This window comes from Salvia splendens, chromosome 2 (genome assembly GCF_004379255.2).
Source record: "Salvia splendens isolate huo1 chromosome 2, SspV2, whole genome shotgun sequence".
NCBI classification, from domain to species: Eukaryota; Viridiplantae; Streptophyta; class Magnoliopsida; order Lamiales; family Lamiaceae; genus Salvia; species Salvia splendens.
The window spans coordinates 34772619-34844707 of NC_056033.1; the positions used below are offsets into that span (position 1 = coordinate 34772619).

The 72089-nt window shown below is 39.3% G+C and overlaps 7 protein-coding genes and 1 long non-coding RNA gene across 8 annotated transcripts; 3 read left to right on the plus strand and 5 right to left on the minus strand.

Annotated features, from left to right (window-relative positions):
• Positions 1-12755: 12755 nt before the first annotated feature.
• Positions 12756-13840, minus strand: LOC121768577 (AT-hook motif nuclear-localized protein 19-like). The gene has a single exon (XM_042165112.1). It carries the CDS (start codon positions 13592-13594, stop codon positions 12962-12964), a length of 633 nt encoding a protein of 210 aa, XP_042021046.1. The 5' UTR covers positions 13595-13840; the 3' UTR covers positions 12756-12961.
• A 2735-nt stretch (positions 13841-16575) lies between these two features.
• Positions 16576-21158, plus strand: LOC121792377. Its single transcript, XM_042190294.1, has 6 exons — positions 16576-16827; positions 16964-17241; positions 17800-18095; positions 18196-18285; positions 20249-20586; positions 20660-21158. Exons 2-6 carry the CDS (start codon positions 17055-17057, stop codon positions 20922-20924), a joined length of 1176 nt encoding a protein of 391 aa, XP_042046228.1. The 5' UTR covers positions 16576-16827; positions 16964-17054; the 3' UTR covers positions 20925-21158.
• A 938-nt stretch (positions 21159-22096) lies between these two features.
• On the plus strand, positions 22097-23357 carry LOC121792378 (peptidyl-prolyl cis-trans isomerase CYP19-3-like). Its single transcript, XM_042190296.1, has 2 exons — positions 22097-22219; positions 22714-23357. The coding sequence occupies exon 2, from the start codon at positions 22715-22717 to the stop codon at positions 23237-23239; it is 525 nt and encodes a 174-aa protein (XP_042046230.1). The 5' UTR covers positions 22097-22219; position 22714; the 3' UTR covers positions 23240-23357.
• LOC121792376 (rubisco accumulation factor 1.1, chloroplastic-like) lies at positions 23262-24808 on the minus strand. The gene has a single exon (XM_042190293.1). It carries the CDS (start codon positions 24744-24746, stop codon positions 23394-23396), a length of 1353 nt encoding a protein of 450 aa, XP_042046227.1. The 5' UTR covers positions 24747-24808; the 3' UTR covers positions 23262-23393.
• An 8140-nt stretch (positions 24809-32948) lies between these two features.
• Positions 32949-33827, plus strand: LOC121770612 (ethylene-responsive transcription factor 1B-like). Its single transcript, XM_042167370.1, has one exon. It carries the CDS (start codon positions 33145-33147, stop codon positions 33727-33729), a length of 585 nt encoding a protein of 194 aa, XP_042023304.1. The 5' UTR covers positions 32949-33144; the 3' UTR covers positions 33730-33827.
• Positions 33828-43185: 9358 nt separating this feature from the next.
• LOC121765245 (phosphoenolpyruvate carboxylase kinase 1-like) lies at positions 43186-44578 on the minus strand. The gene is made up of 2 exons (XM_042161319.1): positions 43708-44578; positions 43186-43606 (listed from the first exon to the last, which is right to left on the minus strand). The coding sequence occupies exons 1-2, from the start codon at positions 44489-44491 to the stop codon at positions 43566-43568; spliced, it is 825 nt and encodes a 274-aa protein (XP_042017253.1). The 5' UTR covers positions 44492-44578; the 3' UTR covers positions 43186-43565.
• A 10938-nt stretch (positions 44579-55516) lies between these two features.
• On the minus strand, positions 55517-57178 carry LOC121765273. Its single transcript, XR_006042806.1, has 2 exons — positions 56800-57178; positions 55517-55813 (listed from the first exon to the last, which is right to left on the minus strand). It is a non-coding gene; the product is annotated as an uncharacterized LOC121765273 (long non-coding RNA).
• Positions 57179-64211: 7033 nt separating this feature from the next.
• Positions 64212-70029, minus strand: LOC121792379 (inositol phosphorylceramide glucuronosyltransferase 1-like). Its single transcript, XM_042190297.1, has 10 exons — positions 69697-70029; positions 69017-69137; positions 68681-68866; positions 68199-68362; positions 67003-67110; positions 66773-66910; positions 66568-66675; positions 65363-65645; positions 65148-65271; positions 64212-64523 (listed from the first exon to the last, which is right to left on the minus strand). Exons 1-10 carry the CDS (start codon positions 69937-69939, stop codon positions 64376-64378), a joined length of 1623 nt encoding a protein of 540 aa, XP_042046231.1. The 5' UTR covers positions 69940-70029; the 3' UTR covers positions 64212-64375.
• Between the last annotated feature and the right edge of the window lie 2060 nt (positions 70030-72089).

Consider the following 72089-nt stretch of genomic DNA (forward strand, 5'->3'; position numbering starts at 1 on the left):
GATCTTAGTAGGGGAGAGTCGTGAGGTGCGATTTTTGTTGATTTTATGTACATATACTCTTCTTAAAAAATCGAAAAATAAAAAATTGTCTTTCGATAGCGTTCGGTAATGACTTCCTTTTTTTTTTTTAAAGTTTCATTTTTTAACAATTCCAATGTAATATCCGAAAAAAAAAAAATATTTTGAATATTGTTTTTATTAAGGGATGTTTCTTTTTGTGAATATCTTGTTGTGGATATGATTTTATTTACCTAAGCAACATGTAATTGAAATAATTAATTAAGCTATGAATTAAAATCCTAATTAACAAATTAAACCTCTCTCTCCCTATTTTCGAAACCCCTCCCCCTCACCCCACTATTTTCTCAACCTCCCCACTCCCACATAACCGATACATTATCTCCTTTCCAATCACTCATCGGTTTCTCTCATCTCCCTCTCGCTTTTGTTCTCAACACCGGTAAGGTCTCTCTCTCTCTTCCTCCCTCTCGGTTCTCACCTTTCCCCCACTCACTCCCTCTCATTGATTTCTTGAATTCATCAAGGTATCACACTCTCGCGTACCGATTTGGAGTCGGAGTAGGGAAGGCTTTCGAACTACATTTGAACTCTTCGAGAAGGTAGTCCAAAACCCTATTTCCATACCCGAACCACATGCATTTAGGACGTTTTGAATGTTTTAGATGCTGAATAGGTTTTGTGATCATGTGTTCATGTTGAGTATGTTTTCGGTGGTGACTGACAGTGGGTTCCGACCCCTTTTTGACTGATCAAATGATCTCCTTTTGGTACGAAATTTTAACTGTGTAAACTTGGGTGTGTCTTCTGTGTGGTGTGTAAATTTCAGCTTCTTTGGACGTCGGATGATTTTATAATGATTTTTGTAAGTAAACTGCGCAGTTCTGCGAGATGTACGTTTCTGGGTGATGTGTTTTTGTGCAATGGGTGTGAATCTGGGTGTTTTGATATTGTGATGTATGTGGGTGTGTTTGGCCAAGGGATGGCTCGGAGGAATCAGCGTTTGGTTCGAGTGTTTTGTGTGTGTTGGCCGAGAGTTTTAGGGTTTGGCCTAGGGTGGTGTTGTGGAGAGTTTTGGAGGGTTGATCTCATTTTTTCGGGTGTGTTTTGGGATGTAGAATGTGTGTTGTGAATGTCGTATAAGGTTTGAGAATCGTTGGTTGGGGGAAAACTGGTGTGCACTTGATCGGGCCAGCGACCGAGACGCCGAGCCAGATGCCGAGCCAGATGCCGAGACAGGTGCCGAGCCAGTGCCGAGAGAGGTGCCGAGACGGGTGCCGAGCCAGGGCCGAGCCAGACGCCGAGACATGTGCCGAGCCAGGCGGCCGAGACGGTCGGCCGAGGTGCCGAGCCAGGCGGCCGAGACGGTCGGCCGAGGTGCCGACACCGAGCCTTTTCCGAACCTTTTCCGAGCCAAGTGAGCCGTTTGCACAAGGAGGGTATACCGGGAGTACGAGTGTTTCGGGTGTGTGTCGTGTGCGCGTCGTGGGTGCGTGGTATGCGTGTCGGGTGCGTGCGTGGTGTGTTTCGGACGTGTGTTTTTGTGTGATTGACTTATAAGATGTTGTTAAGTGTGTGTACGTGTAGCGTGCTAGATGTTGAAGTCATCCACGTAGGAATCATGCATTGTCGTTTAAAACCCCGTCTTTCCTGACTCTAATCATGACTTTTATTTATCTTTCAAAAGGGTGATCTGTTACGAGGAAATTGTGGTTGAAGAAGGGAACTATTTAAAAGCTAAGCAATTGAGGTGGGCTTTTCTACCCTACTATTTTGTGGGTTATTTTTACTACGGACGCTGTTCCGGAAATGTTTATGGAGGTGAACTGTTTGTCTTGCCAACTGTTTTGTTTTGAAACCTATCTGAAGTGGTTTACCACATATGTTTAATCGAATTCGGGTCTGTTGGGCTGCGAACCCTCAGGCTAGTGTACACGAGATCGGGAGCCATCTGAGAGCAAGTTGGCCGGTCTAGTTGACCTGGGGTGTGGCCACGCCCCTTGTCACCCGTTGGATCAGATAGTGTATGATGGTGGGAATAAGGGTGGCAATATCTGAAAACGACTGCGCAGTCGAATTTATGAAATATGTTTTAGTGTACTTGGGTTATTTTCTTTACACTTAAAACCCCAAGGTTACACTGTTATGGCATGACAAACTATGATTTTGGCGTGTGTCCACTGAGTGCAATAAGTACTCAGCCCTGCATGTTGTTTTCTTAATGTGCAGGTTGAGCGACGATGGGGGATGACGGATGTTGAGCAATTAAAGTCAAAATTGTGTTTTTACTTTGCCTTTTGGATGGTGTCGTGTCGTCATACCCGACATTGTCTATCTCTTGGTCTTTTCCGCTACTTTGTAATCCGATACAATGTTTTTATTTAAACTCTGATTACTTTAACTGTAGTAATGTCGTCACAGTACAATGTTTGAAGTGAACTTTCTTTTATTAAATGTTTTCGGGTCAAGTATTCTTGTTTCCCCCTTTCTTCCCCGCTTCTTTTTTCCTCCCCTAGTCGCGGTCCACCGTACTTCCTATCCTTAGGAAAAGCGGGCGTGACAGAGTGGTATCAGAGCCTAGGTTTTCTTTCTGCTCTGGATCCAAGAGTCTTGTTCTGTTTTGAGTAAGTTTTCAAAAGTGTCATTGGCTCAACATCCGACTCGTCGCACTCAACCTGAAATGAGGTAATGAAAAAAAAAATAAAAAAAAAAAAAATTGATTTTTGGAAAGTTTAAGTAAATGTTGATGCATGTGGAAGGGTACAAAGTGATGTGAAAAGTTGGAAATTATGAGAGTTATGAACTGTTTTTGTGTGTTGAATTTATATGAAAGCATGTGGCTGATGTGTGATGATATGATGACGTGAATGTTGAGGTGAGCTTGTTATGTGAGAATGTGTTGGCCTTTTGAATGATTGATTTTAGACGTAAGAGGTTTTCACTAGTACTTCTTGGACCAATAGTAGATAAGAATTTTTGGCTTTTGAACACCAACGGGTTGGAGTTAGAGTAGCGATACGTCTGCTTTTGCACATCTTTCTCTTCTTCGGTTATGCCTCTGTTTTTTTTACGCGAGGCGATTGTTTTTTTTAGATGGCACGTATGATCCGAACCCCGCGACGGAGTGATCGTGATAGACTTAGGGCACAGAGGGTGCTCAGAGAGTATAGAGTGTATCGGAAGAAGGATCACATACCGTTGATTGAGTTCGTAGCGCACTTCGACACCCTCTGGAGGGCAGCTCAGGAGTTCGGAGTGACAGAGCTTGACGACATTGAGAAGCTAATAGAATTGCTCCCTGACAGCTGGAAGGAGTGGGCTGAAAGAACGGCGAGGAGGTACACGTGGCATGAGCCCGTTACCGATGACATGGTGGGCGACATGGCTGGCTTTCGGAAGGCCGTGTATTGTGCACTGGTAGACTCTCGAGAGGAGCAGCCCCCACAGGATGTGCAAGAGAGGATCGTGTATCAGGACAAGTACGTGAGTATGTACGAGGGTGAGCAAGGGTTTGAAGATAACTATGAGGAGGAAACCGAAGAGGATCCCGAGGAGGAACCCGAGGTGGCTCCGCAAGGGAATTCCGAGGAGGACGATGACGAAGATCCGGAGGAAGGGCCTATGGATGAAGATGATCGAGTCGTAGTCTAGAAATAAAATAGTTCGATGTCTTTTTAGTTTTTGCTTTTAGTGTGAACTGCTCTTGTGAAACAACGTTTAACCTTCTTTCTTTTAATGAGGATTTGGATTTGATTTATATCCTATGTGTTGTATCTTGAACCACACGAAGTTTTTCTTTTGAGAAATTTTTGAGAAGGTGGTAATTGTGGATGATATTTGTAGTAACACTTTATGGATATTGAATCAGAATGCCGCCAAGACGTGGACGCCACCCACGACAAGGACCCAACGCTGAGGCACCACCTCCACCACCGCCTCCACCACCACCTCCACCCCCGCCTCAGCAGGAAAGATTCATAGTGACGTTCTCCAGGCAGAACCCCCCTAAATTCGATGGACAAGGAGATCCATCAAAAGCTGAGGAGTGGATACGCGGCCTCGAGCGTATTTTCAGGGTCATGGAGTGTACAGATAGGGAGCGCATTGCTTGCGCCACCTTTCAACTATCAGGTGCTGCCGATTACTGGTGGGAGACTCGGCAAAGGACTATGAATCCTGCACGCCTGGAAGCGCTATCTTGGGAGGAGTTTAAAGTGGAGATTGATAACAAATATGTCCCAAAGACGTACAGACGGGCCAAGGTGGTAGAATTCCACACGCTGAGCCAAGGCCGAATGACTGTAACTGAGTACGACCGAGCCCTCGCGCAGATGGCACGATATGCGCCTGAGTTGATGGACACCGACGAGAAATGGGCGGTGAAGTTCCGGGCCGTGCCCAGAGATGAGATAAAGGCCGCATTGGCTTGTCGAGGAGAACTCTCCTACTCGGAGATCTTGACTTGTGCACTGGACGTGGAAGATGCACTCCCTAAACCAAAAGTAGTGGCGACAACAAACGCGACACCCCTACAAGCTCAGTCAGGTCATCAAGAGAAGAGGAGGTGGGATGGTGATCAAACTCAGTATGGTGGCAAGAGGCCACAACACATGAGGAACCCACCCTACAATGGTGGGAGACAGAATACCTATCACCCGAGGGCAAACTTTCCGCCGAGGAACCCTCAATGTGGAAGATGCTTCAAGTACCACACCGGAGAGTGTCGAGACCCTAGATGCTTCAGCTGTGGTGGAAGTGGCCATTACTTCCGAAGTTGCCCAAATAAGAACATGGGAACGGGGACGAGACAGAACCAGTTAGGCTTCCGTCCACCATCCCAGGCACTACCTGCACCTCAACCGCCACAACGCCGCCAAGGACTGCCGTCGCAAGCAAGAGCCTACGCCTTGAAGGGGAAGCAGCCGGCAAACGGGAAAGAAACCTTTGGGCAAGGAAACTTGGCAGGTATGGGCACCCTTCTCAACATGCCTATAGTTGTCTTGTTTGATACGGGTGCATCGCATTCCTTTATATCAACTTCTTGTGTGGATACATTAGGATTACCTACTGTTAAGACCGAACCCACTATGAGTGTGACCTCACCGGTAGGCGGGACTATAGATATATCCCGATCTTGTGCGTGTGTGAACTTTGGAATAGGTGAACTCAGTTTGTTGGCTCATAATTTACAAGTAATGACGATAGGTAGCGTAGACATAATCTTGGGTATGGATTGGTTAGCGGAGAACCATGTTACCCTTCATTGTAGAGAAAGGGAAATTTCGTTTGAAACCCCAGGAAAAGAGCCGACGAAGTTTTACGGTTTCTCAATGAGCCGACGCAAGTCCATTGTCTCCGCGCTGCAAGCCACTACAATGATGAGGAAGGGATGTCCAGCGTACCTTGTTTATTTGAATGGGGAGGAGAAGAAAGACAGGAAGATAGAAGATGTGGCGATAGTGAGTGAATATCCCGATGTCTTCCCCGATGCTTTGCCGGGACCCCCACCCGACAGGCAGGTAGAATTCACGATCGATCTGGAGCCCGGATCGGCACCAATATCCAAAGCACCTTATAGGATGGCGCCAAAAGAGTTGGAGGAGCTTAAGGTGCAACTACAAGAGCTACTGGAATTGGGATTCATTAGACCTAGCGTGTCGCCATGGGGAGCACCAGTGTTGTTTGTAAAGAAGAAGGATGGAACGATGAGGATGTGCATCGACTATCGAGAGCTAAACAAACTGACGCTGAAGAACAAGTATCCACTACCAAGGATAGACGACTTGTTTGACCAACTTCGAGGGGCAGGAGTCTTCTCTAAGATGGATTTGAGGTCTGGGTACCATCAGCTGAGGGTTCGGCGAGAAGATGTACCCAAGACGGCTTTTCGAACAAGGTATGGTCATTATGAGTTCGTTGTGATGCCTTTTGGACTGACGAACGCCCCGGCAGTGTTCATGGACCTTATGAACCGCGTGTTCCATCCGTATTTGGATCGGTTTGTTCTAGTTTTCATCGATGATGTGCTCGTTTACTCGAAGAACGTGGAGGAGCACAAAGAGCACTTGAGAACCGTCCTAGCAACTCTAAGGGACGAGAAATTATATGCCAAGTTCAGTAAATGCGAGTTTTGGCTCAAGGAAGTGAACTTTCTTGGACATGTAGTAACCTCAGATGGGATTCGTGTAGACCCGGCCAAGGTGGAAGCTGTACAGGAATGGAAGTCACCTTCTACACAAAATGAAATTCGAAGCTTCTTAGGACTGGCAGGCTATTATCGAAGATTCATTGAGGGATTCTCGAAGATAGCAAGGCCAATGACACAACAACTGAAAAAGGGAGTCAAGATGAATTGGACACCAGAATGTGAGGCGAGCTTTCAGTTGTTGAAGGAGAAATTGACCACCGCAACCAATTCTAGCTGTGCCGGAGTCAGGGACTGACTATGCGGTGTATACGGATGCGTCGAAGGTGGGACTTGGATGTGTGCTTATGCAGAAGGGGAAAGTGATTGCATATGCATCGAGACAATTGAAGCCCCATGAGCTGAACTATCCGACACATGACTTAGAACTGGCAGCCGTGGTACACGCACTGAAGATCTGGAGACATCATCTCTATGGAGTCCGTTGTGAGATATATACGGACCATAAGAGTCTAAAGTACTTCTTTGAGCAAAAGGAGTTGAACATGCGCCAACGTAGATGGCTCGAGTTGGTGAAGGACTACGATTGTGGTATAAACTACCATCCGGGAAAAGCAAACGTAGTGGCCGATGCTCTTAGTAGGAAGTCTCAATCTCAGCTGGCCACCTTTCTTACTACCGAGGAGAGTCTAATCCAAGAGTTCAGTAAGATGCGGTTGGAAGTAGTGAGAATGCCCGAGACTGTGGAAGGAATAATAGCCACGTTGGTGATGGAACCCGACTTAAGAGCCAGAATTGTGGAAGCTCAACGGCGGGATACGTTACTAGAAAAGATTCGCTCAGAAGTGAGGGCGGGTGAACTCGGAAACTTTCACGAGGCAGCGGATAATGGTCTCACATACAAGGGAAGGTTGTGTGTGCCTAAGGATGAAGGCCTGAGGATCGAAATCATGAGAGAAGCACATGAAACCCCATACGCTGCACACCCAGGAAGCACCAAGATGTATCAAGACTTGAAGAGGCAATTTTGGTGGAACGGTATGAAAAAGCATGTTGCAGCTTTTGTGGAGAGATGCCTAGCATGTCAACAAGTAAAGGCGCTACACCAACGGCCCTATGGGAGATTGCAACCCCTTGAGATTCCAGAATGGAAGTGGGAACATATTGCAATGGACTTTGTGACAGGACTGCCAAAATCCCAGCGAGGAAACACTGTGATTTGGGTGATTATAGATCGCCTCACCAAATCTGCTCATTTTGTACCGGTTCGTGCTACCTATGGATCCAACCAGTTGGCTAAGATATATGTGCGGGAGGTTATACGCTTGCATGGAGTACCAGCGACAATTACATCCGATCGCGATGCTAAATTTACTTCTAGATTTTGGACGAGCCTGCAGCGCGAGTTGGGGACTAAGTTGAATTTTAGTACTGCCTTCCACCCACAAACCGATGGGCAGTCAGAGAGAACGATTCAAGCCTTAGAGGATATGCTGCGAGCCGTGGTGCTAGATCGAGGTTGGGGTTGGGAAGAAGTGTTGCCATTGGTTGAGTTCGCGTACAATAATAGTTACCAAGCGACTATCAAGATGGCTCCATATGAGGCATTGTATGGAAAGAAGTGTAGATCGCCACTTTATTGGGATGAAGTGGGTGAGAGAAGAATTCTCGGACCAGACTCTGTAGAAGAGATGATAGAGATTGTTCGACAAATCCGTGGGAGGATCAAGGAGGCGCAGGATCGACAGAAATCATACGCCGATGCTCGGAGGACCGATCTACAATTCGAATCTGGAGAGAAAGTTTTTCTGAAAGTTGCCCCTTCTAAAGGAATAACTCGATTTGGAGTGAAAGGAAAGCTGAGACCCCGATTTATCGGACCGTATGAGATTTTGGATAGAGTCGGCGCGGTAGCATACAGATTGGCCCTACCACCAAGCTTTGGGAATGTGCACAATGTCTTCCATGTGTCACAATTGAGGAAGTATGTGTTTGACCCCGCACACATAGTTCACCAAGAAGAGATGATGGTCCTAAATCCCGATCTAAGTTATGAGGAGAAGCCCGAGGCCATTTTGGATCGAAGGGTGCAAGAATTGAGGAATAAGTCAATTGTTTCGGTGAAAGTACGATGGAGGAATCATGGAGTCGAAGAAGCAACATGGGAATTAGAAGATAAGATGAGAGAGAAGTTTCCAGAGCTGTTTGAGTGATCTAGGCAAATTTCGGGACGAAATTTTTTTTTAAGGTGGGAGGAATGTAATATCCGAAAAAAAAAATATTTTGAATATTGTTTTTATTAAGGGATGTTTCTTTTTGTGAATATCTTGTTGTGGATATGATTTTATTTACCTAAGCAACATGTAATTGAAATAATTAATTAAGCTATGAATTAAAATCCTAATTAACAAATTAAACCTCTCTCTCCCTATTTTCGAAACCCCTCCCCCTCACCCCACTATTTTCTCAACCTCCCCACTCCCACATAACCGATACATTATCTCCTTTCCAATCACTCATCGGTTTCTCTCATCTCCCTCTCGCTTTTGTTCTCAACACCGGTAAGGTCTCTCTCTCTCTTCCTCCCTCTCGGTTCTCACCTTTCCCCCACTCACTCCCTCTCATTGATTTCTTGAATTCATCAAGGTATCACACTCTCGCGTACCGATTTGGAGTCGGAGTAGGGAAGGCTTTCGAACTACATTTGAACTCTTCGAGAAGGTAGTCCAAAACCCTATTTCCATACCCGAACCACATGCATTTAGGACGTTTTGAATGTTTTAGATGCTGAATAGGTTTTGTGATCATGTGTTCATGTTGAGTATGTTTTCTGTGGTGACTGACAGTGGGTTCCGACCCCTTTTTGACTGATCAAATGATCTCCTTTTGGTACGAAATTTTAACTGTGTAAACTTGGGTGTGTCTTCTGTGTGGTGTGTAAATTTCAGCTTCTTTGGACGTCGGATGATTTTATAATGATTTTTGTAAGTAAACTGCGCAGTTCTGCGAGATGTACGTTTCTGGGTGATGTGTTTTTGTGCAATGGGTGTGAATCTGGGTGTTTTGATATTGTGATGTATGTGGGTGTGTTTGGCCAAGGGATGGCTCGGAGGAATCAGCGTTTGGTTCGAGTGTTTTGTGTGTGTTGGCCGAGAGTTTTAGGGTTTGGCCTAGGGTGGTGTTGTGGAGAGTTTTGGAGGGTTGATCTCATGTTTTCGGGTGTGTTTTGGGATGTAGAATGTGTGTTGTGAATGTCGTATAAGGTTTGAGAATCGTTGGTTGGGGGAAAACTGGTGTGCACTTGATCGGGCCAGCGACCGAGACGCCGAGCCAGATGCCGAGCCAGATGCCGAGACAGGTGCCGAGCCAGTGCCGAGAGAGGTGCCGAGACGGGTGCCGAGCCAGGGCCGAGCCAGACGCCGAGACATGTGCCGAGCCAGGCGGCCGAGACGGTCGGCCGAGGTGCCGAGCCAGGCGGCCGAGACGGTCGGCCGAGGTGCCGAGCCAGGCCGAGACACCGAGCCTTTTCCGAACCTTTTCCGAGCCAAGTGAGCCGTTTGCACAAGGAGGGTATACCGGGAGTACGAGTGTTTCGGGTGTGTGTCGTGTGCGCGTCGTGGGTGCGTGGTATGCGTGTCGGGTGCGTGCGTGGTGTGTTTCGGACGTGTGTTTTTGTGTGATTGACTTATAAGATGTTGTTAAGTGTGTGTACGTGTAGCGTGCTAGATGTTGAAGTCATCCACGTAGGAATCATGCATTGTCGTTTAAACCCCGTCTTTCCTGACTCTAATCATGACTTTTATTTATCTTTCAAAAGGGTGATCTGTTACGAGGAAATTGTGGTTGAAGAAGGGAACTATTTAAAAGCTAAGCAATTGAGGTGGGCTTTTCTACCCTACTATTTTGTGGGTTATTTTTACTACGGACGCTGTTCCGGAAATGTTTATGGAGGTGAACTGTTTGTCTTGCCAACTGTTTTGTTTTGAAACCTATCTGAAGTGGTTTACCACATATGTTTAATCGAATTCGGGTCTGTTGGGCTGCGAACCCTCAGGCTAGTGTACACGAGATCGGGAGCCATCTGAGAGCAAGTTGGCCGGTCTAGTTGACCTGGGGTGTGGCCACGCCCCTTGTCACCCGTTGGATCAGATAGTGTATGATGGTGGGAATAAGGGTGGCAATATCTGAAAACGACTGCGCAGTCGAATTTATGAAATATGTTTTAGTGTACTTGGGTTATTTTCTTTACACTTAAAACCCCAAGGTTACACTGTTATGGCATGACAAACTATGATTTTGGCGTGTGTCCACTGAGTGCAATAAGTACTCAGCCCTGCATGTTGTTTTCTTAATGTGCAGGTTGAGCGACGATGGAGGATGACGGATGTTGAGCAATTAAAGTCAAAATTGTGTTTTTACTTTGCCTTTTGGATGGTGTCGTGTCGTCATACCCGGCATTGTCTATCTCTTGGTCTTTTCCGCTACTTTGTAATCCGATACAATGTTTTTATTTAAACTCTGATTACTTTAACTGTAGTAATGTCGTCACAGTACAATGTTTGAAGTGAACTTTCTTTTATTAAATGTTTTCGGGTCAAGTATTCTTGTTTCCCCTTTTCTTCCCCGCTTCTTTATTCTTCCCCTAGTCACGGTCCACCGTACTTCCTATCCTTAGGAAAAGCGGGCGTGACATCCAACCCAACCCCTTCTTAGTTCTTACCAATCCTATGAATACCCTATTCCCACCACTTTATTTTGACACCATTTAATTAATCTCTATCTTCTCTGTTAATATCTCGATTTCTTTTACATCATCATTCACGCAATATTCCACTATGTCCAGCGATGACACTCCACGTTCAACAAAGTTGTCAATGCCCTCCTCACTGCCTCATCATGGTGCATACGTCCCCGACATCTCTACTTGTAGACGTTGAACCTCATTAAACTTTCCGATGAATATGAACGCAGTACAACACGATCGAAGATCCGACTATCAAATACACCCAAAAAGTCACACTTTTTACGACAGAGTTGCTGACTCTACAACACATTTTGATCTCATTTTAACATTATCACATTACTACGAACCTGCAACAACCGGAGCCCGGAGGTATAGTAGAGAATGATCGAAAAATTCCAGAAATAACTGGATATACCCTAAGATTTTAATTATATACTTTTAAAATTTTATACTAATTTTATCTTTTTCACAATTTTTATTCATTTTTGGCCTTTTAAATTTTAACAATGTAATTCTTTATTTAAATGAATTTCTTATTTTTAAATAAATGAATAAAAAAGAGATAGATCCTTTAATAGAAGAAGGAAAGTGATAATGTCAAAGAGATAAGTAGATGAAATAAAAGTGTGAAGCGGCGCCAGCAAAATAATGATAAGGACGATAAGTCATGGGTGACTTGATACGAAACAACATCTTAAAAGAATCCAAATCAAGAAACTAGATAAAAACTATAGACCAGCTACTTACATATGGAATGATTTCTTGACTCTTCTCACAAATCATGATTACTAATCAATCGTAGTAGCATTTGATAAGCGGAAACTTGAAGAAAATAAATATTGGCGTGCCAAGAAAAAACCCAAAGCCCATGTTTGATTGACAGGATTCTGTCTGGGAAAGTAATATGATTCCTTAAATTTTAAAATCATGTGTTTGTTTCCGTTTTTAATTAAACTGGGAAAGTAATCAAAATCCTGAAACAAGTAAAGTTAGTACAACTTTCCAGGAGTCTGAATCCTAACTTTTCTTAGGTATTCTTTTTCCCAGTTTTAGGATTCTTACATATTTAATGCAATATAGTACAGTTTATTATTATTATTATTATTATTATTATTATTATTATTATTATTATTATTATTATTATTATTATTATTATTATTATTATTATTATTATTATTATTATTATTATTATTATTATTATTATTTATTACAATGTTTTAAAATAATTTAAAAGTATAAACCATACTTAATTTCAGGATAATAAATAACTATAATTCAAATTATCATAATTATAACTATATTATTAATATTTATTTTTATTTTTATTATCATAATAATAATAATTTATTAAATAATTAAATATAATTATAATAATATAATTATTAATTTATAAATTAGTAATTAACAATAAAATTGTAGTGAAATTTTAAATTATAAAATTTATTCAAATTAAGTAAATATAATGATAATAATAATAATAATAATAATAATAATCTTATTTATTATTATATTATTATGTATTATGATGTATAATGCATATTTAAACTATCCATCGTAATAATAAATAAAATAATATAATTATTATCATTTGTAATTAATAATTTATTAAATAATATGTATTATTATTTTTTATAAATAAAAAATGATAAGTATATTTTTAGTTTAGTGTTTAAATCAAATATATACTTTCAAATCTTGATATTTTCCAAACACGGGAAAGTAAAGTTATTAGAAATCATATTCCCGGGATTCATTTTCTCAGGAATCATTTTCCTTGCCAACTTTACTTTCCCGCCAACCAAACATGGCCAAAGTGTTCTTCTCAAAAACGAAAAAGAGGCCAAAGCGTTTCTTGATTTATCGATAACGATGTATTAAATGACAAATTATTCACATACAAACCTCAATCACCTAAATAGCTATGATACATAATTCCCCTCCAATTTATCAAATCATAACACATGACATGGTGTATAAAAACAGTGCAATGCAATCAATATAGCACAGTATGGATTGCAAATTATACAATGGAGTAGTTATGAACAATTAATCACCTAGTATGGATTCCAATTAGCATAGTTTTCATTGCTCATTTGTCCACCATTATGAAGCAAGCCCGCCGTCATATCATTATACCCACCTTGCTCCTCCGCAGCTTCCTCCTCGTCCTCCTGGAGCGGCAGCCTCTCGTACACCGCGTTCGAGAAGGTGGAGGCGATCACCATGACCGGCCCCGCGGCCACCAAGGCCCCGAGCACGCTGCCCCCCAACACCTGCCCCTGCCTGCCAGCCAGGTACACGGTCAGCCCCGTGGACCCCGGCGGCGAGGGCCCGGGCAGGAACGACCCGGTGAGGGACAGTATCTCGAAGCGGCCGGGCAGCGCGACGGCGGAGGGCTGCCTGAGGGTGACGTCGGCCACTGTTCCATTCGCACTGAGCACGCAGACGCCGCGCTGCCTGCGCCGGGCGAACTGGGCGATTGAGTCCACCACGTCGGAGCCGCTGACCACCTCGAGCACGTGGCTCCGCAGTGCGTTGGGGCTGTCGCGCGTCACGAAGATCGGCGGCTTCGGCTTGTTCTTCGACCCCGCCGGCCTCCCCCTCGCACGCCGCGCCGGCGCCTCCACCGCCCCCTCGCTCTCCTCCCCCTCGCCGTTCATGCCGATGCTCAGATCCGGATTCTTCATCGCCGATTCCCTGATCGCAGCCTCAGGCAGACCGCCGCCGCTCTCCGCCCACCACCGGATGGGAAAAGATAAGGTAATAAAGAGATAAGAAAGGGAGAAAAAGGGGTTAAGGTGAGGATGAAGACTCCAACCCCAAGGACTGAATTAACAAATTAAACCAATAATGGACGGGGGTTTGTTAATTTGGTGAGAAGGCGTCAAAGTATTCGTTTAGCTGTCTTTTTCTTTGTCGCTGATGACTTCATTTTTGTTGAGAAATGTGAAGGTGAGAAAATTAGGGTTTATCTTTTCGTCTCACCCAACACCAAGTGGACTGCATGTTCTCAGTACTAGTGAATTATTATTATATTTGTTCATCGATAGTGTCACACTACACAATACACATGTTAATTATGTACTATAATTAAATAAAATCAAGATAGTATAAATATTCAAACAAGTCTCTCCTGTAGTGGTTGTGTTTAGTATCCCTGCGAGATGATATTTGTATGTGGTGCACTATAATTAATTACCCATCTGTTCCTTGTTTATTTGAATAACTTCTTTTTAGCACCCAAAAAGTAAAATTAAAGAGATAATAATATAGAGAAAGTTTTATCTACATTATTCTATTTCTTATATAGCAATTCTTTATGGTCAACGTATATTCATCTATTACGGTATTATCTATATTTATGTGGAAATATATGAGATAGAAAATAGTAACTAGGAATGAAGATAAACATACAACTCATCCAACCCGTATTCCTTTTCATTTTTGCCTATAAGTAGAGTAGTAATTAATATTATTATACTCCTACTATCGTAGTTTGGATTCTTTACTTAGTTTATAGGGGTACTAGTTTGACCGTTGGGGTAACTAATTGAAATTCTTAATTTGTGTTTGAAAGTATTGGTATAGTATGTAAAAACTCGTAGTCGAATCTGTGAGTGATGAGTGTGTGATAACACAGATGTTAATACTATATACTTTTGCAACCTCGAAATAGTTAGTTATGTCTGAAGTCTCAACTCATTAAGTGCTTCTTTGTTTGTCTTCATCAGTCAGCACTGCTCTTGACAGATCTTTGCCTCTAGGAAGTTTTACTCTGCCAAATCATTCCTTTATTTAGTGCCTCCTTCGCATGAAATATTTTGTTTGTGGAAATATGACCTCAAGACAAAAAACATATCTAGGAATTCCAGTAGGAGGACTCAAGTCAACATGCCGCTCATATTACAAATTACAATGGTATATGTATGAAATAAATGAAAAAAATTGTTTAATTACAATGATTCCTAATTTATTAAAATACCCAGTGTATTATCTTTCTTAATTTATTGCCACCAAATGTGATTTCTCACCAAATATGATCTCATTCTTTTCCCACTCTATTTTACTACTTAGTAAATAAAACTAACACTTCACTGAAATTAAAATAAGGGTGTGTTCACTTTAGAAGAATTATAATTCTAACATTTTCAAGAATTAGAATCTTTCAAGAATTGAGAGAGAATTAGACACATATATAATACAGGGCTCCATTGTTCACTGTACAAGATTTGATTTCAAATATGGCCCAAAGAGTAACTCAAATGCTGCTTTGACCTAATCAAATTATGGATTGACAAATTTAACCACCAATGATGAGTGAGAGAGAAGGAAATGAGGTGAAAAGGTGTGACAAATGTGTAAAATCAAGTCTATTTCTTGGTAGAGAGAATGCACAAACAAATTTACTTATTGTCCAAGATTTCAATTCTTGTCCATTTCTTTGAACAGGGCGGGCCTCTGCTCAATTTTAAGACTTCCTCCAATTAATTAGTGGAAGGTGAACAATCGTAATTCCTCCAATTGAGTGAAGAATTGCCTAATTTATGGAAATTGAACACGCCCAAAAATGTTTAGCCAAAAACAGTAGTTGTGGATGATAAAAATATCAAGGTTAAAATGGTATGAATAATTAAATCTTAATTATAACCAATGCAATTTTATTATAGGGAGTTATTAGGATTAGGGAGGTCAGTGTAGCCCGCAACTCGTTGGCTGCCCCAAATAGCCCGCTAAATTTAAAGGGTTTGGGCTGGAAATTTCCACCCCGATAAAATTAAAACTCGATTAGCCCGCAACCCGTTAGGGCCAGACCCGAAAACCAGAAGGACTGGCGCGAAAACCCGATAAAATTTCTATTTTTCTAATTTTTACTCCTAATTCGACACTTCATTGATTAATTTTATAATATAGATAACTAAAACAAATAACTTTCAATTTTATATTAAATACACAAATCATATATTGAATTTTTACTAATATAATAATTGATAAATAAATTAAAAACTTCAATTTCATTAAAAAAATATTTAAATTTCTAAAACATGCACTAAAATTTCACGAAATATCTCAAATATTATTATTTGATCATGTTTATGATTGAGTTTAAGCATATATCTCAAATTATCATAACTAAATATTTTACATTTTATAAATATAACTAATTTTTGTCATTATTTATTGGATTGATAGCTTGTTAATCTTATCGGTTGCAACCCGATGGGCTAGCCCGAAACCCGAGCTTTTAGGGTTAGGGCCAAACCTTTATAATTCGAAAGAAATCACAACCCGATGGGCCGGCCCGATTGACATCCCTAACTAGGATGGTTAATCACATGACTCTATATTCTACTCCCTCCGTCCCCCAAATTTTGTCATAGTTTGACCGGGTACATGTTTTAAGAAATGTAATAGAAAGTGGGATGAAAAAGTTGTGAGTCCTACTTTTAAAGTATTAGTTTTATAATAAAATGTGAGTGTGAATAAGTTAGTGGAATGTGAGATCCATTAAAAAAATTGTAAAAAGTGAAATATGACAAAATTTGTGGGACGGATGAAAATGGAAAAATGTGACAAAATTTAAGGGACGGAGGGAGTATTACATTGTGAGCTTCCATCTTTCAAATCAAAAGTGGCCAAATTAAAATTGTAAGCTTTGAACTTATCAATTGAACAAACTCCTTTGTTATTGAATTAGTTTAGGGATCTTTCTCCTTGTTTATTGTTTGAGTTAGACTTAGACATAATACTGATTCAAAAAAACGTGAGTTCTGATTTCACCAATTCTTTTGGAAATGGAACTGTAGATGAAAAATTGTCTTTGAACCACCATATGCCTCATCGTCACATATAGTAGATCTGGGAAGAGACTAGAGTTCGAAGATCACATTTCAAGATTCAAGATCGGAGCCAACATAGAGAGGTGAGTGGGGATATAAAAGGAAATTCTAAGTGTAATAAGGAAATAATTAATTAGGGCTAATTATTACTTAAATTCTCTAATTTCTAGTCTGAAGGTAAGGATGGATGGATCACGCTCAAATATTTTCTTTTTGCAGATAAAAGCAATTGAATTCTAACGCCGACTCTCTCAATTCCGTTGAAACTCAAGTTCAGGAAAGAGGATTTGGGCATCGCGCACTCCCGATAATGGCTGGTGATCTTTTCCATGATTTGCCGCCTCCAAGTGCGCCACAATCTCAACAAATCGCACTTTCTCCAGTTACCACTGCTCTTAAATCTAAGCCCAAACCCACTGCGCCGCCGGCTCCTCTTGCTCCGGCGCTAAAGAGCGCCCTCAAAAGGCCTAAGTCGCAGCCCGAGTCACAGCCTCAAGGTACTTCTGATTAATATTTAATCATTTTTAGTACTCCTATTACTTATTTATATCCCTTTTAGCTTGGCGATCAAGTTGTTTCTCTGTAAAGATTGAACATTTATGTGTATTGGGTTATGAAGTTTTTCTATCCAATTTTTGGAGTATTGCGTGTGTGGATAACATTTGAAGTTCTTAAAAAGTAGGTGATGGTTTATGGTTTTAGGACTCTTTTTGAGGATCTCATAATTTATCCATTGGGTTGATTCCTTTTAAAGATGATTATACATGTTTTGAGTGTTGACGGAATTAAAACTATTGATATTCTCATGTTAGTTGAGATTATGCAAAATTTGGATGAAGCTTGGATGATTAATATCCTCCCGTGCTTTCATGTATCTTTTGATGCATAAAACCTAAATTAATAACGTATTTCTTGAACCTTGCTCAATGCTCAATCAAACAACATAGTATACTTTCTATTCCATTGGTATGTTATTGAAGTGAACCCCTGTCTGTGAATATTCGTCATCTGGTCAACCTTTGAATTGATCCTAAAAGCACTTCTTTTCAACACAGAAAGTTCATCTGCTCCTGGTAAACGCCTGAGGTTTAAGACAACAACAGATGCCTCGGAAAAACAAGTAATTGAAGCTATGCAGAAGATAGCTTCGCACATAAAGAATACTTCAAAGTTCAATAAAGCATCAAAGCTCGCTATACAGTTGATCGAGGCTGGTAGTATCAAGGAAGCGACCAGTGAATATTTCTTTGTGGTACTTGAAGCAGCGATGGCCCCCTTAACTAGTTGCAATGAGCCCTCTCTACGTGCTGATTATCATGCATTATTCACAGCTGCGCAGGATGTAGCTGAAGTAAGCATCGAATTTTCTCTGACTTTACATATACTGATATACCTCTACCTGTTTATGAAGAAGCAAATGATGTAAATTATTTTGAATCTACATCATGCAGTGCCTAAACAAGAAGCAACAAAACCTATTGGCTGCATGGACAATTAGGGCTGTTTGGGCAAATGACCTGTTCACTGATGACAGTTTTGTGGTAATTGTTTAAATTTATGCTTTTTATACTCTTATTATTTAGATACCTATGTTTTACAACATTCTTGGTGGTTTGATATCACTTAATTTTTTGAATCAACAGTATAGCCAACAGAAAAAATTCAGATAATATGTCAAACTATGTGTACCTAGAAGATTTTGCTTATTTATCCTCATTTAAGATTATAATTTATTGAGGATTAGTTTGTGTATGTTGGAGGTAAAAGTTGAGGATATGGTTAGCTAGATTGGATATACTGAAGACTGAAGAGGTTATTTTAGGGGTATTTGTTGGTTAATTTAAACTTAAAAAGACTTATCCATCTCCTCTATGTGCTTATACTGATACTATATTTTATATGACACAGAGAACAGTTTATTGCTATGTCCTCATTTGTGTAATCCATTTTACTTCGCATTACAATTTCAATTTTTTTTGCTTGGCAAGTTGCCTGACAAAATTATCACCTCTTATCTCTCTTAAAAGAATACCTTAGGGCATGGATATATAATTTTCTTGATGTCCATAGAAGAAAGTCACATATACTTCTAGTATTAACGATGTTGATGTTGCTGCTACACTCCCCCTTGATGTAACCGCAGAGTAGATGGCTCTTGTTTGTTTTCCAGTACTACTTCCTTACTTCAGTCCTTGATAGTCTACAACACCCTTTTTTTGGTTTTTATGTACTGGTCTCATTGATTTCGTTTATCAGTGATGGAGATATTGCTATAACAGCATGTAGCTGCCTATGTCCTCCAATCCTGTTTTTGCTACTTCCCTTGCCGAGGTGGCAATGCTGTGCTTGGTGTGAAGAAATATTTGACATTATAATTTATAATCATTCATGCTCTCATATTGGTCATTTAGCATTTGGTATGCTTGTGTTTTGGCTATTTTTTTCTTCATTTTTTTTATTTTATAGCATAAAAATGAAATTTATTTCTTATTCTTTCTCCCACTCAACATAAGATTTACCCTCATTTAAGTGCAATGTTATTGTTAGCAGATTTTGTCATGATGTTGGAAAAATTGAGCACAGTGCATAATTTGCAGTTTGCTCATCAATTAAGCTATATTTATGTGATTTCTAAACTTGGCCCCTTCCCTACCTAACTATCAGTGCTCACTGCCTTCAGATGACACTAACTTTAGATTTCTGCAGTAGCACTTCATGACACAATCACCACTTACATTATTCCGATTCCGCCATTTATCCCTACACCTTGAGCACAACATCCTGTACACAAATAGCCAATACATTGCTTTGGTAGAACTCTACTCAGCGTCATCATTGATGTTTGAGCATGAGGTGAAGGTTGTGTTTAACTCTGATTGTCATGGTGGTTAAATGGAGGTAACATTTAGTGCAGTAAGAGGCATAATCAAAAGGGTAGGATATGAAACGAAAAAGGGGGAATATAAAAAACCTTATTGTTTCTAGTGTTTCATTCAGCTACGGGAAGCGCTTGCTGCTACCATTTATTCAACCAGTAGTGTAGTAATTTATACTATATCTGAGGCTAGTACTGAACACCTCTAGTTTATGAGCGCAACTGGAATGTTAAATAGTTTAAGGATGCATCTTAGTATGGTGAGTTCAGAGTGTTTCTGAAAGCTTACTTTCATTTGGAAACTGGATCCAATTCAGCAAGTTGATAGCGTGCATATTGCATACTACCATGCTATTTTTAATATGTGCAGACAAATTGTAGTCTATAAGATGTTCAGTAGGTATAATATTCTTAATGTTGCCATGCTTAGTGGTTGGTGAGCTCTAACCTAGTTTTAACGTAAGTAAGTTAGTGTTCGTGATTGAGTTCATAAAACTTTGTTCAATTCAGTCCCACATAAGCTAGATACATGGCTATTGTATGAATTTTGTGATAGTCACATTAGTTAAGTTGGTTGGATAATATGTTTAGTTTTATATTTAAAGTTCCTTATCCTGATCATTTTTCAGTTCTCAAAGGCAACTGGGAGAATAAAAGAAGCCATATCCGCTCTTCCAGTTGCAACCAAAGAAGATGATATAGAAGAAGCTGCTGCATTAAAAGATGAGACTGAGAAGATAAATGCAGAGGCACAGCTAAAAAAGGAAGATGGTGTAGAGGAAGAGTCTGATCCATTCGGATTGGATGCCCTTATATCAAATGCACCTGCCAAAGAAGAAAAATCGAAAAAGGAGTCATCATCCCATAGTGGAAATGAAGACGACGAGAAGGGGAGATTCCTCAAATTGCAGAGACAAGCATTGCTTCTGTGCTTAGAGACTGCTGCAAAGAGATACCAAAAGCCATGGTAAGATTTCTGATTACTCTCCGTACTAAATGTAGAAACTTTTGCTTGATGCGAATTTTGTGTTCTCTTTTAGGTGCCAAACAGCCATCGACATCTTGGCAAAGCACGCATTTGATAATATATCAAGATTCGCCACTGGGCAAAGGGATGCGATTGAGAAACTCTGGGGTTCGATCAAGGAGCTTCACATGCGCAGGAAGCAAGGGAAGTCCGTATCCGGGAAACTGGATGTGAATGCTTTCGAGTGGCTCCAGCAAAAATACGCAGGCGAGAAGATCAGCATCCGGCGTTCTGTCGGAGGCAGCGGAGACCGTAAATGTCAACAATGGCTTGGTTGATGTCATTGCCACCTGTATTCTTAATCGGCAGGTAGTAGAGTTAGATTATGTATTCATGAATACTAACTGGATTATCAGATTCCCAACTTTCTTGCCTCAAATATGAGCCTATTTATTTTCTCACATTTTAGTTTTATTTCGGAAAGTATGGCAACATTATAGTAGTACAAGAGTTATATTCCGGGTAGTTATGTTATGTATCGTGTTCAATGGATCAAGATTTAAGTTCAAATATCTCTTCTTTGGTCAGATTCAGATCAATAGATTCATATAATTAAAAATGAAATATTTAAGAGAGAACATCTTTTTTTATCTACGAACTTTGCCAAAGTATCATTTTAGGTCCGTGAACTTTAAAAATATCATTTGAGGTCCACCAACCATAGATTAATATCATTTGAAGTACTTTTTACTATTTTCAAGTTTTTGGAAATACCTTAGAGTGTATATATTTTTAATAAATTTATCATATACTCATTTTTTTATAAATATCTTTACGACAAATTTTCTAAATATAATTTGACCTTAAATATTATCACTTAATTTTGTGACATGCAATTAAAATTGCTTTTCAATTTTTTATATTAGTTTTTTTTAAAAATTGAATAAAGAACTTTTCTTTAATAATAAAAAATTGAATAAAGATCTTTTCTTGCATGTCACAAAATTAAATGATAATATTAAAGGTCAAATTATATTTAGAAAATTTGTCAAAAATATATTGTAAAGATATTTATAAAAAAAATATGAGTATATGATAAATTTATTAAAAATATACACCCTTTAAGGTATTGAGGGGTATTTTCATCTAAAAAAACTTGGAAATAGTAAAAAGTACTTCAAATGATATTAACTCATAGTTGATGGACCTTAAATGATATTTTCCAAGTTCACAAACCTAAAATGATACTTTGGTAAAGTTCGTGGACCAAAAAAGATGTTCCCTCAATATTTAATTATTAGTAAAAGAAAAATAAAAATGAAATATTTAATTTAATATATAAATTTCAAACTTCAAGTAATTAATTACTTAAAATTTATCATGAGTGTTTCTATCGGTACAATGTCACAAAACTGGTATGGGCTATAGGATTAATTCAGTTTAGAAAAAAATGAAGGGGCAATGTGAAAATACAAGAAAGCCAAAGGTGTATCTTGAAAAGTAGAAACTCTAAAACCCTAAAAACCCAAATTCATGGCGCAGCCACCTCCTGTATATTTATATCACATTCGAGTCCTCACTTGTCAGTTGTCATCGTCTTCCTTCTCATTTTTGTCTCAAACTTAACTCTCAGGTAATTCAAACTCTTCTTCTAGGGCTGATTATACGCTGTTATCGTTTCAGTATTAAGAAAGCGAAGCACAGATCGAAGGCTTCATGGGTGTAAATTGAAAGCCTATGGAGCTCAATAATTGTGCGACATTAAATGTTGTCCTGTAATTTTTTATCCTCTTTATCTGTATCCCATCATCTGGAGGATTTTTCACTCGATATACATCTTAAATTTGTTGGATCAATTGGATTTTCATTGTTTTTCGTTAGTATTGGATTTGAACTCTTTTAGGAAATGTTAATTGATTTTCAATTTTCCTCTACATTCTAGAGAAGAATGTACGCTCGAATCTTCCTAGCAAGAAGTAAAATCTAGGATTTGAATTAGTGATGCAACTGAGATCGTTTAAGCTTTAATAGATAGTTTGTGTCGTTTTGCAACTTCTTGATTTTAGAATGAAGAACTGAGATCCTATATCAACATATTCATTCGTTAAATATCTGTTTCATGATCAGAATGAGGAACCCGAAGGTTTTCTTCGACATATTGATCGGTAAAGCGAAAACTGGACGCATTGTGATGGAGCTCTTTGCCGACACAACTCCAAAAACCGCGGAGAACTTCCGAGCTCTGTGCACCGGCGAGAAAGGAATTGGATCTAGCGGGAAGCCACTGCATTTCAAAGGATCTACCTTTCATCGCATCATCCCTAGGTTCATGTGTCAAGGCGGTGATTTCACTCGTGGCAACGGGACTGGCGGAGAATCCATTTATGGAGCCAAGTTTGCCGATGAGAATTTCACTCTAAAGCACACTAAGCCAGGCCTCTTGTCCATGGCAAATTCTGGTAAAAACACCAATGGCTCCCAATTCTTTATCACCACCGCAACGACCTCGTGGCTTGATGGGAAGCACGTCGTGTTTGGGGAAGTTGTGGATGGCTATAACGTAGTCAAGGAGATGGAGAAAGTTGGCTCCGATGCTGGGACGCCCTCCTCCACTGTTTTGATTGAGGATTGTGGTCAGATTGTTGAAGATTAATTTATTAGGATTTGTATGTAAATTGGTAGCAATCAACATAAGTTCTCCTTTGATTATCACTTGTAACAAAGTTTCATTGTATTACAAAACAATATGGATATCTATCTTATCTTTCAAAGCTGTGACACCCCTTCAAAATATTACATCTCATGACCTAGTCGTCATCAACCAATTGATCTTCAATGTCATCTCTAGGCGGCCGGACCACCAAGAGCACCATGCCGAGGCTCTTCTCCACCCCGGTTTCCTTCAACTTGACGCCTCTCTCCACCTTCAAGGCCTCGGTGCCGCTCCCGTTGCCACCTCCCACCACGAGATAAAACCCATCCTCCGCTTCCACCTCCTTCTGGCCTCTATCCACCACCACCAATATCTCCTCATTCAAATCCTTCCTCTTATCCTTCCACGGCAGCACTCCTTTCGCCTTTTCAAACCTCACCGCCACTCCCCCCCTGTTCAGCCCTGCTATCGGCATCCACCCCGGCAGCACCACCCACCCACTCCAGCTCTTCTCCGCCTCCACGATCCCGAAATTCCCTCCCATTCCACACTCCCACGGCGCCTCCTGCAGCTCCATCTCCCTCCCCTCCGCCTTGCACACGGGAAGCACAACCACCGAAGTCGACTCCGCCACCTCCCCGTACACCAGCCGAACAACCGGCACGCGCAGCGCCTGTGCCAATTCATCCTCAACTACATCCTCATCCTCCTTCCCTTCCAAATCCTCGAGCACTCTGAGCCGCGCCCGCTCCGTCTCCACCATTTCCAGAGCCTTCTCCAAAGCCTGCGCAGTCCAATCCGGGGACGACGCCGTTTTATGCTCGTGCGCCTGGCGGAAAAGCATAAAAGCCAAGCAATCCCCAGGGATATTTCCGTCAAAAAACTCCCAGCCTCTCTCATCCCAGCGGCGCGGGTGATCCTTCATCGACCTAGCCAATTCCCCGGCTTTTTTGGCGTCAAATCCGTGCGTGATGATGAATCGAGCGGCGGCGGCGCGCTGCGGCGTGTTGAGAATCCGGATCTCGTAGAGGATCTCGGGGTAGCCGGGGTTGTTGAAGTAGGCGACGGTGTCGGCGTCGGTGGCCTCGACGAGGGAGTCGCGGACTTGATTTGCGACGACGAGGAGGTTCTGCTCGATGGAGGCGATGCCGGTGATCTCCTCGAGGGTGGAGGAGGTGAAGCCCTCGGAGATGAGGGAGGGGATGAGGGAGGCGTACTCGAACCAAAGGCCGAGGCGGTGGGTGAGGATCTCGAGGCGACCCATGGTGTCGAGGTCGCGGTAGCGGGCGGGGAGGGGAGAAGGCGGGGGGCGGTAGGGCTGGTAGACCTCCTGCGGTGGCTGCTGCGGCGGCTGCCTCTGGTTGTAGTTGCGGGAGCCGGGGATGATGAGGGCGGAGATGGAGAGGGGTTTGGGAGGGGGCTTGTGGAGGGAGGGAGGGGAGGAGGGGAGGGGGAGGTGGAGGAAGGGGGTGGAGAGGAAGGGTTTAGGGGCGGCGACGGACACCATGGTGATGGATAGAGAGAAACGTTATCCTCTTTACCGTTGATGATAAATATGTGAGTATTGTGATGGAATTGAACAAGTGGTTCCTATCTTACTTGGATTGGATTGGATGGTCTCTTATTATTTACGATAACACAATCACGTAGCGGACGCAACATTATTTTAAGTTGGCATCAAAGCAGTATATCCCACTATATACTTACTATCTCTAACTATGATAATAATCATATTTCTATTTTCCCCTGCTTTTTTACTTGTATTAACACCTACTATTTTCTACTGAATTTTTACTTCACCTATCTAATTTAAACTAAATTCAAATCTTATTAGGCCATCCGCAATGGGGCGGACGATGGCACGCCCGATGGCGAGCATCGTTCGAGCCCGCCATCGTCCGCCCCATTGCGGGTGCGTGACATAGGCCGCGGACGATCGTCGCGCCCTATACTAAGGGCGCGGAGTATAGGGCGGACGATGGACATCGTCCGCCCCATTGCGGCCTACGCGGACGATGGCCGCGGACGATAGGCCATCGTCCGGCCCACTGTGGGCTACGCGGACGATGGCATGCGGTTTCGTTTTTTTATAAATAGAGTTCATTTGTAATTTCATTTCACGATTTCACTTTCGAAACTTATTATTACATTTACATAATTACTACGAAATGGATTCAAGTCCCAATAGTCTTATGTTTAGCGGAGAGGCGCGTTGGCCGGTTACAGAACCCGGCGAATATCGTTCGTTCGACGCCGACACCCAGTACGATTCCGATTTCAGTACGGAATCGTACGGGTTGTCTGACATGGAGCCGTCTTCCGATCCCGATCCCGAACCCACCGCGACCGCTTCCGCCCCATCAAAAAAGAAGCGGAATCGGCAGCGGGCTCAGAAGTTGCCGCCTCCCGGAAATTGCGATGAGTACGCCCCCGGCCGTACGAACTACACCGACGACGAAACCCTCATTTTGGCCCGGTGTTGGGTAGATATATCGGAAGACCCGATTTTCGCAAACAACCAAAGGCAGGGCGCGTACTGGGAGCGCATCGCCGACCTCTACAATGAGGCCAAGCCGCCGACCGCGTACAAGCGCAAACGTGAGCAACTCCGCAAGCACTGTGATCAAGTGAAGAAGCAAGTGAACTTGTACGCGGCGGAGTTCGAGAAGTCCACGCGGGCACAGGGGAGCGGCGAGAGCTTGAGCGACGTGCGCGCTAAAGCGCCGTTGTCGTACCGGTCGATGTACGACGACTTCAAGCACGAGGCCATCTGGCGCTCTTGAGGGACAAGCAGAAGTTCCAAGGAGGAATTCTGCACGCTGGTGCGCCGAAGAGGACGAAGACCACCGAAGCTGGTGATTACACGAGCAGCGGCAGCGACAATCACCCGGTTGACCTCAACCGGACGTACGTGGATGAAGGGAGTTCCGGCACACTGGTGTCCTCCCGGCGTCAAGGCTGCGAAGGCCAAGGGGAAGGCGGCTGCGACCTCATCCTCGACCGCTGCAAACCCATCTCTGTTCCCGGAAACGCTCCCGACCCAGACGGCCACCGCGTTTGAGTCGTTGGCAACAGCGTCGATGGCGAGGACGTTATTGCAGACGCACAAGGCCCTCAAGAAGTGTACCGACCCCAACGAAGCCGAATATCTCCGGGCGTTAATCGATGAGCTGCGTCGGAAGTTGGGAATTGCACCGACTTAGTTGTTTTTTTTTAAAGTTGAATGGTGTAACTTTTTTTATTAATGCGTCACCATTTGTTATTTAGACGTTTTTTATTTACTCGTTACTTGTTATTTGAAAACATTTAAATTAATTAAACAAAACAATAAAATGATGATGTGGCGTGCCATAGGGTGCGCCTTAGGGCGCCCCACTGCAGATAAGGGGGAAGTAGGATAAAACTGATGACGTGGCGCGCCTTAGGGCGCCCCACTGCTGATGCCCTTAATCAATTTTAGGACTTCTATTTGCTTTTAGGGTTATTTGCATGTAAATTCATTGTTATTTGCATGTAAATACATTAACATTTAATATGTTCTAGTTTTTCTTATGAGCTTTTATTTTTTAATCTAAATATATGAACTTTGAGTTTTTTTTAATTTCTCTCCCAAAATTATTTGCATATTGATGCTGACGTGTTTGCCGAAAATGCTAACGTAGGGAAAAGCAGCGAGTGTTAAAATGATATTGTTTGAAAAGAAAATAATACTCCCTCCGTCCGTGAAGTGTTGTCCAATTTTTCCATTTCGGTCTGTCCGTGAAATGTTGTCCACTTTACTTTTTTTCCATTTTTGATAAATGGTCCCCACATTCCACTAACTCATTACACTCACATTATATTATAAAACCAATATATAAATGTGGGACCTATATTTCCATTAACTTTTTTCACTCACTTTTTTCACATTTCTTAAAACTCGTGCCGAGTCATACAGAAATAATGTAAAAAACATTCATAATTGAATTTATTAAAATTTCAAACTGAAATTCACATCCAAATAATTTTCATAGAAAATGACCTCAAATTTGAATAAAATTAATAACAAAATTATACATATAATTACTTTATCTTCATAAATCTCATATTCAAAAGCAACACCTCAAAATTTTAAATACTACTGTGGCCCTAATTTTGCTACATATTTATGTCGCCACTTATTTACAACATCCAAATTTTATTTTAAATAAACATATTGAATACCAATGGTCAATGAGGCTGAATAATGAATACTACTGTATTAGATTTTGGACGCAAACATTTTATTTAACATAATAGCCGAACTTATTCAAAAAGTATTGGGCTTCAGAAGCCCAATAGCCCACCTCGAACAACTTTAGCAGTAGATTAGATAAGAAGCCTAACCTAAATTATTTCATTGCCTACTCTAACAGAGCTTGAATTGGATAAATCCAACTTATAAACCGGGTTAATTGAAACCCAAAATCAAATAACCTCTCTAGCTAACAAGATGCAGCAAAAAATAAACAATTTCTTTCGAGAATACTACTTTTATGAGTATCTATTTCAGTCATAATTTGATGCCATCCTACTCGCTGGTTTGTAAAACCGACGACCCTTAGGTTACATTTGTCTTTTTATTTTTACCATGTTTATAAAATTGATACTCCTCATATAAACATTCCATAAGGACATAACTTTTAATGATAAAATCATAATTTTGGAATTCTACAGTAAAAATAATGAATTTTAATATTTTTTCTCAATTTCCTATGACAATAAATTTGATTTACTATTTATAATATGTTGTTGATTTCACATGTTCCAAATTAATGACATAGTTGAATAAGGCCATTAGCAATGGCGCGCCCTATGGCGTGCCACGTCATCAGTTTTATCCTCCTACCCCCACCTGCAATGGGGCGCCCTAAGGCGCGCCATATATGTTATTAATTTAAATGTTATATTATTGTTTTGTTAATTAATGTAAATGTTTTAAAAAAATGTAATGCAAACTAAATTAAAAAACAACGATTAACTAAAAACCGACGAAGATTGCATTCATTAAACAAAAGTTACACGTTTTGAGTTGGCTAAAATCTACGCAATTCCCAACTTCCGGCGCAACTCATCAATCAACCCCCGGAGATATTCGGCTTCGGCGGGGTCTGTACACTTCTTGAGCATTTTGTGCGTCTGCAACAACGTCCTCGCCATCGAGGCTGTTGCCAACTTCTCGTACGTGGCGGTCGACGGGTGCGGGGTCGGGAGCGGGACCTCGATCGGCGATGGGTCGGCAACGGTCGAGGATGATGTCGCCACAGCCTTCCCCTTGGCCTTCGCAGCCTTGACGCCTATGGGACGCAGGGAGGACATCAGTGTGCCGGAACACTCAATGTCCTCGTACGACCGGTTGAAGTCCACCGGACGAGTTCCGCTTTCACCGATCGTATAACCACCAGCTTCGATGTTCTTCGTCCTCTTTGACGCCCCGGTGTGCAGAATCCCGCCTTGGAACTTCTGCTTGTCCCTCAAAAGCGCCCAGATGGCCTCGTGCCTGAACTCGCCGTACAGGGACTGGTACGACAACAACGCTTTGGAGCGCACGTCGCTCAAGCTATCGCCGCTCCCCTAGGCCCTCGCGCACTTCTCGTACTCCGACGAGAACAGGTTGATTTCCTTCTTCAACTGATCCCAGTGCTTGCGTAGCTGCTCCCGTTGCCGCTTGTACGCGCTCGGCGGCTTCGCCGCATTGTAGCGCTCGGCGATGCGCTCCAAGTACGCCTACTGCCTCTTATTGTTCCAAGTACGCCTGCTGCCTCTTATTGTTCGCGAATATCGGGTCCTCCGATATGTCTACCCAACACCTCGCCAATATGAGGGATTCATCCGGCTGGTAGTTCGTACTGCCGGGGGCGTACTCTTCACAATTTCCCGGAGGTGGCAACTTCTGCGCGCGGTGCCGGGCCCGCTTCTTTTTGGCGGGGGCGGAAGGGGCGGCGGCGCGGCGGGAGGAGGCTGCGGGTCGGTTTGGAGACGGCTCCATGTCATCCAAACTGTACGATTTCGTGCTGAATTCGGGATCGTACTGCGTGTTGTCGTCGAACGGTCGATATTCATCCGGTTCTGTACCCGACCAACGAGCCTCCCCAAACATCGGACTCTTGGGACTTGAATCCATTTCGGAGTAATAATAAAAATTCGAGTTTCGAGAGTGAAATCGTGAAATGAAACGTTAGAAATGAAGGTGGGGTAGGGGTATTTATACCAAAAATCGAAAACGCATGTCATCGTCCGCGACCATCGTCCGCCGATCCCGCAATGGGGCGCCCGATGGCGAGGTCGATAGCCTATCGTCCGCGTCATTTTCCGCCGATCCCACAATGGCGCGGACGATAGGCCATCGTCCGCGTCATTTTCCGCCGATCCCACAATGGCGCGGACGATAGGCCATCGTCCGCGACATAGGGCACGCCCTATGGATCGGCAACGGACGAAGGGGACGGACGATGGCGGGCACCCACAATGGGGTCATCGTCCGCGCCCGAGGACGATGGAAGCCATAGGGCGTGCCATCGGGCGCCCCATTGCGGGTGCCCTAATTTGTTATACGATGCAAAAGATAAAATTTATAGGTTGTATTATCCTCAGGTGAATTTTTTGAATGTCAGTTAAATACAATTTCACTAAATTACGCTACTTGAGAAAATTAAGAAAAAAAATGTTAAATAAAATTCATCATTTTTATGATTGATTTAAAACAAGCAAGACATATCAAAATTTAACCAAAGTTAATGATATTTTTGGAGAATTTGCCCCAAGAAATAAGTTTGTCGATTTTGGTCAAAACATCACTTTTTATGATACACCATTTTGAATTGATCACCACACGTGCACTTGCTCAGGAAAACTTTGTATTCAACTGCCTAATTTGCAACAAAGTTTGGATTAAATGATCACTTCGTTTGATTTTATATAACTACTTTGAGACCACTTTAATGTTTGATATGCTGTATGAAGGGCAGACAAAATAAATGAGAAAGTTGCAATCATATTTAGTGGATCCATTGCCATTCAAATCTCCCACTATTTTATTAGTATTTATTTTTAATCATATTTTGGAACTTTTGACTACCAAACTTGGAACTTCTAAAGACTTTCAAAATCTTCCCAAATATGCTGACCGTCTTTCAACTTGGTCAAAACTTTCATTAATTAGATGGAGACACCGACGATAATAATAATTATTATTAATGGGTAAATATAATGGCAACTGTACAATTTTACAATATAATTAGCAGAATGTTTGTACTTATGTAATTTATTCATTCACGAGAAGCCAAAATTCATATACGAGTTGCGAAATTCCTGAATATTTACGCATTTATTTTCATAAATAATAACTAGTAATTCAGTAATCTTCATGTCTAATCATAACTTAGTTGAATTGACCAATAATATATTGTAAAATGTAAATTGTAATTGACCTAAAAGAAAAGTCTGGTTCTACATTTTTTCTCAGTTAATTTTTGGACATACATGGCTACAATATCCAATTGAATTAACTCTCTTGTTGTCATAAATGAATGGTATACTATACCCTATATTTATCAATTATTTTTCTCAAACTATTTTCTAATGTTACGAAGAAAAAATAAGTTCTTCTTTGAATAAATAATTGCAAAGTAAAGGGTATGAAAACATAATTGTTTAAGATTGTCGGTAAAGTTTTTAAGTACTTCTTTTCTATCTCTGTAGTCCAAATGTGGACGGGGAATTAAGAATCCAATAGGTCCTATCAATATTTTGCAGCCAATCAGAATCATCTTTCATAATAACTAAAAGAAGATAATACTTTTATCATTAAATTTCGCACTCACATGTTAAATGAATGTGATTTTGGTGCATGCACCCTCCCAATCAATATGTTACTACTTTATATATAGAGCAAAAGGAGTGAGCTGAATACTGGCTCTTATTGGTCAAATATTAGAATTGAATATTAGCCCACTTGTTGCATTATGATTAATTTCTTTTTATTTTGAAAATGTCTAGACACTCTTGCATATGGAAAAATTAGCTTTTAGAAAATAATGCACGACGACAGTGAATGTGAAGATATGTATAACTAGCTAGAGGTTCAATTCTTATGATGAGAGTGAATATAAAAAAGAGATATAACTAGAGGTTCATTTCTCATTTTCCTAATTCAAAAAAGTGTGAAATAATAGGACAAAGAGCACTAGCTACATATACATCATTTATCCAAATTGTACACTTACTCACCTATGATTATTATAATCACGCACTAAATCACAAAATCAAAAGGCTAAAATTCCATGATTACTTTTGCAAACATAGAGTTATTACGTGGAATTAAATATTTTAATCTCGGTTGTCTGATTCACACTGGTTAATTAATCAATCCAATGTTAAAGAGAAAGTTAAAGTAATTAAAAAAAATAAATATACAGTTTTAGCCGTTACGTGGCCCTCAATTACCATCATCATATGCATCATACCAAAACTTTTGACCACAAATAGTAATAGGCGATAGCAAAATTGTGGCCATCACATGGTCAAACCACCACAAATTCACTCATCAAATCATTTTATTTTGCCATCAATTCATCTTATTTTAATTTATTTTTAACTATAGAACGTCATTTCTTGCGAGAGTGGACAAGTTTAATCAAACTGATCTTTGAATTACCGCGAACATTTTAATTTTTAAATTCAATATTTATAATGGAAAAAAATATATTCCAATTCAATAGGCTATAACCAATGAGGCATGAGCATGATATAAAAATTCGATACGAATACGCACGAAATTAATATGGTTTGATCAAGTTTTATTGAGTTTGTGTCATTATCGAATTAACCCACAAGGCACCTGATTTTAATAGGAGTCACATTTGGTGTGAGCACGGATTTTAATATATGTAAAGAATAATGGGTTAGAAAAGTTAGTGGAATATGATGCTTACTTTTTTATATTGATTTTATAATAAAATATAAGTGAAATGCGATAGTGGAATGTGGAACTTACTTACTATTTATGATAAAATTGAAATGTGACTTTTATTATGAGACAGGCCGATATGAGAAAATATGACTCTAATATGCAACCCAAGGAGTAGTATATTATCAAATTTGTAATTAGTTCAGATTTGTAATACTATTGTGATTTTATATAATAATTTAAGATAAATGAGCTAATTCTCTAACTTTGGTGTGAAGTGCTAAACTTCAAACCATTTTGTAGCTAGTTACATCTATATTCAAATTTAACACAATGAAAAAAATTTTGAGGAGGGATATGCATTACTACATTAAACGAAATGAACAACACTAAGCAAGTTGTTTAATTCAAACAAAAACAAAAACAAAAAGATGAATACTTGGTGATTTTGAATTTTAAATAAACCCAAACTGTCTCCATGCAGCTCCCTCAACTATACCCTGTCCCTGTCCATTTATAAACCAAATTCTATACCAAGCATAAACTGCAAAATTAAACTTTAAATCTGAACCACCATCACTCCTAAGTCATATACTCCTACAGGCAACAAGTATTATATTTAATAAAAATCATGTATATGACGTCATAAAGTCACGTCACCACCAAAGGTTAAACGCCGCCATGTGCTTTGACCCACGTGCACTCAATTTAGAGCTCAAATAATAGTAATAAACCTCCTCCTCTCTTGGCCAAAAATTATTTATAATCATCTCTCTCTTCACATCTTCCCGCCTGTATATAAATAAATCCCACAGGCACAGCAGCTTAAAACCAGTACGACCAAATCCCACTTGTCTTAACAAGAACTGATCAAACCTACGACTCAGAAGTTATTCAAACTCTTTTAATTCCACATCCCTATTTATACGCACATCGAAATCCCTCACATTAAACACATTTCTTTTGATTCCGAGATACCATGGATTATTCAGCCAATTATCATTACCAATATTCCTCCTCCACATTCTCTCCTGAAACGCCGTCGTTTGGCGGAAGTCTACCTTTCAACGAAGACGACTCTCAAGAGATGCTCCTGTACGGAGTTCTGGCGGAGGGAGCGGCCGAGACGGCGGCGGAGGAGGTGATGTACAGGGGAGTGAGGAGGCGGCCTTGGGGGAAGTACGCGGCGGAGATAAGGGACTCGACGAGGAACAGCGTGAGGGTGTGGCTGGGGACGTTCGACACGGCGGAGGAGGCGGCGCTGGCCTACGACCAGGCGGCCTTCGCAATGCGAGGGGCTGCGGCGGTGCTCAACTACCCGGCGGAGGTGGTGTGGGAGTCGCTGCGGGAGATGGGGTACAGCGGCGGGGTCGTGGAGGGGTGCTCGCCGGTGCTGGCGCTCAAGAGGCGGCACTCCATGCAGAGGAAGTCCGCGGGCCGGAAGAAGAAGGAGGAGGAGAAGCAGGCGGCCGAGAAGGAGGTTGTGGTTTTGGAGGATTTGGGGTCGGATTATTTGGAGGAGTTGCTCGCTTTGTCTGAAAATTCAACTTCTTCATATTATTAACTACACATGCTATAGACAATTTCATAATTGAATCGATTAATGTGAAAGACAATACATTTTTGATCCATTGTGCTTCCTTATGTTGTTTATCTATTAGGTCTTGTACTACTTATAAATATATGTATGATACTATAATTCAATTTCCCTCCGATTTTCTTCTCTTCTAATGTGGATTGTGGACTACTACAATTTTTATAATGCATGATAGGGTGGCAAATCGTGTGTGTTGTGTCGTTATTGTGTCGACACGACACAATAACAATAAACACGAACACGACCTGCTACCCCCAGACACGAACATGAGGTCAACACAACACGATAACAATAAATATATGACACGACACAATAACGACATTATAATAATACGATCTGATAATATATGACACGGCACGACACAATATCTACAAATATATGACACGACATGATAAAAAATAATAATATTATAATTTATTAATATTATTTCTTAACGTTTAACACGAACACGACACGAAATTTTTGTGCCGTTATCGTGTCAACACAATAACCCAATAAGCTTTGACACATACCCATTAATTTCGTGCTGGTTCGCTTCTTGTTATCGTGTCGTGCCAAAAATTGTCAGCCCTAATGTATGACGAGGAGTATTAAAATTTTAACTTAGGAACAATTAGTGATAAGTTGAGTAGCTCATGAAAATGTATTGATAATATTTTTAGCTCTTTCTCAACATGTGAGATATTTATATATTTTATTTGCCAACTGGACAGGGTGCCATGCAAGCTGTGAAAATGATCATATTATTTACATAAAATATTAGTATATTTTTATATGTTAAATCCTATTTTTTTAAATATATATGGCACTTGTACAGTGACAAACAAGCACTACTAAAATGTGGCGTACACAGGTCGTATCAGTTCTGCAATTTGTTTGAATTATAAACTCTGCATTCATGGCTGATCTATATTTAATTTTTATAAAGGAATTATCCAAGCTCATAGTTCATAGTAATGTTTGTGTTGACCTGATTGAAATGGGAGTTGAATGATGTGACATGGTGCATTTTATAGAATCAAAGGATTCTATTATTGGGTGGGACCTGATTTTCTTGTATTTTGTCGGTCAGTATGACCCCAATGTTGAATAATTTCTCATTTGACTTTTGCAAATTCTAATCGCCCTAAGTGGAATGATGTAACCTATTGGATTACGAATGCATGGATGTCATCAATCTTTTCTTTTTCATTTTATAATATTATAAGAATCTAAATAAATATTATTCCCTTCTACAATTAAATACTCTTTCCATCCCATAATAGAAGTCACACTTTTACATTTTGGTTCTTCCATAATAAGAGTTACACTTTATTTTTACCATAAATAGTAACTATGTCTCACGTTCCACTAACTCTCTTCATTCACATTTTGTTATAAAACTAATATAAAAAAGTGAGTCTCATATTCCACAAACTTTTTCAGCTCACTGTTCTTTACATTTTATAAAATACGTGACCACAATAAGAGTGACTCTTATTGTGGGATGGAGGGAGTAACTCGTTTGACTTCATCATATAAATTTTATGAAATTATTTAATTTTATAAAGAAAGGTAAAAAAAATTAATGAAATATAAAACTCATATATAATTTTATAAAAGGATGTAATCCATTTACTATAAATACTAAAAGTAATGATTAATTAATTGTGGACACTTTAAAATTGCATGGCGTTATTTCGTTGATGGCGGGAGTAATGGTTATGTATATTTGTATCATATTTCCAATCTAAAATCTCACCAAAATTTGAACATGTATTCAAAAATTACACAAGATTAATCACAGCAAAAGCGAAAGAAGATTAATTTGATTTTTTTCTTCGGCGTATTGTAGAGTTGAGGTAAACCCTAAAAGTAGGCATGCACAAACTGAATCGGCCCGGCGTTAACTGCCGGTTCGGGCCCGCCGGTTCATGAACCGGAACCGGCGGTTTGAACCGTCCGGCAGGTTGCCGGTTCAGACGGGCTAGTTAAGGGTCGAGGTATTGTTAAACCGTGAACCGGCGGTTCAGAATTGGCGGTTCGCAGGTTTGAACCGACAGTTCAACGGTTCCAACTGCGGTATTCAGGCTAGGGTCCGTAGGGGTGCAGGCTAGGGTTGCAGAAAATCAGCGGTTTCTGACGAAAACCGCCTGTTTCCGCCGGTTCCGGTGACTTTTCAGGTGGCAGGTCGTAGGGTGCAGTGTGTAGGCTTGAAAACCGATCAGAAACCGCCGGTTTTCGGTCAGAAACCAGTGGTTTCTGTCAGAAAACCGTGGACTGAACCGCCGGTTTCTGCCAAATTTGAAATTTCAATTTTTTTTATTTCTTCCAATTTTACTCCTATAAATACCCCACTTCCCCCTCATTTCTACTAACCCCATTCTTGTGTTAACAAGGATTTCCTTCTCTCAATCTCCATTTCTCTATTCTCTCCTCATTCTCTCTAATTGCTCAAGTTGTTTACTAGTTTCTACTTACTACTACATTTGTTGTTGTGCTCGTAATTTACCACTTATTCCATGCTCCATACATATTTCATCCATACTACTTTCATTTATCACTATGTCTTCTTCTCGTGGTGGACCGGGACATGGTGATCGGGGCAAGGGAATTGCCCAAGATCAAAGTACTAGTCATCCCTCAAAATCAAGGAGACCTAGTCGTCGAGAAATTATTATGGAAGAGGTTTCCCGAGTGCAGGCTGAACGCCTGCAAGTAAGTAATGAAAAATTATTTTTACAATTCATATTTCATAATTTCATAAGATAGAAGAAGATCATAGGATGGTCATGTTACTCGCTGAAATGCATCAAGCTGGGGGCGGGGGCGGTGGTTCCCAACAAAATGACGAGTACGACGTGTCTATATCATCGGACTCGGACAACAACGATGATAGATCTCATTCTCGTATTCAGTCTAGCACCGACGGAAATGAGGAGATGCCTCCCCCTCCACCCACTAACACGACAAAAGCTTTGAAATCTTATATTTTTGTCAAACACTACAAGAAGGTCCCGGTGGTGATTCCAAGTCCTCATGATCCGCACTCTCAAGAAGAGACGTCGGCGTTTCATGCGTATTGCAACTATTGCGATAAAGTGTACAAATTCTCGAGTGGTGGGGGATATGGCACCCTCCGTCGCCATTTGGTGACAAAGCATCCGGTAGAATGCGGCACTACCTCTACCCAAACCCAACTAAACTTCCAACCCGGTGGCTCGGGTTCGTCAGGTACGCTTCTTTTTAAATATGATCAATTTTTTTTTCTGATGTTATGACTAGATGGGCAGCAATGAAACATTTTCCTTTTAACGTTTATGATGACAAAAAATTTGAGGTTACTATGCAAAGTGGTTTAAACGTAGCTATCAAAAGAATAGGTAGAATGATCGTTCAACGATCTACCGTTAGGCAATGTTTAGAGAAAAAAAGGTTGAATTAGCACTTTATTTAGTTAACTTGGGCCACAAAGTGAACATTAGCTCTGATGTGTGGACTGATTGTTTTAATCGTCATTCATACATGGGCATTACGGCTCACTTTGTGGACAATAGTTGGACTTTAAACAAGCGTTTAATAGGTTTTAAAGAATTTGAAACTTCACACACTGCACCAGAAATTGTTTCTTTGATTATATAAGTTTTGAATGAGTTTCAATTTTGCAACAAGATATTTTCTATTGGTTTTGATAATGCAACTGCTAACACCGCAAGTATTAGCGAGTTGATTGCGGCTTGTTCTCCGGTAATTGGAGGTAAGTATTTTCATCAAAAATGCATATGTCATATTTTAAATTTATGTGTACAAAATGCGCTTGAATTATGGCAAACGCATGTTAGTCCTATTAGAACTGCAGTTAGATTAATCCATCAAAAGCCAGCTATTAGCAAAGCATGGAAGAAATATTGTCATCAAAAGAATGTTAGATATACGAATTTTACTTTGGATGTGTCTCATAGATGGAATTCAACATATGATTGTTTGAATTCTACTTTGACGCATAAAGATTCTTTATGTGGTTTTTTTAAAACATATCCCGTACATGATCTATATCTTTCACATAGTTGTTGGGAACATAGCGTCGCTTTAATTAAATTGTTCAAATATTTCAAAAATGCTACTGTTGAATTATCGGGTGTTTATTATTGCACCGATGTACGTGTTTTAGAGCATTGCATGTATATATCACTTGGTTTTAAAACTGCAATGAAAAATGCTTCATATTCACCTGAATTAATATGTGTTTTATATTATATGATTGAAAAATGGCTTAAGTATTTCAATGAGATTCCAACCGTGTTTTTGATTGCAAAGGTATTGGATCCAAAATGAAAATTAGCCGGTACCTCTAAGATTTTAGATTTTTATTATAACAATTTGAGTTCAATTGATCTTGGCCCCCTTCAAGCAATCAAATCTGATACCAGTGACGAATTTGGAGTAGACCTCTCAGAAACCTTTCAAATAACCTTCCCGGACCGGTCCACTATCCAACATACCTTCGAGTTTAACTAGCGCTCTCTACACCGAATATGAAACCAAGTATAACAATACCCACCAAGTCAGAAGACCACCCCTCCTCAACAACATAACTATGACTTTGCATTTCAAGCCGATTATGTTGACCCTGACGCGCAATCCCAACTAGCCGACCTATACAGCTACAGCACCGGCGGAAGGTCCTCATGTATGGTAAGTGAATTAGATTTATATTTCGATTCACTCTTTTCCTTTGGTGATGAAGGTCCTACTCCTCCCGCCCAAATCGACGTCCTCGATTGGTGGGGAACCCACGAGAAATATTTTCCCATCCTTGCGTCAATGGCCAATGAGATTTTTTCTGTTCCGGCTTCCACTGTCGCCGTCGAGTTCGCTTTTAGTGTTGGCTCGCGTGTGTTGGATGAATCAAGAAGTAAGCTCTTGGCGAAAAATATGGAAGCCGTGATGTTACTTGACTATTGGGCCAAAGCCGACGTCAGAGAACAAGAAAATGATTGGGATGATCGTCAGGAGGGATCACAAGATGAATTCACCGGGGATGAATCGTAGGCCAACTGTCAACGGCCGCCGGCCAAGCCAAATAGGTAAGTAAGGTAAGAGAACTACGTGGCCTTTGATTCCCTTTTGCAAATGAGCATTGGGTATATGTAGGCACCTCAACTTAAATTTTAAATTTAAGTGGAGCTCAAGTCTTTTTTCCTTTATTTCTTTTTTTCCATTTGTTCTTACTTTAAAAATATGCAAATACAATTACATAATTGTATTTGTATATACTCTAGTCGATGAAGTAGATTTCTCTATACGGATAAATTCGGGAAACTTTTGACAATTCTACTGTAATTGTTGATTGTTAGACTAAACTCAACATTTAAAGTTGAATTGCTAAAGGTGTCCTTAATTTAGTTATGTAGAAAAATCTCCTTCGCCGATTAAGAGTATATATACTTATAAGTTTTTTTATAAGAACTTCTACGTCGTTATTGTCATTTGTAATTAGCTTCGTTGTTGACTAGTAGTCTCGTTTGTATTTAAATTTTTGTTAAAGACTTCAGGGCCTCAAGGTTTTTCGATTTGTAATTGTTGTAACGTGTAATATCAATAAAATTACAACTTTCATCGTATTTTTTTTTAATTTTAGTTACGCACATTTCATACATAAACAAATAAAAAAATGCAAAAAAATTAATAAAATTGGACGAACCGCCGAACCGGCCCAGAACCGTCGTTTCAGGCCGAAAACTGGAGGTTTCGAACCGCCGCATAAAACGCCGAGACCCTTGGCGGGCCGGTTCCGGTTCATGCATATCTTGAACCGTGAACCGCCGGTTCCGAACCGTTGTGCATGCCTACCTAAAAGCCTGACACCAAAAAATGGACGTGAAAATGAGAGTAGTTCATAGTTTTGGGTCACATGTAAAGGGCCGAGTAGGGCTCGTTGCCCATTAGTTTTGTTTGTCTATTTCCATACATGTAGGCCTTATAATGAACCCATCAACGTAAATTTGATTCGATCAAATATTTGTGAATGTTTATATCCATGTAAAGAAAATAATATAAATAATTTGACCAGATAATTGACTGGAGCCTGATATTGATAAATAAAACACACCTTTCACGACTTGTTTCTATTAACTCCAACTTTTTGTAAAATAACTAGGCTTGCTTATCAAGATTGAATTCAGCATTGAGCAACACTGTATTATTCCTTCTACATTCAAAGTCAAAAGTTGGAATCCTAGAGAAATTAACAATTTCACTCGTTTATTTAATGAATGAAGCGGAATATATTTGACACTGTAGTAAGGAACATATCAATAATATGCCCCCATTCATAAATATCTATTTACAAAAGTTAATTCTCGTTACCATCTTTTTTTTTCGTGCTTTCCGTGTTTTGACTATTTGAAATAAATAAATGCTAATTAATAATAGTAGTAGTATTTATTATTAAGGAATAAAAAGCTTCCAAAGTTAATATATGTCTTAATTATGTAACTAAACATCTTAATAACTAAGATAAGTGGCCTGTGGCCGTCTTTTTCCTCTACCGTGTTCGTACTGAAAATTTAAACGAGGACAAAATAGAAGAACAAACGCGTACGTTTTTGGGAAGTCATGAAGAATCATAAATAGTAAAGTAGGTTATTTGAAGAGGAAAATACCAGATAAAATACTCCATATACTTAGCATCAAATCTCAAATATGGATGCTTGTCCCAATTATTTCACCATTTTTTCATGTGCGATGGCTTCGTGATTCCACGTGTTCCCTCCTAATTTAATTTCTAACTTGGTTGATTAATTACTAGAATAATATTATCCTTTTCGAACAAAGTATGTTCATTGATTAAAAAGAAAATAAAATATTAATTGCATAGCAAAATATTCAAAAGACACTAGCAAGTTGAATACGCATAAAACGAAAATAAAAATGTTTTTTCCAACAAATGAATTTCAACAATCTGATTAGATTGTTAGCAAACTCATATATAGCTAATAAGGCAACCTTGTATAATAGCCGAAATTAAGAAGAGATTTTGTTGTATTCAATGATGACCAAATATACATAACTCAAAATATGAACTTGTTTAAAGAAAGATCTAAATAAAAAACTTTCAACACTAGCATCCACTGGAGCCCAAGTCCAAGGCCAAACCGCCAAACTTAGCCAAGGCTAAGAAACTTGGCCGGGCCACAAAAAGACTTATTCACACAATAGTGGACAAGCCCAAGTCACAAATTATTATTATTTTCATTTTTGCTTATATTTTAATTTGACTAGAATAAAAATTATCATACTATAATAAATAAATAAAAAATTGCATAATTTAATAAAACCAAATTCAATTCAAATCTTCATTGTATTATAGATAGGGGAAAATTATACAACGAAAATTATCGACATCACAAAAACAACACCGCGAACGCATATCACGTTGTGACCCCTCCCCTACGATTCCAGACCTCTTCAACCAAATCAGCCTGCAGTGTCGTATGTGATGTTTCCCTCCGCATATCGATGAACCGCTGAATCAAGTATGCATTAGTACGTGGTATGCCCATCTGAGGGGGCGGTAGCAATACCGTGACTTGTACTAGCACCCTCTTCCGGTGCCCAGCGCTCTACACCAAATCCTTCATCATCTATTATCATATTGTGCAATACGATACATGCATACATGATGTCGGCGACATCATTTTCGTGCCATTATCGTACCGGGTACCGTAGAATGGCCCATCGCTATTGAAGAGATGCGACAACTGCAGAACGTTGATGTCGTTGTTCGACCCAGCGACACCAAAATACGTATGCCAGATTCGCAAACGGTAGTCAGCAACAGCTTCCAGGATTATCGTGGGGTGTATCCCTTTGGTTCCAGAAGTGAATTGCCCCTTCCAAGCCACCAGGCAGTTCCTTCATTCCCAGTGCATGCAATCGATGCTGTCCAACATCCCTGGAAAATGGTGCACAGTCCCGTGCATATGTATCAATCTCTGGCATTCATCGGCATTTGGCTTCCGCAAATACTCCGGACCGAAGATATCCTTGATGCCCCTACAAAACTGTCTCAGCGTCTCTTGGGTAGTCGTTTCACCCATCTGTAGATATTCGTCGAACATATCAGCGGGCCAGGCATAGGCAAGCTGCCTAATTGCAGCAGTACACTTTTGATATGTCGACAAACCGACTCATCCACTAGCATCACGTCGCAAGGTGAAGCACCTGAACCGCTGCGCCAAACACGTTGCTATATGGATGAAGAGTTGTTGCGACATTCTGAATCGCCGACGGAAAATCTCTGGCTGATAACGGGGGTTATCGCCGAAGTAGTCTTCCATCAACTGTTGGTCTGCCCCGACATGGTCACGGCAGAATGTCCGCCGATGATGGATCGGCCGATGGACTGCCGCCTCCGCCTCCTCAGCTTCACGTTGCACCGCTGCAACGAGTTCATCGAACTCTCCATTGATCGTTTGTTGGTACTCTTCATGGTCAGAATCCATATTTTGAAAGTTGAATTGGGATAAATTGAAAAGAGTGGAGAATGGAATGAGGTGGAAAAATGGAGAAAAATGGTGTACTTATAAAAAATAAGAAAAAATTAAATTAAATTAAAAATCGGAGTTGGGCGGGCGCCGCGGCTCTCGGCAGCCACAATAGCGCGCCGCAGCCCTGCACCCCGGCCAGAGGCCACCTGTGTGGCGCTCCCTTGGTCGACCCCCCCCGTCGCGGCTCTGTGTGGTGCTAGCAAATAGGGAGCAACGGCCCAGCCACCCCCGGGCCGGGAGCCGTGGCTCCCCTATTGTGGACGCTCTAAAAGCATTTTCTAAATAATACGGTTATAGGATGAGGCCTACGATCTAACTCCTGCAACCACATGTTTCTAGCTACGCTGGTGGTCCTGCAATGTACATGCACTTAGGTACATTAAGTTCAGAGCCTTTGTCCTAGCGGCAAAGAGCTTAGACATTATTATATGAGGTGTCGAGTTCGAGCCCTCTTGATACGAGCTGTAATTTTTTCATTTCTATAGTATAGAGTTTATTTGTAATTTCATCCTAGTATAGGAGTTAATTTTTAAAAAAAAGTACATTGCTAATTAATATTTAGAGTTTAATATTCATAATCTATTTTAACTAAAATTTAAAAATCTTATTAATCTGCTTTTAAGAGAGAGACGTGACGTGACACGATTGTGCGGGTTTGCCATAAGTAGGGTGGGTTTGAAGGAATTAAGAGACATTATTTGATAAATTAAATTGTGATATTTACCCAACTGATAGCTATGACTGATACCGATTTTGCGGGGCCTCATAATCACCTTCGGTATTTATCAATGCTCTACAATTTGGTATTTGCCGTATTAGGGCTCAAAGAGTAAAACTGTAGATGAATATCAATTAGTACTATATATCACATAAAATTAATAAACGATGCTCATGAAATCAACAATACAGTCATATATTTATATAATAATATAGTCATATACAACATGATCTAGTACTATGTCTGAGGACATTTACATCCTTCTCTTCTTCATCGCCCCTTAATATGGATATCAAACAAACAAACAAACAAACACCTAAATTTGGGTTATTTGATTCATGGTCATATTATATCGTATATTTAATAACACGATTAAGACCACTCCCAAATTTGACATCTTAATCTCTAAAACCTCACCAACATCAGATACACGGACCGTGGTTTGTTTTTAATCGAAGCATAGCTGTATCTTCTTCCCCCAATTTTCGACACCATCCTCTGCGGTTCACCGGCCTGTGATAAGAGATCACCTTTACATACCATTTCTGCTTCAACTACTCCTCCCTCTCTCCTCCATTCATTATCCATGGATGGCCTGCAAAAATATTCCGCAATGTTTAGAATTACAATTGGGGATAAATGATTAAAACCTAATTTGATTTTCCCGCCAAAATCGAAGAAGATAACAATACTTACTGAGAACTTGCTCGGCGGAGAATCTCCGGCAGGCGTCTTTGCAGATCATCTTCCTCAGCAGATCCTTTGCCTCCGGCGATACCGACCGGAAAAGCTTCGTCGGAAACCTCAGCCTCTCCCGCAGCACGGCCTCAAAGGTCTCGACGGGGCCGTCGCCGTAGAAAGGGGGGACGCCGGCGAGCATCATGTAGAGGATGACGCCGGCGCTCCAGACGTCGACCTTCTCGTCGTAATTCCCGCCCATCAGCACCTCCGGCGCCACGTAGTAGGGCGTCCCGACGACGCCGGTCATCTCCTCGGCCCCGAAGAGCTCCGCGGAGCCGAAGTCGGCGAGCTTGAGGGCGCCGCGCGAGTCGAAGAGGATGTTGTCGGGCTTGATGTCGCGGTGGGCGACGCCGGCGCGGTGGCAGAAGGCGACTGCGGACATGAGCTGCGAGATGACCCTGGCGGCGTCGCGCTCGGAGAAGCGGGGGGAGGAGGAGAGGCGGTCGAAGAGGTCGCCGCCGTCGCAGAGGTCGGTGACAAGGTGGAGATAGTCGTCGTTGTCGTAGACGTCGTGGAGGCGGAGGACGTTGGGGCAGGCGGAGAGGAGGCGGAGGATCTTGGGCTCGACGTCGAGGCAGCGGCGGTCGGTGGGGTCGGAGGAGAGGTCGCGCTTGGCGATGGACTTGCAGGCGAAGGAGGAGGAGGAGGAGGAAGGGGAGTAGCAGCGGTGGACGACGCCGAAGCGGCCGCGGCCGAGCTCTTCGCAGAGGTGGTAGTCGTTGTTGAGGGTATCGCACATGATATGTTTGCTTGTTTGTTTGTTTGTGTGTGTTTTTTGGGGTGATTCTTATGTTTGGTCCTCTATTTATACACAGAAAATAGAGTATATGTGACGGTATATTCTATGTGGAAACTTACTTAAAGAACGACGGAAGGAAGGACAGTTTTTAGCTGTTTTATTTTTGGTGGTCCTCGTACCTGCTTGCCCAACTAACATTCATTTATTAGTACATTTATTTTATACCCCCCTGTTTTTCAACAATTTATTAGTATTTGCTATTTTCTTTCTTCAAATCATGTTTAACTTCTTTTTGGAACTAGCTATATTATTCAGTTTAATTAATTTTTGTGTCGGATAACAAATAAGTATATTGTTTGGTTGGATATTGATAATAATTTCATTATAAATGATATTGGTTCGATTTCCACCCGGCATGAAATGGTTAAATCAGGTTTAAGTGGAAATTTATTTTATTATTTACATCGGTACTACTCCTTTCATTTCATGTTAATAGAGACATTTATTTTTTGGCACAAAAATAATATATTAAATAGATAGTGAATAAAATAAAAGAGAATAAAGTAAAAAAATAAAATAAAATAAAATAAAAATAAGATTATTTTTTACTAAAAATGGAAATCACTCAAGTGTTGTCGAAAATGATTGTTTAACTACGATACAAAGATACACTAACCGGGCGAAGTACAACCCAATGAAGAAAAGAGAAATTAAACGGAAAATAAATTGAATTGAAATTACAAAGAAGAACTCGAAACAATAAACCGTAAAGATGTAAGTCGAGTCGAGGAGTCCTCTTTCCGCAAGACGAGATACGCCCCGGTAGTGCTCTCGGTTTGGCGTGTCGTCCCCAAAGATAAAACGGCTTCGTCTTGTTCGTTGCAGCACCGCAGACGGAACAAGCTCCGGCGAACTAGATGATGGCGAGGGCAGAGCTTCGACATGAAGACTATGTAGAGAGGGAGAGAGCTATGCAAATGTGTTGTGTGTCTAATAGTATGCAATGCATGAAGTGACTGCCTATTTATAGGCCAAGTCCACCAGCAGGAGCATTGATGGAGTCAACAGCCATCATGTGTGCCATGATGATGGCTTGACTGTAACCTCCGGGGGTTACTGACTGGTGCACTAGCCAGTGGGAGCTGAAGAGACACGATGCACCTGGACATGCTACACGACGGGATACACCATGGACCGTCGGGGTCCAGCGGGGACCTTTTGTCTCTAGTTATGCGTCGGGGTCCAGCGGGGACCTTTTGTCTCCCGTTGTGCGTCGGGGTCCAGCGGGAACCTTTTGTCTCCCGTTGTGCATCGGGGTCCAGCGGGACCATGACGTGGACTAGGACCCGTCGGGGATAGCGTGGAGTTTGGGTTGGTCTAAAAAGAACAAGCGGGGCACGAACCACGCTCAACGACTAGCTCCAAAGAACAGCCCAAAGACCAATTGCCAAGAACCCGGTGCGCGGCACGCGGGTCGCGGGCGGGCGGCGGCGGCGCGCGCGTGTGCCCGCGTGTGGGCTCTGTCACCCGTCTTATTCCACGATAATTATTACACATAATAATTCATCTGATTAAATACTTCATCAAAGAAGTTTATCATCCCCGATATAGGATAATTAACACTTAGTTAATTAATTCCTTAGTCTTTTTACATAGCTCATTTCTAGCTTTATTGTGACCAACTTTAATATATTATTTCTCACTCACCGGGAATCGGATTTGAGAAAATGAATATACTACGGTCATCTACTCGGAACGTAGATCGACGCTATTGCATTTAATTTCACAAAATTAAATGTCTTATAACATATATTATTAGTCAAAAATTATTTCACTAAGCACGATTCCAATATCAAAGTATAATAAAATGTTTCAAAATAAAAAAAATGATTACCCCTATTATAAAATTGGGACGGTTGGCCGTTGGCGACTTGTAGTAGAGGGCGGTGCTGATGGAACTCTACTACGTGTAAGACCAAATTTGATGTGCATAATTCGTTACTTTATTTTATTTTTACAATTACACTACATGACTACATCTAAATTTTTTGTTTCTATATGCATACAAGAATATATATAGTTGGTTTAATATGCAAGCTGTACATTTCATTGCCTTTTTTAGTACACTGTCATGTTTCATTAAATCATCGAGATAAAATATTTCACCACAAGTGCTGGAATATACCTCATACTTGTATATTTATAATGTGTTCTGAATATACATAGATGAATGATACATGACGTAAGCTTCTACATATTCCCATTATGTTGTCTGTGTTTCAAAATTTAATCATACTAGTATGTAAACTAATTGTGTTGACGTATAAAATTTTGTCCGAATTCAATTATTGCCATTATAATATTAAGTGAGAGGGGAAGGATGCTCATATTTAATCACAAAAACTTGCTTCAGTAGACACCTATTGTTTTTTTTGTCAAAACTTATAATCAAAGACAACAAAGTCATCTTGTCAACCAATATTGATTGTTATTTAATTTATTTCTTAGTCAAGAATAAATTATATATATATTTTTTTAATTTTAAACAAATTCCTGAATTTGTTGTGGAAACTGTTATTAAAAATACAATTAATACATTCAAATTTTTTTAATACTTTATACTAAACTGATGAAGTTATAGATTCTTTATTTTCGGATTAATCCAACTAACGAAATCATAGAAGAATTTGGTTATTTAGGTTTATCATTTTATCAAGGATAATTAAGTTCGATGCAAATTTAAAGTGTTATTCAAGTCGATTTATCTTTTAAAAGGGCTAAGTGATTTTAAGAATGAACATAACCTTAGCACTCCTATATATAGTACTCCCTCCGTTAACAAAATGTTGTCCAAGTTTGACTTGATACTGATTTTAAGAAATGTGAAGAAAAGTTAGTGGAATATAGGTTCTACATTTATATATTATTTTTATAGCAGAATGTGAGTGTAATGAGTTAGTTGAAAGTAAGTCCATTTGCCAAAAATGGTAAAAAAAAGCAAAGTGGATAACATTTCACGGACAGACTGAAATGGCAAAACTGGACAACATTTCACGGACGGAGAGAGTATTTAATTAGACCCATAATACAGCTGCAAGAATTAGATTAATCTTGCAAATGAATTGCACATGACAACTGAAGCTCAACACGTAGCCAACAACCACATTACCACATCTTTGTACATTACCAAAAATACATGTTTCTAAATTGTGACCCCCGTGATAAACATATTTTCTATTTAATAAATCAAATTAAAAGCAAATAAAATGTCTAATAAGCTGACACATGGCATATACTTAAAAATTTTAATGATTAAAAAATTGAAACATGTATACTCAGAGCACCCACAATGGGGTGACAGATGGCACGCCCGATGCGTGCCATCGTCATCGGGCGCGCCCAATGGCTCCATTGTGGGTGCCCGGACGATGGCACGCCCTACGCCCACGCCCTAAGCTTCAGGCGCGGAAGAAGCGCGGACGATAGGCCATCGTCCGCGCCATCGGGCACCATTGTGGGCTCCGCAGACGATAACACGCATTTTTTTTCCGAATCTTGTCTATTTAAACCTCATTTCTCATTCAGTTGTTCATACGAACATCTCGCCTCTCTCATTTCTCTCATCTCTCACATTTCTACCTCTCTTGTAAACAGCAGCTCAACGCTATCAATTTCAGATCTCGAGCACAATCAAGATCAATACTTGAACGAATAAGAACAACACACGCAATGCTGATTGAAAATGAGTAACCAAGAATTTGTGAACTCAAGGAGAAACGGTGAAGAACTTTTATTGAATCTCTGGAAGAATTCCAACTAACTCAAGATGAAGAACTCTCTTTTACTTTTGTTAGTTACACAGCTTGATCACTGAAGCCCGAGACTCTAACTAATTCCTCTCATTCTATATACAAAGTTTTGAAGGGAAAATTCAAACAGAAATTACAAGAATTTGCATATTAGATCCTGAGCTATTACACATCAGTCCCTGAACACTTCATTAGTTGTCCAGTTATGCCCCAACTCCATAACAAATCTCCACCTTGGGACATAACTAGACAAACACCAGAGCCTTTCAAACTCTTTTATTCACTTTAGCTGGATCAGATTCACTAGATCCATACAATACTTCAACTTCAATCCGGGCAACACCTTTGTGAGCATATCAGCTGCATTGTGTTCAGTAGCCACCTTCTCAATCCTCACTGAACCTCTTTCAACCTCATCTCTCACAAAATGCAGCTTGACATCCACATGTTTGCTCCTCTCATGAAATGTCTGATGTTTAGATAGACAAATAGCACTATTTGAATCACATAGCACTGTTACTGCTTCTTGATCAACACCAAAATCAGAGCAAATGCCTTTCAGCCAAATACTCTCTTTCACAGCCTCAGACATGGATATGTACTCAGCCTCGGTTGTTGAGAGTGCCACTACCGATTGCAGATTTGATCTCCAACTCACTGCAGCACCAAACAAACAAAATATGTAGCCTGATTGGGACTTCCTTGTATCTATATTTGTTGCAAAATCAGAATCACAATACCCCATGATAGGCTGCTTCTCAACTCCCTTACTTCCATCAAATAAAATTCCATAGTTCTGAGTTCCATTCAGATATCTGAGTATCCATTTTAAAGCATGCCAGTGATCTAGGCCAGGATCTGCCATGTACCTGCTAATAGCACTAACAGCATGGCTGATGTCTGGTCTTGTACACACCATGGTGTACATGATGCTCCCAACTATATTTGCATATGGGATCTTGTCCATTTGTCTCCTCTGTCCATCATTCTCAGGGCTCTGACTTGTGCTGAGCTTGAACTGCTGACTCAAGGGAATAGTCACTGGTCTACTGTTGTTCATTTGAAACTTATGAACAACATCCTTGATGTAGTCTTTCTGAGTCAGCCATATTTTCCTCTGATCTCTATCCCTCATGATCTCCATGCCCAGAATTTTCTTTGCCTTCCCAAGATCTTTCATATCAAATTCAGCCTTCAAATCTGCCTTCACTAACTCCACCTCTTCCTTATACTTGGCTGAGACTAGCATATCATCCACATACAACAACAGATATGCCACAGCAACTCCATCCCTTCTCTTAACATAAACACAATGATCATATAGGGATTTTTCAAAACCAATTTTCTGCATAAATGCATTAAATCTCAGATACCACTGTCTTGAGCTTTGCTTGAGACCATATAAGCTTCTCTTCAACAAGCACACCATTCCTTCGTTTTCTGGTTGAATGAAACCAGGAGGCTGCTCCATGTAAATCTTTTCTTCAAGCTCTCCATGAAGAAAAGCGGTTTTAACATCAAGTTGCTCCAATTCCCAATCTCTGTGGGCAACTATAGCAAGAAGAACTCTAATGGAGCTGTGTTTAACCACGGGGGAGAATATTTCATTATAATCCACTCCCTCCTTCTGTGTAAACCCCTTGGCTACCAACCTAGCCTTAAATCTGACTTGGTTGTTGTTGAAAGCTTCAATTTTCTTCTTAAAAATCCATTTACAACCTACTGTTTTCTGATCAGTGGGTCTTAATACCAAGATCCAGGTGTGGTTTTTGTACAGACTATCTATCTCCTCTTGCATAGCCAATAGCCACTGGTCCTTCTCTGGGCTTCTTATTGCTTCTTTGTAAGTTGAGGGCTCATGATACTCCATCTCCTCAGCTATAGCCAATGCATAATGCATCATATCAAAATCATTGAATCTTGAGGGCAGCTTTATATTTCTTCTGGCCCTGTCTCTAGCTATCAATCTTTCTGGAGTCTTGCTGTCAGTTTGAGGTTCAGGAGATCTGCTATTGTCTGATGTGTCTGATGAGGTTTTTTTCTGACTCTCCACCTCAATCTGAATTCTCTGGACTTGTGAACTGAGGAAAGGCATCTCTGACTCCCTGAAGATGACATCTCTACTGATCACCACCTTCTTATTTCCTTCCTCACAACACCATAATCTGTAGCCCTTAACCCCCTTTTGATACCCTATCATCACACATCTGAGAGCCCTTGGCTCTAACTTTCCTTGTTTAATATGGGTATATGCTCTACACCCAAATGGCCTTAATATGGAATAATCTCCATAAGAGCCATACCACCTACTATCTGGGGTTTGATTCTCAATAGCAGCTGATGGGCATTTGTTGATCAGGACAACAGCAGTGGAGGCTGCTTCAGCCCAGAAAGGCTTTGACATTCCAGAGGCTATCAACATGCATCTGACTCTTTCAAGAATGGTCCTATTGATCCTCTCTGCAACCCCATTTTGTTGGGGGTTGTGTGGGACTGTTTTATGTCTCTTCACACCCTTGGCTCTGCAGAACTCATCAAATTCATGGGATAAGAACTCCAGCCCATTGTCAGTCCTTAGACATCTCAATGGCTTTCCTTTCTCCAACTCAACCTCAGTGCACCATTCTTTAAATCTTTGAAATGTCTCTGATTTATCTTTCATGATCACAATCCAAACCTTCCTTGAAAAATCATCCACAAAGGATAAGAAATACCTGCCTCCTCAATGCTATTCACTGGTGCAGGGCCCCATATGTCACTGTGAACATATTGGAGAGGCTCTGTTGAGTTGTGTTTTCCTACTCCATATGGTAGCTTCTTGCTTTTTCCAAGAATGCACTCTTCACATGATCCAATGGCTCTCTGTATCCCAGATTCATCCATCTGAATAATGCCTTGCTTTACCAGCTGTGTCAGCCCAGTGTCTCCCACATGGCCCAGCCTAGCATGCCAATTGATGATCTGTGAAGTAGAGTTAGCCAAACCAGCCACTGCCTCAGCTTGTAGATAATAGAGCACATTGTTTCTGATAGCCTTCATGATCGTTTTCCCATTCTTTGTAACAAGCTTCTCTCCACCAAAAAAGAGTCAATCGATAGCCATTCTTCTCAAGAAGCCCCAAGGATATCAGGTTCCTTTTGATGGATGGGATGTACCTCACATCAGTGAGAGTTCTCATAGATCCATCATCCATCCTCAAACATATCTTCCTCACACCCTTAACATCACAAACGTGATCATCTCCCAGCAACACCGAGCCATCAGATTCCTTGAAATCCATGAACCATTCAAGATTTGAGGACATATGGAAACTGCAGCCAGAATCCATGATCCATAACTTGGATATAGGACTTCTCTGGACCACATTTAGAGCTCTAGCTTCTTCAATTTCTTCAGTGATTGCCGCAGTTCCTTCTTCCTTATGATTTTCAGCTTGCTTTTTCTTCCAAGCAAAGCAATTCTGCTTGATGTGTCCTGGTTTTTTACACCATAAACAGCTTCTTGTTTCCTTTTGATCTCCATCTTTTGCAAACTTTGGCTTCCACTTATCAGATGATTGTTTCTTGAACTTGAACGGCTTCTTTGAGGTTGCTTTCACATTCAGACTTTCAGCTGCTTGATCAATCGGTTTGTTGATGGATTTCTGCATTCCTTTCAATTTTAATGCAGAATAAACTTCTTCCAAAGTCACCTTGGAATCTCTCCCTAGAAGTATGGAGTCCTTGAATTGTTCAAAATTCGGGGGCAGAGCATTGAGCAACATCAGCGCTTTATCTTCATCCTTCATAGGATCATCAACACCCTCAAGATCATCTATGCATTTTCGAAAATATTCCAGCTGATCCGCCAGATTCTTGGAGTCCGAGAATCTAAAGTTGAACAATCTTTGCTTGAGATGCAACCTATTGGAGATCGACTTCTCCATGTAGATTTTCTCCAATTTTTCCCATACTCCTGCGGCATCATCTTCTTTCTGGACTTCCCTCAAAACCCTATCACTGAGGCATAATACGATTGAGCTATAAGCCTTATATTCCAGCTCTTGCGCTTTCCCCGCATCCACCCCCTGAAGTTCCTTCTTGTCCATCTTGGATTTGACATAATCCCAGACACCTTGCTGCATCAGAACAGCTTTCATTTTCAATCTCCAAAGGCCAAAATCATTTTCGCCGGTGAAACGCTCAACATCGAATTTTGCGGTAGGCATACTTGAATGCGTCGTCTTCTCTCGTTCCCATAGACGGCGCCAATTTGTAAACAGCAGCTCAACGCTATCAATTTCAGATCTCGAGCACAATCAAGATCAATACTTGAACGAATAAGAACAACACACGCAATGCTGATTGAAAATGAGTAACCAAGAATTTATGAACTCAAGGAGAAACGGTGAAGAACTTTTATTGAATCTCTGGAAGAATTCCAACTAACTCAAGATGAAGAACTCTCTTTTACTTTTGTTAGTTACACAGCTTGATCACTGAAGCCCGAGACTCTAACTAATTCCTCTCATTCTATATACAAAGTTTTGAAGGGAAAATTCAAACAGAAATTACAAGAATTTGCATATTAGACCCTGAGCTATTACACATCAGTCCCTGAACACTTCATTAGTTGTCCAGTTATGCCCCAACTCCATAACATCTCTTACATACCAAAATGAACCACGCCCACCGCTAGAGGATTACCGACGAGCTTCAATGAGGTTCTATCTAGACAGGCCTCAATGCGCAACCAACAAGACCATGCTCAGCTCATGAACGACATGATTGAAGAGGTGTGGGCACGTAACCGCCGTCGCTGAGTTTGCGTTTTTTTAATTCGTATTGTAATGTATTAATTTTTATAAATGAAATGAAGTTTTTTCCCAATTTTTGTAGTTATTTAAATATTCAAATAAAAAAATGCATAGGGCGCACCTTAGGGCGCCCCATTGCAGGTGGGAGGGTAGGAGGATAAAAATGATGACGTGGCGGTGCATAAGGCGCGCCTTAGGCCGCTCCTAAGAGCGCCCCATTGCTAATGCTCTCAAACTCAATTATTATTTTGAAGCTTATCAAAATACAAAATTGAAATAAAAGCAGAACACCCCAATCAAAATTTGCCACATTTTCAATTCTGGTGTTGCTATTTGCGGAGAAAAGTTCATTAACATCCAATTCCATTTTACTCTTAGGACGTGTGGATGTAAAACGAAAAGGCTCACCTAAACTTTCTATCTTGTTTTTGCTTATTATTAATCATCGCAAGTTCTATAAAATTTATAAAAGTAATTGTACTTTTATATTATTTCTTTATTTCAATTTGATTTATGAAAGCAAATTTTGAGTGCCAGGAACGTGATATGGCATGCTGCATGCCGAATATTGTTACTGAAAGTGAATCCAAGAAGAAGAGTAGAAGACACATGTATACTATTTGTTATACACGTTTCTGATGCATGAAACCTGCTTCGATATGCAACTGAAAATTTAGTATATAGTGCTAAAATGACAACGCTATTTTGGGTAACACCATGCCACCAATCTGAGCTGTTAAATTTTGGCGGAGATGCGATTTTTTTTAAAATGAATTAAAAAATGCGAAAGGCTATAACGGGAAATCTCAATTCCAGCCGTTTCTCTCTAAAAGTAAATCACGGTCTTTCCTCTTTCTCTCTTTCTTCTATTTTTGACATTAGTCTTATCAAATCTTTAGCAAAAAACCGCAATCGGTATTTTCAGTCTCTGCAAATCTTTTAATCTCCAGTGCTATTTTCATTTTGTTCTCTGTAATTCTTCCTTCAATCTAAAGTCAGTAGTCAATCCATGGAGAATGATGTTCCCGATGACATCCATTTCACTGATTTTGTAGACGGTAAGAAGCAATTCTAATCGTGTAATTGTGTGGTTACAGTTTGTTGGTTTTCAATATGTGATTCAATTTTATGTAATCGTGTAGTTATAAATTTTGATATGTTAAATCAATTTCACGAATTTGATATGTGAACTACCGAATTTGTATCTTTCTAATTGAATTCGTAAATGAAGTTTTTGAATTTGTGATTAAATCTCAGGGAGTTCATATTTGTATCTTCCTAGTTGAATTCGTAAAAGAGCTGTTCTATTACACCATACAAATTCGTAAGTCAGATTATTTGGTTAAATATGTTATGTTGCTTACGTATTGGGCTGAAATTGCATATGTTAATTGTTAAAATATCTTTAGTTGTTGTCTCAAATTAATAATCGACGACCAATTCCATCGCTTTAAATATTGTATTGCTTCTGTGCTTGCATGGAAGTGCTTGTTGTGCTTTTATTTAACACTGATTTTGAATCGCATGTTTGCTTGATTTAGTACCTTGTATTGCTTTACTCTTCTTTAGAAATTGCTTATTCTATATCATATGCAGTTACTTGTGTGCCCGACTGCCCTGACAAAGTAAAACAATTCATTGGCAAGAAATTCAATAGCTTGGACGACGGAATTGCTTTCTACAACGCTTATGCTCGTGAAGCTGGTTTCGACACACGGAAACGTGGAACCCAATCTTCTATACTTTATTTTTATTGCTGGCCACTGAATCCGCAGTTGCATATCATTATGATAGATTGATTATTACATTAGTTTTTTGCTTTCTTATTTAACTTCGGACGTAGAATATCAGCGTGTTTGGTTAGATGTTTATCATTACTTGATTCCTAGTTTAAAATTGCTTATCAGTGGCATGTATTCCGGATTCGTCAATAATGTTCAAAATGATTGATCACATATTGCATGTCAATATATACTATATTGTTTTTACTAATGTTCTTTTACACACTATCAATACAAATCGACTAGCCATTAATTTGGTTTAATACGGCTTTGCTTCATCTTGCTTTGTGATTAAGGAAATTTGTTCGAGAGATTACTTTTATTAGAAGAAGTTGTTACATATTTCTTATATCATCTTGCTTGGTAACATTTATTTTAATGCTTGGTTCTTCTTTTTAAATTGCATATCATATATAACATGTCAATTTATAATTAATTGAATTCGACTAGTCCTTGATGTACTTTCATAATCAACATTGGATTTGTATCGCAACTTGCTTGATTTTAAAAGTTTATTTTTTATTGTCTATGTTTTAGAATTTGCTTGGTTTGCAAATCAGTAGTTTATTTTACTTGCCTATATTACAGTGTTCTAACGTATTTTTCTATGCATGTCATTATGCAAAAAACACAAAAGAAATTCTAAAACCACCAAAACAAACCAATATTCCTAACAAAACAAAACAAACAAAGTTATTGTCATTTTTCTAAAACAATAGCATTCACCATTCAAAGTTTGGGGTACTCTGCTGCCATCTTTTCAACATTCAAACAATATCATTCACCATTCAAAGTTATTTGTCTTTATCAGAATTGTTCCCTGATCAACCCTCATTTTCTGACCGACTTCGAGCTTATGCAAATTGTCTTTCGCATTCCTCTTCTATCTCAGGCTCTCCGGTTGTATTCCTCTTTCTCAGCATTGTATAATTGCGTCCTGCATTGCATGACCAAAATAAATACAAACAAAACTAAAACTTCTTTTGAGCATTTACAAAACACATATTAAGCAAGCAACTCATATGGCAGAAACAAACAATGACCCATCCATTATTACGCACACAAACGACATTATTCTAAACAGATAATATCTTGTGAACAAGCAAATTTCCAGTAATTAGTAAGCAAAAAAAATCAGTTTCCAACCAAGCCAACAATATAATAGAACCAAGCAATTACTAAGGCTCAATCAAGCGTCATTGGTTTCTAGGAACCACACCAAACATCATCTCGTATTTAAAAAAAGAACATATGTCCGATAGCAAACCACACCTAACCAGATTCGCAGCATGGGAATCTAAGCCAAGAAGAATAAGTTTTAAATGTAGCAACCATAATAAATATCAATCCCTTTATCAAGCAATTTCAAAGACATAACAAGCAAGCACCAAGTCATACAATGCATTCCAGGAAGTCATCAATTATAGATCTTAAATGGAGCCACCACAAACAAAGCAAATATTAGGTACAAATAAGTAATTACAAACACATTATTATGCAAAGCAACAACAACCCGTTCTGCCAGTTAGCAACTAACGACGCAATAGAAGCAATAACCAATCAAAATATACAATAAGCAATAAGCAGTCCGAAAATAAGCAATAAAACAATAATTAATAAGCAATAAAACCTAAATAAGCACTACACAGTCAGACTAAGCAATAATCAATTAAAAATCTACATTATTGTGCAAAGCAACAACATCCCGTGTAGGCAATTAGCAATTAACGACGCAATATAAGCAACAACAAATCAACAGAAGCAATATGGTGGTGAATTGGAAATTTAGGATTGCTTAAGGCAACGTGATGTAGCTATAAGCACTAAGCAATTAAAAAATAAGCAATAGAACAATTATCAATAAGGAATAGAATCTAAACAACCAATAAGTCAGACTAAGCAATAATTAATCAGAAATCAGACCCAAAGCTCTCGAGCGGAGGCCGAAGCGTCGGATGACAAACAACCAGCGATGACTTGCCCAACGTGGCGAACTTCAGAGCTTCGGCGCGAGATGCCTAGCAGAAAGCGCCATTGTTACCCTGAAACAAGCAGCGACCAAGGGTTTATTGTAAATTAGGAATGGGTTTATTGTGAATTAGGAATGAAAATCGGTAATTGAATAAAAGAGGGAAAGAGAGAAAGGTCGATTGCAGGAGAGAGAATGGTGATTCGGTTTTCAAGTTAGTGGGAGAGAGTTATTGCGGAGTGGGAGAAAAATATCATGAATCAGCGTCCAAATTTACCGGGATTATAAGCAATAATATGTTACTAACCAAGCAATCCGTGCTCTAATTCTACAAATCAATCTCAACCATCTAATTAGGAGATCGGATGGCTATAAATAGTGTTATGTTGTCACTTTAATTAAGGTGGCACCATAGTGTGTCCTTATAGGAGTATCTTTTATTATTGAAAAATCAAGGATTATGATAGATTTGAAGAAAGCATTGTAGACTCTACTACTATGGAAGTAACAAATTGGGAGTAAGAAAAACAACTATTGTAGGTAAAAAAAAATTGCTCATAATTACAGGAGTTAGGCAGGGGCGGAAAGAATTTGTTTTAGCGAGACTATATAATCTATGGTATTTTGTGTATTTGAAATGTTTAAAGAATAATTTTTCTAATTTATTTTTGACGAGAGAAACTTGGGTGTGCATCTGCTGCTAATTTTAAAGTGAAATGTATAAAAAAAAGTGTAAAAATGTAAGTACTATTCCTTGACAAAAGCCCTAAGCAGCTAGCATTTAGCTAAGTACTCATGCATTTTACCTTTGATCCAACTTTTCATATATCGTTCACGTTATCAATGATAAATTCTATTTGGATGAGCAAATTCATACACTAACTTTTAATCCATGATCTAAGCAACAAGCTTGCAGTGTCACTCTTGATTTTATTTGATTAATTACCAATTTTTGTTAAAAAGAATTATGAAAAAAATAAAATTTTAAATATTTCCGATTACCACTTTTTGTGAAAGGAATCATGAATTTTGTTTTTTAATTATAAATATAGCTGACGTCAGTCTGATTAACCATTTGCCTTCAATAATTGATTTTCTAGGGGATAGTATTTTATTTATGTAATCGTTGATCGATAATACTATACATCAGAGTAAAACAACACGTGGAAAAAATGGGCATATATGTACAAATTAGGCTTGTGTTTTTATTAGAATAATCTATAGTGTATCAAAAAAACAAGAATAATAGTAAGATTTATGAATGTTTTGCGACAACTTATTAAAGACTCGTCACTAACAATATTTCTTTATTATAATCAGTATCACTTTACTTCCTAGTAGATTCGATGTTACATTTTTGAGATAAGATGCGCCTAATCTCAGGATGGAAATCGGACCTTTAATTAAGATTATGATGGACGGGATTTGAGATTCAATTTCTATCACTCATTTATATATAAGTGAGGAATAATACCACTGATATTGTATCTTAATTTATTCATGAATTTCATTGCTGGAACAAATAGCCAGGAATAATATTCTAGGAAGTGGATGGAAACATTTTCATTTTATTTTTTTATGAAAGAGTTTATTTTAAGAAAATCTTACACTTTAAAGTTTAAACAAATTTATAATTTTATAAATCGTGTATGAATTTAAACAATGTAGATAGAGTGTGAATTAAAATTAAGAATAACAAAATACTATGCATATTTACATTAAAATAGTGAAAAGGTGAAATCCCATGAAGTACATACAAATGTTTACACTACACAAATAAATCATGCATGTATTAATGTACTCTTGAATACAGCTTTCAGGTTAGAAAAATAAATGGGTATTTATCTAAAAATACACAATTATTATCTTCGAATTCACACACTTATATATATGGCCAAAAAATGAAAAACAACCTGGAAGACACTAGGCAAAATCACATACAGTCGGATGAATAAAATATTTTACCTGAGACCAATGATAAAAACATTTTTTTCATTTTAAAATCTTATACTCATCCCTCAGTCCTATATATTCAAGATAATCATATTTTCCTTTTAGTTTATTCCATTTATCATATTCAAAAATAAATTTATCTCTTCCCTCTTTTAATTAAAATATACATACAATTTCACTAAATTTTATCACACTTAGTTACTCCATCTAAATCTTTTTGTCATTTAACAATGTGGTCACTGAGACTTAGGCCATCCACAACGCTGTCTCTATACCGTCTCTTAAACCGTCTCTTAACTACTATTTGAGCACTATTTGAGGGCCCCACTGTCCTTTTTTCCTCCATCTCTTAACTAAGAGACGGAGGCTGCAACGCTCCGTCTCTTAACCGTCTCTATACCGTCTCTTAATTACTATTCATTCAATTTAATTTATAATTTTTTTTAAAACCCAATTCAATTTAAACAAACACACTTTATTAAAATTAAAACAATATTACAACTTAACATTAAAAAAGCGAAGACATAATTAAAATTCTAAAAAAATAAAAATGACATAATTTAATATTCTCCGCCAAAGTTTTCCCAAATGTGCTCAATTAGATCCTCTTGGAGTTGGGTGTGGGCGCTAGAGTCGCGTGTCCTTGCCCGAATAGCCAACCGTTCTTGTATAGATGGATGCGCTCCACTTCGCGGCGGACTACTTGCAGTTGAGCTTCCAGGGGATTCGGGGTCGAACCAATTTCCGGCATCGGGTCCTTCGTCTCGGACAATCATGTTGTGCAAGATTATGCACGTATACATGATGTCGACCATGCTCTCCATGAACCACGAACGAGCCGGGGCTTTGATGATGTTGAAGAGCGCTTGGAGAACCCCGAACGCCCTCTCCACATCCTTGCGCGCAGCCTCCTGCTTCTGCGCAAAAAGAGCCTGCTTTGGGTTCGCTGGCCTGCCGCACGTCTTCACGAAGGTCGGCCACTTCGGGTAGATGCCGTCGGCGAGATAGTACCCCATTTTATACCGTCGGTTGTTGGCGACGAAGTTGATGGCCGGCGCTTTACCATCCAAAACTTCGGTAAAGAGGTCGGACTGTTGGAGCACGTTTACGTCGTTGTTCGAGCCAGGGACCCCGAAGTACGCGTGCCAGATCCAAAGTCGGTAGTCGGCAATGGCCTCGAGTACAACGGTTGGGTGGGTGCCTTTGTGGCCGCTCGTGTAGGAACCCCTCCAAGCCACCGGGCAATTCTTCCATTGCCAGTGCATGCAATCGACACTGCCAAGCATCCCGGGGAATCCGTGCACTTGTTCGTGCAGGTTGAGGAGGAACTGACAATCCTCCGTGGTTGGCCTCCGGAGAAATTCGTCACTGAAGGCTGCCCGGACGCCTCTGCAGAAGTTGAGCAAGCACAAGCGCCCAGTACTGTCTCCGATGTGCAGGTATTCGTCGAATATGTCGGCCGTTTGTCCAGTCGCAAGCTGCCGGATGGCTGCAGTACATTTCTGCAGCGTCGTGTGGCTGGGACGACCGACCGCGTCGAACCCTTCTCGGAAGAACTCCTCCCTGGCCGCCAAAGTATTCGCTATGTGGAGAAATAGCGGTTTCCGCATGCGGAAACGGCGACGGAAATAGGTATCTCCCCAAATCGGGTTATCGCAGAAGTAGTCGCGTACTAACCGTGCGGCGGCTTCCTCCCGGTTCCGATTGATGTACTTCCGGGAGCGTCGTGGGGGTGGTGCGGCTTCCTCCGCCTCTCGTCGTCGATCTTCTTCGAGTGATTGTTCCATTAATTGACGCATTTGCTCAAAAGGATCCATTTGTTTGAGTTGATTGAAGATGGAAATTGGAGTGATAGAGAGGATTTGAGAGGAATAGATGTGTGTTTGTGTTTGAAATGAGTATGGAATAGAATTATTTATAGAGTAAAAAAATTAAAAATTTAAAAATGAAAATAAATATTTAACGGTAATATTACCGTTTGAAAAAAAAAAAATTTTTTTTTATTAAAATCGATTTTTTTAAAAAAAAAATGAATTATTGCGTCATCAGTGACGACGCCCACTCGCGGGCCAGCGAGTGGGCGTCACGCACGCATGGGGACGTGCCACGTGTCTCGGGCGCGTGGCGAGACAGCTCGTCTCGTGTCTCTCCGAGACGAGCTACGCGACGAGCCGGTCGCGAGCTGGAGACGAGATGGCCGCTGCAATGCGTCTCGCGGGGGTCTCGTCTCTCCGAGACGAGACGCGAGCCCGGCGCGAGACGCGTTGTGGATGGTCTTAGTATATTTCAATTATGATTACGAACTCCAAACATGCCTTAATCATTGATACCACCGTATCTGGTAGTTAGCGGTTGTCCGTACGAACGTGAGGACGAGCTCAGAACACGTGTCATATGAGGTCTACGAAATAGGTACCCTAATTTAACTATTGCTATATCTAGTTATTTAATATAGTAATTTTTCTTAAATTGTTAACTTAGTAACTCATTAATAAAATCTATTAAAAAAGTCAACACAGTCACATTAAAATGTTAACACATATTTATATTGACATTTTAATAAGCTGTGTTGACATTTAAATATCAATGTCAACATAATGTATTAAAATATCAACTTAAGTTTGTGTTGACATTTCAATATCATCGTATTGACATTTTTAATATATTGCATTGATGAGTTAAAAAGTTAGCGACTTAAGAAAAGTTAACAACAGATTACACCCCTATCTAACTAATTTAAATTCATAAAATATTGTATTGAAGACTCGTATGGACGTACGATTATATATTCCAATACTGGATAATTATTTATTTAAATGCCACAAAGTTTAAGTATAAACTATTAAATTAAGTTTCAAATTTCTGAATTACATTATTTGTGTACGAAACGAGGTCCGTGAACGGACAAAATGATGTTATTTAATTTATAGTAGTACAGTATAAGAAAAAAATATTTATCCTAATGAAACAAATTTTAGTAATCAACAAAAGATATCGTTTTATACATAAAAAATTTGTAAATAATTAAAATTTTATAATTTAATATTTTGATTATAATTTATGATTTACATAATTACTACAGTACTTTATAATAAAGTTGCACATGCATGTAGATACAAATATCATTTTGGTTCCATTTTTTTTAATATATGTTCATTATGTCTGTCTACGAATTTGGCAAATATGAACATGACGGCAAAAAAATGTTAACAAATTATTGTGACAATAACACCAAAATACAATATACTACTAGTCTACTATCGAGCATATATATTGATTTGATGATCACTTAAGAATCATATAGCGTCGTAGTACAAATTTATTTTTATATTTAGTTTCATAGTTGGGGTGCGTTATAATAATGCTAATTTTTTTTAAATGGCTAACTTATTAACTCATCAATATAGTGTATTAAAAATTATCAGCATGATCACATTAAAATGTGAACACATATTTGTGTTAACATTTAATAAACTGTGTTGACATTTAAATATTAATGTCAATACAATGTATTAAAATATCAATTTAAGTTTATGTTGACATTTCATTATCATCGTGTTGATAATTTTAATGCACTACGTTGATGAGTTAGCAATTTAAGAAAAGTTAGCAACAGTATATACTATTAATTAATAGATTTATTGTGCGCACAAAACGTCGCAACGCCCATGGTTTGCAATTAAAAAGGGTAATTATTAAACAATCAACAATACACAAAGACAAAACTTAATGTTTGTCTTAGCTGTAATGTAACTATACGTTACCAAACACATAATGTATTCCTCGGCCACTACGCATTCCCACAATCCCACTAACATCTTATATATATACGAAATATTATTTAGTCCAAATTGTATGATAGTAGTATAAAATATGAAATGTTCATTTTATTAAAAATCTAGATCATTTAATTGCGTTTGAGATGGTTAACATTCAAAACTTGATATAACCGGTATGTATCATATGATCGATCTTAAGCCATATGATCGAAAGGGTTGATGTGGGATTATCTCCCTTTTTATTTGTAGTAAATTCAATACAATCAAATTTTCAACGTTAAAAAATATACTTATTCTGGAGAAAAATGATGTTGATTCAATGGTACATATTGATAAGTTTTGGCAAAAAGAAAGAAAGAAATGATGTTGGATTTGATACGAATACGAATTAAGGTGATGATATTATTCAAACATTACAAATATTGCGGCGAACTTTCAAAATAAGCCACATGTTATGATATATGACAATTGTCTTAACTCTTTTTTTTTTCCTAATGGAGTATATACTACTCCTAGTATTTTATAATCATTCATATTTTACTGCCCCTTTTTATATTATGTAGTACTATGATTATTTGATAAAAAAAATATTGATACTGACAGTGACCCTATAAAACGTGACGGCATTTCGTTAAATTATTGTGGAGTATCTGTTTCTTGTAGCTCTCAAATATTATTAGTATAAACGCAGTACAGTATAATGTTAGCTTGAAGAATCATATCTTGTACATTTTCTTATATTAAAATGATTCCTCAGCTTTAGCTACCTGTATTTATTTATTTCTCCATATATTTTTTTTTTCCTATACGAACAACTTTAGCATGCATCATATCAATAGTCCCATATCAATCAAGAATTCAGATTATTCAAAAAAACAAATAGAATGAAAATAAACAAATGTAACTACCATCATATCATGTACTTACCAAATAGAATGAAAATAAACAAATGTAACTACCATTGCGAAAAAACAAAACCTACAATAGTCCCATATCAATCAAGAATTCAGAACCTAAAGATTATTCAAAAATAAATTAATCAATCGCACAAAACTTTTTAGTCCAAAAGTGATGATTCGATTTTGGATAAACTAAGGAGACAAACTAGGTGTGCTGTCACCACAATCAAATAAAAATATATTCTTATCTACTCGACACTTGTTGAGTTAAGGATAAAGTACGATTCTCAGTCCGAATTTCAGGCACTTTTTTTTTTCTTTTTTTTTTTCTTTTTTTTTTTTCATAACTTGTGTCGAACAAGAGAAAGAAAACAGTAGTACATTTATTTGAGTAGATATTACGACATCTTCCCTAAGCTAACTAGGTTCTTGAACTCTTCAGCAAACAATGCAAGATACAATAGTACATTTATGTCAACCTAGTAATGAATTCACAAAACAAAAATAATATTTGCAAAACACAATATCATGTACAGCTAGCTATCCACAAACAAAATTAGATATGACAAGTGACAACTACAAACCCAAAACTGCTAAATACATAAATATTTCAATATTCATATCACAGCACAACGCAGGCAGCGTGTTTATCATACCAGACACGATTGATACCATCATGATACAATACGAGGCACTACATAGTATGGTAATACGTCTCATGTGAAGCTACAATCCTTGTCAAAGGTAATTAATTCTCCAATAAAAAGTTGTGCAATATACAACTGAAAGAATGTTTTAGCCATAAATTACAGATGATAAACACATAAATATAGAAGAAGAAGAAGAATAATATTAGCTAGTTGTTGCTAATTAGCTTACAACAAAATTAGTGGGGCGGACTAGCAGATAGAACAAAAATTCTGGGTGGTCCTGGGTGAATCCCCCCTGTCTTCAATGCCCCTGAGAAATGCTCTCATTGAAAGGTGCTGTGAAGCACACGTCATAAACGATGCCAACACAATGCCTACTGCTACCATCAAACCTAACCTGTACAAGGTATGCACGCATCTATTACAAAATGAAGAATACTCTCACCCTTCACTTGGAAAACATGCAATAGTAGGTTCCATCAAACTACTGAAAATATCTCAAGTGTTTTCCAAATTTCAACACAAGCTGAATAGACTATAATCACAAGCCACAGCACTGTCTTGCATGTAATCCTAGTTTGGTTAGTCCAGCAGGGATAGTGATAGCTAGTCTTGTGAATAAAGGAAACAGATCGAGTTTGTGAACTTCCTTCAACAACACTTCTACGGAAATGGACTGTTTATTTATGCATTTCTTTTTGTTGCCTTTAAGATGTATATAGCCTAAGGCTATATCCCACAATTATTATTACCAACTGCATAATTCATCCATAATGAAAAAACGGTGTCATCCATCTTTACTAGTCACTGTTTTATGGGATATATGTTAGAAATTTTCTGACTGTTCCCTCCATAGTCCATCCACCAAGATATACACAGTGATCTATATTTTATCTACAAATTCCAAAAAAAAAGTTTTTCCCAATATTGTGAATTTGCACGGATACTCTTTTTCTTCAGAAGTATTTGGTTAGAATAGTGAAAATATATCTAAAATGAGCGTGGGGAGACAATATAATACCTCATAAATAGAGCAGTAATTCCAAGGAAACAAGGTAGCAGAGGAATTGCCAGGGCAAGAGATGCCATCCCTAACCCATAATACCAAGTAGAAACATCGCATGATGACAATTGTCGCACATGACCTAATACGAAACCAAACATTATCTATTATAATCTGAAGATGCAAGATGCAAACAGGATCGACTATAATAATCTTCCTGAAGTAAAATATACCTTTTCCAGAATCATAATCTGAAGATTCAGGATGTGAAAGGAAAGATGATTGACGGGCCACATGCTTTCCCCATTGACGGATCATGTATAGATAGCTTCCGAACAATAAGAAGAATATTGTGAATGTCCATTCATACACAAGGAGCAAACCAGTCCATGGCATAACTTGTTGAGGCACAATCGAAAAAGAAAGTGCAAGGGAAACTAGAGCAGCCATAAAGCAAACAACCACCGAGATTGCACCCAGAAAAGTAGGAATTTTGCCCAGAGCTGCATTAGGAATCTGTGTTTCCATATATTATCATACAAAACATATCAGATCGTTGAAAGTTAAAAGGTTGAATATCATGCTTAAAAGCAATACGAGAATTAGACTAACATGAAACGCATACAACCGACAGCATGGATCATGTAGATAACTGTAACAAATTATGCATTCTATATGTATTCCTCTTGTAGTTTTTCACTTCTTTACATTTTTATTTGTATAACGGAGGATATAAATCTTGACTGAGTTTGATGGAGAAATATGATCCATAAAAATTTCATTTTCCAATCATGGATGATAATGTAGCTCCACGGTCTCCACCTCCATAGCCTGTTTTAAGAACTTTATTTAGCCTCCTATCTCGAAAAGATATGGCCTTGGGGCAGTAATTGTGAATTTGTAGAATATATTCCCACTTTCAGTGTCTGGGATTTGGGAAGACCTCAAGCCTCCCCCAACCCAAAAAGAAAACAATAGAAATGGAGAAAGAATTGAGGAAACTCCTACTCACCTCAACATCAATAGAATAGCCTAAATAATACTACTATAGTAATCAAATTAATAATTAATAATATATAAAAAGCTTAAATAAATAAAAACAATTCATTAATTGAATAGTTAAAAATAGAACTTGCTTAAGAACCTACTCTAAACCCCCACAGTCAAGAGATTGGAGCTCAGTCTGAATATGCTATTGAAATTCTCCCAATCCAGATTTACTTGAGAAAAAGATAGGACCAACAATTCACAGTAATTTTGATGGTCCACTATGCATTTATTTTTCTTTTCCTATACGTGACGTGTTTTTCACAACAGAAATAGGACGAAAATATGATAACAACACATTCAGTATCCAACATTTTTTTTCTAATCCAAAGAAAAAAATCATTCATAAGCAATTAATAATTACTCAAAAAAGGTGGCGACCACAGCATACCTGTTGATTTGAGCTGATGGTGGCGGCAGTGACAGAAGAGTAACCAATTACACCTCCAGATCTTAACTTATAGTACAGGTTTCTGAGATGATCAATCAGTGGTCGTGTCTGCAGTAATATATTAGAGTTGCAAACTTAAAATGTCAGCCATAATAGTTCTGATAAAGAAGATCTGTACAAAAGGAAGAAAATCACAGTTGCTAACCTGTGAGGATGAGTGGTAATAACAGAAACCAAAGAATACAAGTGGAAGCAGAATAAGAAATTTGACTAGAAGATCTTCATTCGGATTTTGACCCCCTCCAGTTCCTGGAAGAGTTTCTTCAAGCTCTACCCGAGCGTTCTGCAGTATCAAACAAAAAATATCTCATCACTGGTCACTCAAAAACAGAGATAACCATTTATGATTTACCGAGTGGGAAACAGAATTAGTACCTGCCAGACATCAACAGGTTTAACAAGCCAATGAGTCCACCAGTCCCAAGGTTTAAGGGGACCAAGTGTGTAATGAATAACACGGAGTTCTTTCTCATCTACCATCCACTGGAAAGAAGATCGCGTGTTAAAATATGAAAAGTTTCAGTCTTTTAAACAACTTAAGAGACATCAAGGAAACCAGACTCCAGGCGAAACCCAACCATACATGCAACAATATTACTGCTCTCGATCAAGAAATTCATTGATTACACTATTTCTCTTCCTTAGGTATACACTTCTAGGGTCCCCTCAGCACTTGTCCAAAATACATAGTTATCTGTCCTCAAATGTCAGGTAGCAAATGCCCAAAATAATGCCCAACATTATACCTCAGCCATATGTGGAATTCTAGATTACCACAAAGAACTCATAAAAATTAACTCTCAGACCCAATAACCTTAATCTCCTATCCATCATCAAAATACTTCAAAAGAATATAATCTCCAAATTCTATTTCCTCAATGTAAAATAGATTGAATCCAAAGGTCGTAGGGATTGTAAAATAGTACAGAATCATTGCTTATAAATAAATATCCATCTTGCCATTAAACCTATATTTCAAATTTTATAGAATCTGCATAAATATTTAAACTTGAGATAAACTCTCAATCCATCCCTCAAAACAGAAAAGTCATACACCCTCTGTCCCCCATTTTTAGTCCACTTTGTATTGGACATGGGTTTTAAGAAATTTAAAGAAAGTGAGTTGAAAAAGTCAATGGAATGTGGGTCCCATTTTTATATATTAGTTGTATAATAAAATGTGAGTGAAATGAGTTAGTGGAATGTGGGGCCTACTTACCATTTATGGTAAAAAGTGAAAGTGGACAAAAAATGGGGGACGGGGGAGTACTTCCTTGGAGTGTGGGGAGGGAACAGCAATGGGTAACACAGAGGTCATGCATCGTTCTAGTGTCCAGAAGAGAAAATTGAAACGTAATACTTAAACACAAAGAAAGATGAAAGACCTATGACTCAGAGAGTAGTCACCCCTCAAGCAAGGCTCAAGCAGCAGCTTGTGTTTATAAGCATATATAGCATTTAAATGTTTTCAAACCCTGTTTTAGACATTAAAAAAGCAAGAGAGAGAGACAGAGAGATATGGTCCAGTATGGAAGCATAAGATGCATCTTATAAGAGGTAAAGAATGATACCTTGTTAGCAAGCATGTAAAGGCCAACATCTGCATTGTATAGAGTAGAAAGTCTCTCCATTTGAGGTAGGGGTCTAGACTTTATTTCCTCTGGAGAAGCCTGAGGATCAAATAGGCGTGCATTGGCAAAGTCGGGGAAATATGAGTTCAGAAATCCTTGGTCACCTGCACAGTAAATGATGAGACAAATTAGTAGGAAATGTCAGAGTTAAACATTACCATCAAACTAAACACCGAAAAGGTGTCAGATTAATCCATATGGGGTATATGGTAAAGTTCAACATTCTTTCATATGGATGCACAGAAATAACTACAAGCATAGCCTGCCATATCACGTTCCATTTCAATCAATCATGGGGAAGAATAAAAGGTTAACCTAACATACCATGGAAATGCTAGAAACAAACTACGAAGGCCCTTCTTCAGGAAAACAAATACGAGCAAATCAGATAATATATTAAGTGTATTATAATTGAGTCATACCTCCAGTGTAAGAGTACATTGTGTTTATTTTGCTCGACATGTCTTTGAATACTTTTTCTGATGGTTCAACCACCATCACTCCAGAATTCAATCTTTCTGAATGCTTTAAGTTGGCACAAAACTTATTACACTTGAAAAGATCTTCAATGTTCTTCACTACGATTGTATCAGCATCAAGGTACACCACTGCCAAAATGTAAGAGGAAAATGTACAGGATTAACAACAATTGCATCAGATTCAACCCCAACAGCAGTAACTCCAGCTAGTTCATTAACTATGCGAGTTAGCCAAAATTTCACTACCTACTCTACTCAACCTTGCAGATAGAATATCACCTTTTTTGTAGTCAGTCATGTCAAATATTTTAAGCTTCGTATAGACGCCCCAAAATCTTGTTGGGCGTATTTGATTGGGATTTTCCAGTAAACTAATTGTTTTCACAATCCAACCATCAGCCTGCATGATCGAAAAGGAACCACACATGAGATTCTCCAGAGTAAGAAAAGTACTACACAACAGCATTATTTCTTCAAGATAATGCTAGATAGCCACTATCTCAACAGACAAACTCAATATCAGGAATCCCAGCTCCTTGCTTTTATGGCATGTAAGAAAACATTTATAGATTACCATATGTTAGAGCTTGATCAATTAAACGAATAACGCTTTAATACATGCATGACACGCTCAGAAAAATAACAAAAACCATCGCTGAAGCTGTCGTCTGCCTCTCTTACTGCAGCCTCCAGGTAAGGAAAGTATCTGAGAACTAAAATAACTAACTTGAGATAATCTTTTACCCGACATAAAAATTTCTTCTTTTTGTTAAATGAGAAAGAAAGGAAAACACAAAAAGTTCAACTTTGAGCCAAGCTGTAGGAATCAAATTCCAATCCACCATATCAGATTAGCGATTCAACAAGCTCCAGTCTTTTCCCCCAATCATTCAGAACATATAAACCTTCCTAAGTCACCCAGAAAAAAGAATCGTAGAATCTAGTAATCAAACACAGACCTGAAGCAGCTTTTTAGCATAGTCGGAAACTCCATCAGAGACCAAAGCAACCATATCTTTGGTAGAACCCGTGTCCCGAATCGACTTCCCCAAGACTCGGACGCCGAGCAGGAATTCATCACCGTAGAGAAGCGTGACGTAAGCTTCATCTGAATTCTGAGATCCCAAAGCTCCATCAAATCCAATCAATATCAATACAATTAATACCCAACAAATAAACCCTAATCTCCACGTAGTTGACATCGAATTAGTGATGCAGAGTATGAAGAAGATCTGAGAAATTTTTGGGAGTGAGGGAATATCTCTCGATTTGAAATCAGTATATTTTACTAAAAAAATGTAGCGATTTTGATGATATTATAATGATGATAATATTTTAAGGTTGGCAATTTTTTATTTTTTTTAAAAAAAAATTAACTAAGGGAGGAAATTATAAATAATTATAAATAAACTCATATACTATTGATATGAGGAAATTACAACCGATTACAAATAAACTCCTATATTATAGATAGGAGAAAATTACAACTGATAAACTCCTATACTATAGATAGGAGAAAATTACAACTGATGTCAAGAGGGCTCGAACTTAGCACCTCATGCAATAATGTATAAGCTCATTGCCTCAGTAATGTCTAAGCTCCTTTCCGCTAGGAGAAAGGCTCTGGACTATTTGAAGGTTGGCAATTGGCATGGGCTAAGTTGTCGTCTCAGGCCATCTACATTGTTGTCTCTTATCCGTCTCATCCCTTAACTATTCATGGGCCCACTGTACTTTTCACTCCATCTCTTAACTAAGAAACAGAACCTACAACTCTGCATCTCTTATCCGACTCTTATCTCATCCCTTAACTATTCATTTAATTTCATTTTTTATTTTTATTTCCAACAAATTCAATTAATAAAAACACACCTCATTAAATAAAATAAAATTACAACTTAAAATTCTTAAAAAATAAAATAAAAAACATAATTAAAAATCCTAAAAAATTTAAAAATACATAATTTAATTTCTTCTGCTCACTCTCTCTAAATTCAAAATCTCAAAGCGCAAAGAAGTAGAAGAAAGATCATGTTCGTCTACCAGTTGCCAAATTTTATCCAAATGTGCTCCATTAGATCATCTTTGAGTTAGGCGTGGGCGGTAGAATCACGTGTCATTGCCCGAATAGACAACCGATCTTGCAAAGACGGATGCACTCCACTGCGAGGCGGACTACTTGCGGTAGAGCTTCCGGGGGTTTCTGGGTCGAACCAATTTCCCGCCTCGGGTCCTTCGTCGGCGACAATCATGTTGTTCAAGATTATGCACGTATACATGATGTCGACCATACTCTCCATGAACCACGTACGAGCCGGGGCTTTGATAATGTTGAAGCGCGCTTGGAGAACCCCGAACGCTCTCTCCACATCCTCGCGAGCAGCCTCCTGCTTCTACGCAAAAAGAGACTGTTTTTCGTTCACCGGCCTGTTGAACGTCTTCACGAAGGTTGGCCACTTCGGGTAGATGCCGTCGGCAAGATAGTACCCTATTTTATACCGCCGGTTGTTAGCGATGAAGTTGATGGCCGGCGCTTTACCATCCAAAACTTCGGCGAAGAGGTCGGATTGGTTGAGCACGCTGACGTCGTTGTTCGATCAGGGGACCCCGAAGAATGCATGTCAAATCCATAGCCGGTAGTCGGCAACGACCTCGAGTATAACGGTGGGGTGGGTGCCTTTGTGGCCGCTCGGGCTGCCAATGTATTTGCGATGTGGAAAAATAGCAGTCGCCGCATGCGGAAACGGTGACGGAAGTAGGTATCTCCCCATACCGGGTTATCACAGAAGTAGCCGCGTACTAACCTTGTGGCGACTTCCTCCCGGTTACGATGGAGTAAGTCCGGGATCGTCTTTGGGGCGGCGCGGCTTCCTCCGCCTCCCTACGTCGATCTTCTTCAAGTGATTATTTCATTATTCGACGCATTTGTTCAAATGGATCCATGAATGGATTAACTTTGGTAGAAGAATAAAAGAGATGATTTGAGATGAAAATTGGAGATGAAAGAGAGATGATTTAAGAAGGATAAATGTGTGTTTGTATGCGTGAAAGATGAGTATTTATAGAATAAAAAAAGAAAAAAAATGAAAATTACCGTTGAACGGTCATATGACCGTTTTTAATTTTTTAATTAAATTTAAATTTTAAAAAAATAATTTATTGTGTCAGCGTGACCCACTCGCGGGCCGGCGAGTGGGCGTCACGCATAGCGCCGGAGCGTGCCACGTCGCGCGAGCGCGTGGCGAGACAACGCGCGCGCCGTCTCTGTGGAACGGGCGTCTCGGCAGGCTGGGGACGAGACGGGACGCTGCAATGCGTCCCGCAGCCGTCTCGTCTCAGAGGGACGAGATAA

Bases quoted from the DNA above. Each gene is read 5' to 3' on its own strand.
- LOC121792377 (XM_042190294.1), top strand. From the start codon at position 17,055: ATGGCTGGTGATCTTTTCCATGATTTGCCGCCTCCAAGTGCGCCACAA. The intron at 17,242-17,799 runs GTACTTCTGATT...TTTTCAACACAG, and splicing joins GCCCGAGTCACAGCCTCAAG to AAAGTTCATCTGCTCCTGGT. The intron at 18,096-18,195 runs GTAAGCATCGAA...TACATCATGCAG, and splicing joins CTGCGCAGGATGTAGCTGAA to TGCCTAAACAAGAAGCAACA.
- LOC121770612 (XM_042167370.1), top strand. From the start codon at position 33,145: ATGGATTATTCAGCCAATTATCATTACCAATATTCCTCCTCCACATTC.
- LOC121768577 (XM_042165112.1), bottom strand. From the start codon at position 13,594: ATGAAGAATCCGGATCTGAGCATCGGCATGAACGGCGAGGGGGAGGAG.
- LOC121792378 (XM_042190296.1), top strand. From the start codon at position 22,715: ATGAGGAACCCGAAGGTTTTCTTCGACATATTGATCGGTAAAGCGAAA.
- LOC121792376 (XM_042190293.1), bottom strand. From the start codon at position 24,746: ATGGTGTCCGTCGCCGCCCCTAAACCCTTCCTCTCCACCCCCTTCCTC.
- LOC121765245 (XM_042161319.1), bottom strand. From the start codon at position 44,491: ATGTGCGATACCCTCAACAACGACTACCACCTCTGCGAAGAGCTCGGC. The intron at 43,607-43,707 runs GTAAGTATTGTT...ATATTTTTGCAG, and splicing joins CTCCGCCGAGCAAGTTCTCA to GCCATCCATGGATAATGAAT.
- LOC121792379 (XM_042190297.1), bottom strand. From the start codon at position 69,939: ATGTCAACTACGTGGAGATTAGGGTTTATTTGTTGGGTATTAATTGTA. The intron at 65,646-66,567 runs GTATGCTGTGGT...ATGGAAACACAG, and splicing joins CCATCAGCTCAAATCAACAG to ATTCCTAATGCAGCTCTGGG. The intron at 65,272-65,362 runs GTATATTTTACT...GTTTCGTATTAG, and splicing joins AGATTATGATTCTGGAAAAG to GTCATGTGCGACAATTGTCA.